This window comes from Lycorma delicatula, chromosome 10 (genome assembly GCF_047948215.1).
Source record: "Lycorma delicatula isolate Av1 chromosome 10, ASM4794821v1, whole genome shotgun sequence".
In the NCBI taxonomy this organism is placed as follows: Eukaryota; Metazoa; Arthropoda; class Insecta; order Hemiptera; family Fulgoridae; genus Lycorma; species Lycorma delicatula.
The window spans coordinates 797,805-869,893 of record NC_134464.1 but is presented as its reverse complement, the minus strand read 5'-3'; the positions used below and the strand labels follow the sequence as shown (position 1 = coordinate 869,893).

The following is a 72,089-nucleotide window of genomic DNA, read 5'->3' as shown; positions in this document are numbered from 1 at the left end:
GTTTGATGATAAGTTGCTGTTTAGTAACCATATTAAGCAAGTTGCGGCGGACGCCGTCTCTGTGATGCACAAACTTAGACGGATTGCTCGGAAAGACTACGGGCTGTCGGGCCGCCAAATGTACTTGGTGTACCGAGGCGTCTTCGAGAGCATGATCGCATACGCGGCGCCGGTTTGGGCGCACAGGTTGGAAAGGAATAGAGCACTACTTCAAAATTTAAGGAGTGCCCAGCGCAGAGCCATGATTGTATGCACTGGTGTATTTAAAACAACCTCCTACGAGGCTACTACTGTATTGGGAAAGGCTCTCCCAATCGATTTAGTGGTGAAAATTCGGGCAGTCATGTGGAAGTTGCGTAGAGGTCGGGAGGCCGAGGCATTTGGGATGCGGTTTCGGTCCGGGCCAGAACCGGATCGGAACGGTGATCACAATGCACCGGAGCAAAATTTCGTCCAGTTGCCCATCTCCCGTCTGCGGAAAAGGCTTCAAAGCCTCGCGATGGAGGCATGGCAGCTTGAATGGCACACCACGACTAAGGGTAGATCCTTGTATAATTTTATACAGGATTTGGGGGGATGGTATGCCTCGAGTTCTTTCTTAAGGGCGTCGGGTGCCCAGGTGCTCACCAACCATGTGAATCTGAACCAATATCTGTTTCGGTTTCGCCTGGTGGCTGATGAGTTGTGTGTCTGCGGGGAGGTCCAGTCAAATGTACATATGATGTACGACTGCCCGGCCCTTGGGGGGGCCAGAGACCGTGCCACCCTGGAACTTAGAGGTCAGGGGGAAACCTGGCCGCTCACAAGCGGCGAGGCAGTGTGGCGAGAGCCGCACTGTCGGACCGTGTGGGAGTTCCTCGATGAGGTTGCTATGTTCAACCGTCATCGGTAAATTTAAGGGATTAAATGTAAATGCATTTAGACTCCTAAAGCTTTGCTGCTGAAAACCTATTACCTTGGTAAGAGGGCTGGCCACCAGCCAAATCAGCTCCAAGCGCTGTTAAATGGTGGACAGGTACTAGCTGGCATACAGCGACCGAGGCGTGGCAGCCAAAATTGCTGTCTTTTATTTGATGACTCGTATAGTTTTAAATTGTTACAAGGGGTGCGCCTCCCCGATCTAGTTTTATGTTTGACAAGTGAGCGATTGGGACACTTCAGCGGGTGCTGTATGGCGCCCTGCTTGATTCGCTCACGCACGTTAGGTAGCTCATTAGGAGCTTTTAGGATTTGGGTCGCTAAACCGTTATGAGGCACAGTAGCCGTTCTTGGCACGGAACATTTGGTCTATGCTCTAGGGCGACCGAATGGGGTGGTGGTGGGAGAAATGCCAGTTAACCAAAAACACATTAATTACATTTTGTTTACAATAATTTCCGGTTGTAATCGTTAATTAAATACCGTTTTGTCACGCTACAGACATAAGTTGTAGTTTTGAAAATCATTAATTATTGTTGTTGTAAACATGTAACGATAAAACAGAATATAAAAAAATGTTAACTTTCCATTATTCAGTTTAATCTGTTTTCTGAATTTCACCAATATTCTAAAAATTATTTCAAAAGATGGTCTAATGTCACTAATAGCATTACAGTTGCGCCGGTACCGGTGTGTGCATGATGTAATAAATATATTAATGTCTTTATATTTTTGGTCGTACAAGAATAAATTACCAGAAAAGATTACGGATCGATAGCTATACGGCTCATGTTATTAAGGGTCATGTTATTATCTTAAAATATAATAAAAGGAAACGTTTACTGAAAGACTAGAATCACCGAAAAGAAAATAATACAATATATAGAAATATAGTACATTACGAAATACCTGAATTTGATTTAACTGAATTATTTTCGTAAAGTAAGTGATGTAATATTTAAATTGACAGATATATCACTTCCGATTAAACGATTTATGAACGTTCGGATAGTCGAAATTACAGATATAAATTTTAAAACCCTTATTTCAATTTAGATATTTTAATGTTATTTCAGTTACAAAATAGGAAACAGAATTTTAACGTTTACCAAAACAACGCGAACGTTCGGATAAATGGACGGGAGAAGTCGGTTAACCGAGAATTGTATAATTAAAATCCCTATAATAATTAAGTGTTTTAATGCGATTTGAAATAACAAGATTATTCCGCAAAATAAACCGTCTTCCCTCTTTTTACTGTACTCGTACTTAAAATAAATTCCTTTATATAGGTTTCTTACAAAGCAAATTTTTATCTATAACTAACGGATCCGGCGTCCTTCGCTACAGTTAAATTTGTTTGTACGAATTAAATAAAGTTTTGTATTATGTTTGACAAATTATATTATGAAAATAACAAAACGTATAATATTAATTGTTTCTTCTTATGAGCCCCGGAATGTTTACTACAGTTCAAATCACATCGTTCTCACTGCTATATAAATCGTAAATAATATTTATAAATAAACAACCTAAAACTTCTTTAGTAAATTTAATAACGTCGTTGTATATATCGAGATAAATCTACATCGATTGTCATTGTCTAAATCCATTGAAGTTCATAAAGCGACAAAAATAATTTCTGCTTAAATTGGTACAAACCGATTTGAATGGTATTTTGTAAAAAAAGTAAGGATATTTGGTCGGTTCATTTGATTTTACAGTGCCCGTTTATTCTGTTAATAAATTTAACATACTACCTCGCCATCATATTATTTAATGCCGTATTATTTTTCTTAGCGCAAAATATTACTTAAATTACTTACCGAGTCGGGTACAAAAATCATTTTCTATATTGCTTTTTAATTATATAAAATACTCGTATGACGAAAGATAAATTATAACTAGAAATAAATATCCTTCGAAACAGTTTTAAATAGGCGACAGCTAGAGGGTGTAACTAATATACACACAGCAATTACACAACATTGTTATTCTCTTCCTTTTTCACAAAGCTAGCCCGCACTTTTTTACTATCTTTGTTTTAAAAACATTTTATTTTGTTTTAATGTGTTTTTTTTTTTACTTGTAGTTCTATATTAAACATATTATTATTGAAAATACTTTAAAAGTATAAGATAATGAAATGTTTACTTGAAGGTTAAAAACCCGATAATTCAACGTTAACCTTTTCCCATCACAATGCTCCGCGCTTCTTAGCGCTCCGCAAAAATAGTTGGTATCTGATTGCCTCTCTTCATAGTCTTATGCTACCCTCTTGTGAAAAAATTTTCAAAAAATTACAGTATATTAACGAGATTTAACAGATTCTGACAAAAAAAAAACCTTACGATTGGATATTTTTTATGCCTGTAACAACAACAAAATTGAAACCGTACAAAAATTACGATAATTTAATTGCAGAATTTTTTTGCGCATTTCTACCGCGTTTTTTATTAGCGAATTTTTTTTTTTATTTTTTTGATTTGTGTTTATGAAACATAGTTTGCTGATTAAAAAAAATTACTTTCAAGCAAATCGGTTGAAAGTTGGGCAAAACATGATGAAAAATCCGTGTCATAAATTACAGATTAATTAGCATATCAGTTTCGAGAAATTTTTATAGTTATTTATTTTTTCTTAGCGTTACATATAATGTAAAATTTATTTTAAAAATTATAAGACTTCCTTAGAGCATTTATTACGTAAAAAAACTTTTTTTACAACAGAGTATTGCTGTTACACGAAACGGGGGGGGGGCAATAGAGTTCATGAAACGCATAATAATTACCCCAGTAATTACAAGCTATTCGGTACAAACAACAGGTATTTTTTATGTTACTATGTATATAAAATCGTAATATATATTATATATATATATAATATATAAAATAAGAAATTACGAGCCCGCACTAGTTTTTACACAAACATATAAATCGCAATATGGGAGATTCTCCAAAAAAACAAAAGAATGAAATAGATGACAAATAATAAATAACCTAAACAAATAAAATGAAGTAACAAATTTATAAATAAAAAGCTCTTACCCCTAGTTGGTGATATTTTGGCGTGTGTGATACACGAGAAAGCATCCGTCTATACAGAGTGGTACCTCACAAGCCACACACCTCCAGACTGATCTTACGCGAATGCTGTTTGCCGAGCACACAACGCATTGTCTAAAACTGTTTGTTCCCTCACGTTTAGGAAAATGTCTTGCTTCACAACTTTAAAACAATCACAAATTTAAAAAAACGCCCAATATGTGAAAAAAAATCGCACTGAATAAAAAAAAAACCGATGTAATTTTGAAAAAAATAATGAAATAATATATTACCAACGGAACGCCGGTTTGCGATAGTAAGTTACTGCAGTTCACTCGTACTCACTCACACAATAAAGTAACATATGTTAGTATAAAGAAAGAGATCCGTTTTATAAAAATCCCCTCCACTTAAAAGGCTATTCAGATTGACAAAAACTATTTTTACTGTATACTGTTATTCATTACGAATCGGTATGTGTTTCACTGATGCCGATATCTTTTGTCAGAAAAGATTTATTAGGTCTCAAATAAAAGTGACACATTTATGACCACAAATTCCTTTTTTTTTGTGTGTGCCGTATAACATAACTTATTATGTGTTTCAATACATCGTTATGTTGCTAATATAATAAGCTAGGTTTGTAAATAATAAATAAATCCGTAACCCTCATAGCAATTATAATACACCAGTCACACACACACAAGCACATTTCTGAGTAAAAATGGTCATATTCTTTCTTGTCCAAATAAAACATTTTAATTCGTATAACCATAGTTCAAATTGTATAATAAAACTGATTTCTTTGTGAATATAAAAAAATATAACCGACTTAGATCCCATATAAAATGATTTTGTAACAGCGTTTTAAAACTATCACCGCACAGAGCCACTTTACTGGCTTCCTGATCTGAAAAGGTTTTAATGTTTAATAGGTAACACTACGGAAAAAAGTATAAAGAAAAATAAATGTATTTCAGTAATATTAAAATAAAATTTTGAATATATGTACAGTGTAAGAAAAAACTGTAAAGTGGTACTAAAAATTCAGTGTGTAGAAATCTTCTTTTATAATTAGTTTAACAAAGGCCTAAATATACACATTGTTTTTGCTAAATGAATTAAAAAAAGTCAGTTACAAAATCCAGTAGAATAAAGATCGATAAAAAAGTTCTTTTGAAACAATTTTTTTTTTTTTTTGTCTTCAGTCATTTGACTGGTTTGATGCAGCTCTCCAAGATTCCCTATCTAGTGCTAGTCGTTTCATTTCAGTATACCCTCTACATCCTACATCCCCAACAATTTGTTTTACATACTCCAAACGTGGCCTCCCTACACAATTTTTCCCTTCTACCTGTCCTTCCAATATTAAAGCGACTATTCCAGGATGCCTTAGTATGTGGCCTATAAGTCTGTCTCTTCTTTTAACTATATTTTTCCAAATGCTTCTTTCTTCATCTATTTGCCGCAATACCTCAAATCCGGCTATGAAAGCTGTTGTTTTCGTGCTTACTCGGCAATATTCGGGTCGGTAGATGTCTAGTACTGCGTACGTTTTAATTTCAACTCTCGATGAGTGTAGTCGGTTTTCATTAATGTGTTTCTGCTATGATATGAACGCACGCGTTATGAATCTATTATATTGTAAGTATATATTTATTTTATATTTGTTAAATAAAATTAATTTATTTATCGATAATAGATTAAATACGCTTTTAATGTAATCGTACATTTCTGTTTAATTCGTCGTATGAATTTTCTTATATTCTATATTAAACTATAAAGAATAGCGGGCAATTTAGTTGACGTTTAGACATATTTAATTGCGTGAAAAACTTTAAAATAATTACGTATCTTTGTCTTATTTATTTAATTTCTTAACGTTTGAAATTTTTATTTTAAAATATCATCTTCGAGTAGAATATTTATTTCGATATAACGTTAATAACATCCGTTCAAAAATTACAAATGCCGTCTTCTGTTTTGCAGAAACTTTTAAAATAACATTTATACATGTGGATTTAAAATTTTTCATCAGCAAAGATTTTTATTACGTTATATAAAAACTATGTCTAGTCATTTTAAAGTAAAAATGATTCTACAAAATGCCTGTTATTTGTATAATATAAATTCACATATTAGCAACACGCCTTCAACGATTGTTTTATTTGTTAGGCACCTAAGCAGTGGCGGCTCGCGTATAGGCACTGTGGAACTGCAGCACCCATATTGATATCAATAACAATTAATAAAATGAGTCCTTTAATTTTCTTTAATTTTTTTCTTTATACTTTAACAATATATAATCCTTAAGCTTAATGTCAGTAGTCATTCCCCCCCGGTTTATAAAAAAAAAAAATACAAATTCCCAAAACGTCAAAACCATTATAAAAATACAAAAAAGGCTTACTTGTTAAAAAAAAAGAGTAGCGAAGCGGTTTCCTCAATACCTTCTTTTCAGAATTACACGTACAATTATATCATCGTACCTAGCTAATTTAAATCGAATATGACACTTCCCTGTGAAATAATTAATATTTTACCCGTACTAAATTACGAAATTTTTTATCAGGGTATTATGTAAATTTTGACAGCCATAATTCGAGTGAAAGGCTTTTTCGACGCATAATTACAATCTTAACGAGTAACTTACGTCGAAAATAAGATATATTCTAAATTTCATCGAAATCGGAGGCGAATCCATAATTCTATATAATTTATCGATGAGAAATTATACCCCAAAATAATTGTTTATAACCGGCGATACTCGTGTCAGTCTTCGATGAGGTTTCTTTCGATTATTAAATTATCGCGTGAATTAAATATCAGACATATTATCCGATAATAATAAGAAAAAATAAAAGGGGAAACGGGAAAGAAGTAAGGAAAAGCGAAATGGGGGATTGAAAGGAAAAGGGGTTAAAAGGGAAAGGTTAAATTTGGTGAAGTTCCGTAATGTTCATTTTGTTAATGTTTTATCAAACTTTAAATTGTGTTCATTTAAGGTACTGATATATATATATATATATATATATATATATATATATATATATATATATATATATATCGAATATAAAATAGTATTTACGTACTGTAATACTAATAAACTAATAAATATCAGTATTGTACGTTCCGACAAGTACTGTTTTATTTATTAATAATTTTGTTTATTTTTACATTTTTTTTTTTATTTACGTAATTTTTCCGTATTGTACTCGGTGAGGGTTGTTTAGTAATTAAAATTACAATCTAGGTTTAGATACCAAGATCGGGTTTTTTTTAAAAGTAATCTTGTCGTCTAATTTATTTCGATAACCGATTTAACTTAATTTTTACATTCCCGGTTATAGCGATATATGTTGCTAGACCGTAGCTGTAGCTGTAACCGGTACACAGATCGTTAAAAAAAATTCTAATAAAATTGGTATTTTTTTAAGGTTTGGGCCTTAAGGAGATATTTTTTTAAAAATTTAACAAAAAGAAATAGATTTAAATAAATTTCAAATAATCTGCAAAAAAATGTTTTTATTCCAACGCTGCCAAGTCCAAAAAATCTGTTTTTGAATGACGGACGTTTGTATTTACATTGGACTGTATTTTGTCTTAATGTGGATCCCGTAAACCGATTTTCTTCATAATCGGGAGATAGATACTACCTTTAGTGGGGATGGGTTTGGAAAGAATCTATTAAACTTTTGCAAAAAATTGGAAAAAGGGACAGGGGTTGTTCGACCGAAATAAAATTTCAAATATTTACCGGGGGGCCCACCGGGCTGGTCTAATGGTTAACTCGTCATCGCAAATCAAATGATTTCGAAGTCGAGAGTTTTAAGGTTCAAATCCTAGTAAAGGCGGTTACTTTTATGCGGGTTTGAATACTAGATCGTGGATACCGGTGTTCTTTGGTGTTCGGGTTTCAATTAACCACACGTCTCAGGAACGGTCGACCTGAGACCTGACTTTTGATTTACATTTATACATATCATCCTCTGAAAAAATACCTTACGGTTTTTTGGGTAGGCAAAATAGAAAAAAGAAAGAAAATATCTTGGGGAAATTTAGAAAAACATTCTTCTTACAAAATTGAGCTTTTTTTTTAAATCGGAAACAAACAAAACTTTTTAATTAATATTCAACCTCTCAAAAATTGATTTTACGTATTTTTCTTTTTTTAGCTATATCTTTCTTTAGAAAAGGAGTTAATGGGAGTTTTTTTGACTATTTTCTAAATAGATAGGCATGCACACCGGTATAAAATGTTTTTTCCCGTCCCACTCCAACGGTCACTTTTCCTACTGTTTAGCCTCCGGGAATCAGCGTCAGGCATTACTTGAGAGGATGATATGTTTGAGCGTAAGTGAAGTGTAGTCTTGTACAGTCTGTGATCGACAATTTCTGAGATAATTGTGGTTAATTGAAACCCAACCGCCAAAGAACACCGGTATCCACGATCTAGTATTCAAATCTGTATCTAATATTTAAATCTGTATTCCTTTAATAGGATTTGAACCTTAACTCCACTCCAACGGCGTGCGGTAACAAAAGATATTTTTTTATTTTTAAATTTAGATCCATCTCGCAAGTTATACATCCATATAGAATGTAAATGCCCTAAATTTTTGATAGCTCTTACTGTTTAGTATTCCTTGAAAAAACATTAGCTAAAAATTTTGTTCCTTTCGTAGGAAATTACAGTTTTGTTTAGTTACAATTTTGGTTGTACATTAGTGGTTTTAAAAATTTACTTTTTTTAAACTTATTATCACCATTTCAGGATTATTTTCTTCAAAATTATTTTTATTACAACCGCTTCCCCTTGAGTATGGCAGCTCCCAAAATAAAAAACATAATCTTTTTCCAATCGCAAATTTTTAACTCTCAAAACAGACTTGTTAAACAATAAAATCATTGAAATAACTTTATACACCTCCTTTCATAAGAGAAAAAAAGAAATGGAAAAAAAATATTTTTAATTTCGATTTTAATTTATTTAAAATCAATTTTAGTGAATATTTTAATCGTTAAAAATATCTCTGTTGCACGAGCCCCGAAATTTTCAAAAAAAGAAAAATTAATATTCGAAATTGTAACTGTAATACGCTAATATTAAACGTTTGATTAATATTTCGTTAGTCGGGCATCTTGGTAAATGTAATAAAATAGTAATTTTTTTATTTTATAAAAAGAAAAGAAAAAATGATTAGGATACACGTTCATTTTAATACGCCGATGAAGAAATAACTGAAGCTGGACAATTGCACATTTTTTTTGGTAGATATTTTTTAATAGAAAAAAATTTAACAAATAATTACAAAATTTTGTAATACATTCGTAGGTTGTATTTTTTTCTTTCTACCGGCTATTGAAATTTACATTTTTGGGTTTTTGCAATATTCGTAAAACATTTTTTCGTTTAATATTTTAATTAAATGTTGTATTTTTCATTCATCATAACTTTACTCTTTCGGTTTTTTCCAAAAGATACAGTAGAATCAACAATCGTAAGCATAGGTTTGATTTTGAATTTTGTAAACCGTTTTCGTATTTCTTTCGTAAAATTTTAAATTCATTTTCATAAGGTGGATTTCATTAAAGCTGTCGTGTACATGAAGTTTTTCTTTATAGTAGAATAAAGAAATAAATTGTTCCCTAAAAACCGAATTGAATTCAGAAATGAATCGCGTAACTTGACCGGCACGACAATGAAAGCTTTTTTTAGGTTGCTATTTGTACTAGTACATTTCTACAAGTTTTTTTTTAATTGTTTCACAGTTTGTTTACAGTCGGTTACACTTACATAAACTTTTAAAATAAATTGGATTATATAAGGAGTGCTCAGCGAAACTCTTCAAAAATTACCCGCTACCGTAGTAAAAACTTTATGCCAACACATACAATCAGCATTCATGAGTGACACTCAACACCGCTAGAACAATTAAAGTAAAATTTAAACGTGTATATATAATTATCATTTTAAAAAAATATATTTTTAACATCTGATATCTTCTTTATATATATATAAAATCGCTAGAACAATTAAAGTAAAATTTAAACGTGTATATATAATTATCATTTTAAAAAAATTTATTTTTAACATCTGATATCTTCTTTATATATATATATATATAAAATCGCTAGAACAATTAAAGTAAAATTTAAACGTGTATATATAATTATCATTTTAAAAAAATATATTTTTAACATCTGATATCTTCTTTATATATATATATAAAATCGCTAGAGCAATTAAAGTAAAATTTAAACGTGTATATATAATTATCATTTTAAAAAAATATATTTTTAACACCTGATATCTTCTTTATATATATATATAAAATCGCTAGAACAATTAAAGTAAAATTTAAACGTGTATATATAATTATCATTTTAAAAAAATATATTTTTAACATCTGATATCTTCTTTATATATATATAAAATCTGGTGGAGTTTGCGAGTCTGTTCTCTTTAAGAAAAAACTATTCGACCGATCGAGCTAAAATTTTGCATGCGCATTTTCTTATCTGGAAAAAACAAAGGACTATTGCCGTTACTTAATGTTTCGCCGTTTCAAGAAGGTGGCCGTTTTAAATCGCCGCGGTAACAACCGGATTATGTCCCTTCTGATATTCCTTTGCGAATTAACCGTTGGCGAAATCGAATTCGGAGACCGTTTGCATTATTTGAAATTAAACTTTCTACCAAAAAAATTTGATGTGGATACCATATGACTTCCTTGTACGCCTACACATATTTTTTTCCGCACTTCATTTAAACTTATTTTATTTGAAAATGAGATGCGATCCTCCAATTCTTTAATAAAGTGGACATTTATACAATCGCGTAGTGGTGGACACCACATTGTATCTCATTTTTTTATAGTATCCGCATCAGAAGTTTATATCAGTTTATATATTAATTTTGTTTCACGTCGCTCAAGTAGTTGTGGTGTAAGTGAGAACGGGTCGGATCCGTAAACATGCACATGTCGGTTTGAATCCGTCTTCATATACATTTATATATATACATTTCTTTTAAAAATTTAAAAATATCGATTTATTAATAATTATTAACCTCTGTAAAAATTTTTGAATTAAAATGAAAAATACCCAACATTTTATTTCACAAATAACTTTTTTTTATGTAAATATTTTTTTTCAATAGGAGGTTAATAATTATTTATAAATTAATATGTTTAAATAAAAAAAGTTAAAAGAAAGGAAATGAAGTTGGATTCGAACCGATGTGCCTTCCGTTTTTAAGATCAACATATTTGATTGATTAACTAATCAATCAATTTTTTTATTACTGCGATTGAGAAAAAGTCCAAAATTCAATTTTTTTAGATTTTGGGTTTTTTGGACGCTTTTGGTCCAGTCGATTACAATCAAAAGGGGAGGTCCACAAATAGATGTAACAAAAGTCCAAAATCCAAAAATTTCAACGTTCTACGGCTAATCGTTTTCGAGTTATGCGAGATACATACGTACAGACGTCACGCCGAAACTAGCCAAAATGGATTCAGGGATGGTAAAATTGGATGTTTCGGTTGAAATCTGAAATCCGAAATTTTTCGCGATCGCAGTACTTCCTTTCTTTCGTACAAGGAAGTAAAAAATTAGAAATGATGTCTCACGGTCACCACCTCCTTTTTATCGGTAACGCTATAAATTGTAATAATTAAAAATAGTTCGTCGTATGTAAAAATAAATCTATAGAGAAATGCTAGGAACTTGAAAAATATATAAATGCTAGAAAAAAATATAAATAAATAATCTATAACTTATTTTACTTAGTTTAATGTAATCGCCTGTATCGATAGGCATTGTCTAAGTCGATATCGATTTCTTCAGATAGTTATGTGAGTTTCTATATTTAATGTCATTTTCTCTACTCTGGCGGCGACCGGCGAGAACTCATTCCAACGCAAGTAAAGTAGCACTCCAGATTTTTATAGGCTAAAAATAAAAAGTTACATCAGGATACGCCATACACATAATCGGCCTACGCATAGTGAGGTCGGCAGTTAACGACCCATCAGCCTCTTGCCGGTAATCGGCAAGGCTGATGGGCTGAAAGGCTGATTCCACAACCAGCCTTTTACTTGAAACGCTGGTTGTGGAACGGCTCTGGAAAAACATCGATGAACTCGCCTCTAAATAGAGGCGAGTACGGCTTCATGAAAGGGGTTGGCACCGAGGATTGCATCTTAAATGCTCTTGCCGAGGTGGAAAGCGCCGACTGTAAATATGTTTTGGCAATTTTTATCGACATAGAGGCAGCATTTCCTTCCTTGTGTTGGAGTTCTGTCCGGTATGAGTTGGAATGCCTCAATGTTTCCGTAGCCCTGCAGACCGTAGTGCGTGACTATTTGTCTAACCGTACGGCTCTGTTTAGAGATGCGCACCTGGCTGTGGAAAAATCCGTCACCGGGAGATGCAAGCAGGGTCCCCTGCTATGGAATCTGGTATTTGTGAGACTGACATTCCCAGAAAGAGTCACGGCCCAGGCTTTCGCCGATGACTGTCTCCTTTTAGTTCGTGGTAATTCACGACCGCAGCTGGAAGATCGAGTGCAAGCGACCTTGTCAAGCGCAGAGGGCTGGAGGGACATTCAAAATTTAAATATTTCTGTGTCCGAGACGAATTTCTGTCCCTTGCTTCTCAAGGATGCAGACAAATTATCGTACAGTCGAAACTCCCACATTAAGTATAAAGGCTGTGTAATTAGCCGAGTGGGAGAGTTCATAAGTACCTAAGTGTTTTGTTTAATGAGAAGTTGCTGTTTAGCAACCGCATTAGGCAAGTAGCGGCGGACGCCGTCTAAGTATGCACAAACTTAGGAGAAGGACTATGGACAAATGTACCCGGTGTACGGAGGTGTCTTTGAAGGCATGACTTCTTACGCGGCGCCCGTTTGTGGCTTGGATATGAATAGAGCGCTCGTTCAAAATTTAAGGAGTGCCTAGCGCAGAGCCTTAATTGTATGCACTGGTGTTTTTAAAATAACCTCCTACGAGGCTACCGCCGTATTGGGAAAGGCTCTCCCAATCGAGTTAGCGGTGAAAATTCGGGCAGCCATGTGGAGATTGCGAAGAGGCGTGAGGCCGTGGTATTTGGGATGCGGTGTCAAGCCGGGCCAGTACCGGAACGAAACGGTAATCACAATGCACCGGATCTAAATTTCGTTCAATCGCCCATATCCCGCCTGCGAAAGAGGCTACAGAGCCTTGCGATGGAAGCATGGCAGCTGGAATGGGACATCACGACTAGGGGAAGATCCCTGTACAAGTTTATACGGTATCTTGGAGGATGGTATGCTCGAGTTCATTTTTGAGGGCAACGGGTGCCCAGTCGCTCACCAACCACGTTAGTTTAAACCAATATCTGTTTCGGTTCCGCCTGGCAGCTGATGAGCTGTGCGTCTGCTGAGAGGCCCAGTCAAATTAACACCTGATGTTTGACTGCCCTGCTCTTGGGGAGGGCCAGAGACCGGGCTACCCTGAAACTTATATGTCAAGGGAAAAATCGGCCAATCACAAGCGGTAAGTCAATGTGGCGAGAGCCGCATTGTCGGACCGCGTGGGAGTTCCTCGATGCGGATGCTATGTTCAACCGACATCAGTTTACTTAAAGGAAAGACTCCTACCGCACTGCTGTCGGAAGCTAATCTAGAGATATATGTCTGACCACCAGCCGATTTAGGCTTTAATATGGTGCCTCTGTCTAGACGAAGTAAATTTTAATTTATGGATGTCGTATATATTTTTACTAGTTGACGGGGTGCAGCTACACTTTTTAGTAAATATATGACAAGTGAGCGGTCGGGACACGTGGTGTGGTGTATAGCAACGCGCATAGTCCGCTCTCGCTGTTAGGTAAGTTCTAGGAGCTACGTAGAACACCGGTCTCTAAACTGTTTTGTGGCTCAGTAGCAGTTTGCGGCACAGACATTCGGTTTTATGCTTTAGGGCGACCGAATGGGGTGGTGGCGGGAGAAATTCCAAGCAAACCGATACACATAATCGGTGTAGATTCGACTTTCAATTCGGTACTAACATTCTTACAATTAGGTAGGAGAACTTGTAGGGCTATCAGAATTTACTCTTGTAGAAGACGTGAAGTTGTTCCAGCGCGTTCTCAGAACTTATGCGCACGGTTCAAAATATAGTTGAACCTTTTAGAAACATGTTTGATCTCAATTTTTAAAAATCATCCTGAAATTAACTATTTGAATTTGAAAGATATTTAAGTAAACGATTGAAATATGTAACCGTTGCGATGCCAAAAAACTGAATTTTGAAATTCGTGGATTTTGACAGGAGTGGTAAAAATAAATAATCGCATTAGATTTTGCCGGTCGGTTGAGGAAAAATTCTTGAACCGCTTTAATATCCTCCTGGTTTCATTAGATATTTAATTTTGGAAACGTAAAATCGTCTAAACTTTCTTAAATAATTCTAAAGAGTATAAAACCTTATTTGAAATGACGTAATTTGGAACAATATCGGTAAGAAAAGGAAATTTCACGTCTACTTTTAAAATCCAAGTTTATCATTTGATTGAAAATTTACTTCCGGAATGTGAATATATTCACCGATTCTTACAGGTTTATCCGATGGTTAAAATCCGTTATATGCCCACAACGTTTAAACATTTTTCTACGGAGTAGATACTTTGTTAAACAATGTTTTTTAGTTACTCTTCTAATAAACATTTCAAGCTATGTCGGTTGAGGTTATCTTATCTACCTCAGTCATTCATCGATAACAGTAGGTATACGCATCGCCGTGTTTATTAGTCAAGGTTAAGTTTCGTTAAATTATATTATAAGGCCAAAATCTAAAGAGAAACATTGTTTAACAAAGTATCTAGTCTATAGAAAAACGTTTAAGCGTTGGGGACTTATAACGGGGTTTGACCAAACCGGTTAAATATCAGCCCCTTTAAATATAAATCCGACTTGGAAAAGGTAAGTCATCGAATCGTCGGGTAAAGTTCTCCAAGGTAACGGTAGTCGAATACAAATTTATAATCTCGAGACGAGATCGATTAGCGAATTAAAAAAATTGAAATCGATTATTCACGCGGATCACGGTTGAGCCTGATATAATGCGTCAATAATTTGCCTAAAACGCAAATAATATTACAAAAAAATTTCAAAATTTATACAAACTTGCTTTATACTTTTTAGTCGTACATTAATAAAATATTATCGTACACTGCACGAGTTTAATCGGTAGGTTAATTTGAATTTCCAAAGATAACATCATGTATTGAAATTTATAAAATATCACAAATTTTCAATTACGGGGTGGAGATGTTTGAAAAAGTAATGGTTGAATATTGTTTTATCACCCGACCTTAGTAACTGTGAAAAGTTCATCGATCGGCAATTTCAGAAGTACGTTAAACTAAGGATACAAATTTGAGAACAAACATATTGCGAGTTAAATAAAAGCAAGTAATAAGATAATTAGTCTCGTTACCGAAAAATTACCGTGAAAAACTGTATCTCAATCCTCTTAGTCGTGTTTTATAAAAGTACCGAGAATAGTCAAAATTCAGTCGGGCCGTGTTTACGGCCTGAATGCAAAATTTTGTAGGATCCATTTCGTACTTCCCGCGATTCTTTAGTGAAACCTAAATACTCTGCCGTATCGCTGTGTAAAATCTGAAAAATTGGCTTTTTTTTACCTGTTCTCGTGTTTCGACCGACTTTCCTTTCCGGTGAACAATATAAATGAAACTGCTATATGCCGTTAGATTTTTTCGACTTGTAAAATAAATACGTTATACGAACTATAAATTTAATTGACAATTTCGAGAAAATATTCTTCCAATTCTATCGAATGCTAAAAATATCGCTGTTGCTTTTAATAGTACATTAAAATTATACTGCTAATACGTTAATTTATCGCCTACATAGAGTTTCTTGTTTGTATCTGTCAAAATGTATTAGATTTACAAATATAATCCTGTTTCACGTACTAAATTGAAATCTTACAATATACGTGTACAATTTGTTGTAAATCTATGTGTGTGTATATATATATATATATATATATATATATATATATATATATATATATATATATATATATAAAAATGAATGTTTGTTTGTCCCGTATGCGTTCCTATGCCATTCATCCGATTGCGATGAAACTTTGGTGAGTTGTGCGCACGCCCACGAAGTTTTCTGAATTAGTTTGGACCCGCTTAGTTTGAGTTGAGGCCTACGTGAAGGCGAAATTTGATTTGTATTTTGCCGATGCAAATGTCTGCCGAGCCTCGGTGGCATCCCGACCGAGGCCTGGCTGATGACTGTGAGATGTAATCGGTTAGAGGGTCTACAGACGACCTCCGGTAAAGCCCCCTCAGGGCTTGGAACGGAGGGGTGGTGTGGCGACCATCACAAGGTGGATGTCTTCCACCTACGGGGTTGGGATGTTGTTTTGCCAATTGGATTTATTTACATTTTGACTTTTATAAAGTGAAAGATTACTTTTGTGAATTTCCGTAATGTTTAATTTTTAATGTTTTATCATCAAAAATTCAATTGTTTTCATTTAATCTATATATATATAAATATATATATATACTAGCTCTACCCGCCACGCTTCGCTGTGGCATATTGTGGTTGCATGGATGAGAAATGAGAAACAAAACAAAGCATGCGTTTCATAGAAGTTTAATTTTGCAATACTTGTGGATATACAATATTTTTTGTTTTTCCACTGTCTGCATAGATATAAAGGCTATCTGGTTTGTCGACTCGGGAACACGCAACATACAGCCCATGTGAGAAGCAATCCGCATCTAAATCTAAACTACACAATTCTAAAGATTGACCTTGAGCTTTATCGATTGCGATTGCAAATGCAAATCGAATTGGGAATTGCAATCTTTTAAATTAAAATGGTGTAATTAAAATCGTAATTAAAAATAAAAGAGGAAGGCGACTTTTGGTCAGGTGATTTTAGAGTAATTAACTCAGCGTCAAATAATGGGCAGGCAGGAGTAGGTTTCGTGATGAACAAGAAGATAGGGAGGAGAGTGGAGTATTTCAAAACGCATAGCGATAGAATCATTGTAATAAGGATAAAATCAAAACCTAAACCGACAACGATTGTTAACGTTTATATGCCTACAAGCGCCCATGATGATGATGAGGTAGAGTGTGTATACGAAGAGATTGATGAAGCAATTAAACACGTAAAGGGAGATGAAAATTTAATAATAGTTGGAGATTGGAATGCAAGCATTGGAAAAGGCAAGGAAGGAAATATAGTGGGTGAATATGGGCTGGGCAAAAGGAATGAAAGAGGGGACCGACTTATAGAATTTTGCACGAAGTATAATTTAGTAATTGCCAACACCCAATTTAAAAATCATAATAGAAGAATATACACTTGGAAAAAGCCAGGCGATACTGGAAGGTATCAGATAGATTATATCATGGTTAAGCAAAGATTTAGAAATCAACTCGTTGACTGCAAAACTTACCCTGGAGCAGACATTGATAGCGACCATAATTTGGTGATAATGAAATGTAGATTGGGGTTTAAAAACCTGAAGAAAAGTTGTCAGATGAATCGGTGGAATTTAGAGAAGCTTGAGGAAGAGGAGGTAAAGAAGATTTTTGAGGAGGACATCGCAAGAGGTCTGAGTAAAAAAGATATGGTAGAAAATGTAGAAGAAGAATGGGAGAATGTTAAAAAGGAAATTCTTAAATCAGCTGAAGCAAACTTAGGCGGAATAAAGAGAACTGGTAGAAAACCTTGGGTTTCAGACGATATATTGCAGCTGATGGATGAACGTAGAAAATATAAGAATGCTAATGATGAAGAAAGTAAAAGGAACTATCGGCAATTAAGAAATGCTATAAATAGGAAATGCAAACTGGCGAAAGAAGAGTGGATTAAAGAAAAGTGTTCAGAAGTGGAAAGAGAAATGAACATTGGTAAAATTGACGGAGCATACAGGAAAGTTAAGGAAAATTTTGGGGTACATAAATTAAAATCTAATAATGTGTTAAACAAAGATGGTACACCAATATATAATACGAAAGGTAAAGTCGATAGATGGGTGGAATATATTGAAGAGTTATACGGAGGAAATGAATTAGAAAATGGTGTTATAGAGGAAGAAGAGGAAGTTGAGGAGGATGAAATGGGAGAAACAATACTGAGATCTGAATTTAAGAGAGCATTAAAAGATTTAAATGGCAGAAAGGCTCCTGGAATAGACGGAATACCTGTAGAATTACTGCGCAGTGCAGGTGAGGAAGCGATTGATAGATTATACAAACTGGTGTGTAATATTTATGAAAAAGGGGAATTTCCGTCAGACTTCAAAAAAAGTGTTATAGTTACGATACCAAAGAAAGCAGGGGCAGATAAATGTGAAGAATACAGAACAATTAGTTTAACTAGTCATGCATCAAAAATCTTAACTAGAATTTTATACAGAAGAATTGAGAGGAGAGTGGAAGAAGTGTTAGGAGAAGACCAATTTGGTTTCAGGAAAAGTATAGGGACAAGGGAAGCAATTTTAGGCCTCAGATTAATAGTAGAAGGAAGATTAAAGAAAAACAAACCAACATACTTGGCGTTTATAGACCTAGAAAAGGCTTTCGATAACGTAGATTGGAATAAAATGTTCAGCATTTTAAAAAAATTAGGGTTCAAATACAGAGATAGAAGAACAATTGCTAACATGTACAGGAACCAAACAGCAACAATAACAATTGAAGAACATAAGAAAGAAGCCCTAATAAGAAAGGGAGTCCGACAAGGATGTTCCCTATCTCCGTTACTTTTTAATCTTTACATGGAACTAGCAGTTAATGATATTAAAGAATAATTTAGATTCGGAGTAACAGTACAAGGTGAAAAGATAAAGATGCTACGATTTGCTGATGATATAGTAATTCTAGCCGAGAGTAAAAAGGATTTAGAAGAAACAATGAATGGCATAGATGAAGTCCTACGCAAGAACTATCGCATGAAAATAAACAAGAACAAAACAAAAGTAATGAAATGTAGTAGAAATAACAAAGATGGACCCCTGAATGTGAAAATAGGAGGAGAAAAGATTATGGAGGTAGAAGAATTTTGTTATTTGGGAAGTAAAATTACTAAAGATGGACGAAGCAGGAGCGATATAAAATGCCGAATAGCACAAGCTAAACGAGCCTTCAGTAAGAAATATAATTTGTTTACATCAAAAATGAATTTAAATGTCAGGAAAAGATTTTTGAAAGTGTATGTTTGGAGTGTCGCTTTATATGGAAGTGAAACTTGGACAATCGGAGTATCTGAGAAGAAAAGATTAGAAGCTTTTGAAATGTGGTGCTATAGGAGAATGTTAAAAATCAGATGGGTGGATAAAGTGACAAATGAAGAGGTATTGCGGCAAATAGATGAAGAAAGAAGCATTTGGAAGAATATAGTTAAAAGAAGAGACAGACTTATAGGCCACATACTAAGGCATCCTGGAATAGTCGCTTTAATATTGGAAGGACAGGTAGAAGGGAAAAATTGTGTAGGCAGGCCACGTTTGGAGTATGTAAAACAAATTGTTGGGGATGTAGGATGTAGAGGGTATACTGAAATGAAACGACTAGCACTAGATAGGGAATCTTGGAGAGCTGCATCAAACCAGTCAAATGACTGAAGACAAAAAAAAAAAAAAAAAAAAATTAAAATCGGTCGGGATTATGGGTATTCGAGAAATGAGGACATCTTCACCTTTGAAAGGCCCCGTTAAAATCGTTGCTTCCACTACGTTAATCATCAATTTCTTAACTGCAAGTCGCGTGCCGTTGCAGAGTTTTGGCCGATTAATATTCCGCAACAGGATAATTGTCATTTTTTGATCGAACGTTGCTAGAAACTTGTTGAAAAAATAGGTTTGAAAATATCATACGAAAAAACTAAAATTACGGTCAGGGATCCACTATGCTTTAATCATGTAAACGTTAACGGAAACAAAGTGGAATTAATGGGAAAATTTAAATACCTCGGAGATACCATAATTCATAACATCAATGAGAAAATAAACCGGCAAGAAAGAACTGAGAAACTTAAAAAATCATTAACAGCTACCCAAAACATATACAATAAAAATGCCTATCGACAAAAACTAAAATCAGACATTACCAAACAGTAATTCTTCCAGAAATACAATATGCCAGCGAGACTCTCGTCGGACCACACAAAATTGGAGAAGTAGGAAGGATCGAAAAGATAGAAAGGAAGATAGTTAGAAAATGCATAAACAGGAAAAACGTAGTAGAAGGACAGTGGAGCATAATTCCAAATGAAGAATTGTATAAGATAATAACCCCACTAGCAAAGCTCTTAAGGAAAAAAAAGAATTTCATTCCTGGTATTTTTCTTCGGTTAAGATTAGAAATACATTTTACGTTTTCACGTGTAGATCATTTTTAGAACAAAATTATGAACAAGTGTTTTCGATTCTAATTAAGGCACTCTATTTAAGGATCAACTACTACGCCAAAAAACACAGAAACGTCTTTAACGTCGTATTCAATATATTTTTATATTATGTGACAACATCCATTCGTGTTTTTATAATTAATCTTTTTCTTAAAATATTTTTGTTTAACTAACAAGAATATGGTTTCTTCATAATGTACATATTTTTTAACGGTTTTTTAAAGTCATTTGATAACTTAAATTATTGTAACCGTTAACCGCTTTACTTTAATCCGGATTTGAATACTAATTTCCAATACCGGTGTTCTTTGGTGGTTGAGTTTCAATTAACCATCTCAGAAACGGTCGATTTTTTTTTTTTATCTATGTTGTGGAGAAATACCAGTTCACCATACGCGGGGGAGTATCGGACTCGCACGGGTTATTAAGAGCCTATGTGTGCCCGCATCCTACCGATTAAAACTCCTAGTTCACCGTTTCTCCTCACCCGTGGTAGGATCAGCAATTAAGCATTACACGACCCTGGGGGTGCCTTTGAGCTCGAGGGGGGAGTCAAGAGTCCCCGCGCTTCATCATCGCCCATCCGCACAGGCGCAGACAAACGATGGCTCCGCAGAGGGCTGTCTATAACCCCTTCGCTCTCCGGTCAGCTGTTCACCTGATCTCAGGACTTTTTTTACGTCAGTTCATGACTGTTCATCTCCTTACGGCCTATCTTTCTGTCGCATGATGTTAGGCACGAAATTTGCTTTTCTGACGAACCGTTCTTCGTTTTCCAACGTTTTGGAGATTATATTATTAACTTGAAGCGGGTCCACGGACGCCTGATCGACCTGAGACTGTACAAGACTACACTTCACTTACACTGATACATATCATCCTCTCAAGTAATACCTGACGATGATTCCCGGAGGCTAAACAGGAAAAAGAACAAAAAAACTGCTTGGCCCTATGGTGTTACATAATTCACGGGTCTGGATCTATATAAAGGAACCAAAAATGGAATTTCCTACTCTGTATGAATTGAAATAATGTAAAGAATGTAGATACACATATATGTGAAGAGTTAAACAAGTAGCATTCTATCGGTAGAATATAATAATTATTCTGTTAAAATTAATAACCTATTTTTTCACTTAATCGTTTTTTGTTTTATAATCTTCATCGAGTACTTTCTTGGAGGTGAACCTTTTATGTAAGGTTTTAATTAAAAATAAAAAAATAGTAGTGATAGGTCTTATACGTTTGATATCCCGGCTTAGATATTAATTAAAATTATATTTTTATTTTCTAAGATCTGAAATACCAAATATCTGTCTACAATTATCGTTTGTCTATAATTAATTGTTCGTAAAAAAATCCATTCTCAAGAAGTACAGATATGTATGAAAAGAACATTATAATAAAAGTAAGTGAAAAAAGATGTAAGTAATTAAAAACTTTACGCGCGCGTGCGTGTGTGCGTGAAATAAAGCGCAAAAGGTGCTATTGCTTAATTTTACTGTGTTGATAAACTTTCGTGATGGTTTTTACTTTACCTTTACCTAAAAACGGATCTTAAGATATTTTACGTATATAATTTAACGGTAATCTATTGATATAAAAGACAAGGCTGATGTGACTGTAATTAAAGTAAAAGAATGTGTTTATTTTTTAACATAATATTCAAGTAACTTTAGAAATATACATAAATTTGTTTACTTATTCTAATTTCTTTCTATATTATAACCTTATTTTAAAGTGACGTTATGATACTCTGAAAAAAATAAATTTTAAACTCATCCTGTTCACAGTACAGAAAAAGAAAAAGAAAAATTTAATTACTTGAATTAAAATTTAAAAAAAAATAATTTCTTAAAGGCATATTTTCACGATACAGCAAGTTATTCTGCGATGTTAAATATAATATTACTTCTACGTTTTATGTAGTATTCCAGTGCCTGTTAGTCAAAGCTAACGGCTAATAGTTAGACCTATTAAAGCCACCGTCACATATAGTCTACACAGGTACCCCGCTACAACATAAAATGTAGAAATAATATTAATCTCACATCGCAGATTAACTTACAGTATCGTAAAAAATGCCTGTAAGAAAAATAAGAGAAACTAATTTAAGGATTTTTTGTACGTTTTATAATTATTCTAGATATATTTATTTGTACAGTTAACAGTCGGGTTTCTACTGTTTTCTTTTTTATGTGTTTTTTTTTTGTCTTCAGTCATTTGACTGGTTTGATGCAGCTCTCCAAGATTCCCTATCTAGTGCTAGTAGTTTCATTTCAGTATACCCCCTACATCCTACATCCCTAACAATTTGTTTTACATATTCCAAACGTGGTCTGCCTACACAATTTTTTCCTTCTACCTGTCCTTCCAATATTAAAGCGACTATTCCAGGATGCCTTAGTATATGTGGCCTATAAGTCTGTCTCTTCTTTTAACTATATTTTTCCAAACGCTTCTTTCTTCATCTATTTGCCGCAATACCTCTTCATTTGTCACTTTATCCACCCGTCTGATTTTTAACATTCTCCTACAGCACCGCATTTCAAAAGCTTCTAATCTTTTCTTCTCAGATACTCCGATCGTCCAAGCTTCACTTCCATATAAAGCGACACTCCAAACATATACTTTCAAAAATTTTTTCCTGACATTTAAATTAATTTTTGATGTTAACAAATTATATTTCTTACTGAAGGCTCGTTTCGCTTGGGCTATTCGGCATTTTATATCGCTCCTGCTTCGTCCATCTTTAGTAATTCTACTTCCCAAATAACAAAATTCTTCTACCTCCATAATCATTTCTCCTCCTATTTTCACATTCAGCGGTCCATCTTTGTTATTTCTACTACATTTCATTACTTTTGTTTTGTTCTTGTTTATTTTCATGCGATAGTTCTTGCGTAGGACTTCATCTATGCCGTTCATTGTTTCTTCTAAATCCTTTTTACTCTCGGCTAGAATTACTATATCATCAGCAAATCGTAGCATCTTTTTCTTTTCAGCTTGTACTGTTACTCCGAATCTAAATTGTTCTTAAAATCATTAACTGCTAGTTCCATGTAATGCTTAAAAAGTAACGGGGATAGGGAACATCCTTGTCGGACTCCCTTTCTTATTAATATATACAATAAATATACAGAAAAACCAAACTTTACGTATTCGGTAAGACCGTCTACTACCCCTTCCTGTACTAATCCCTCGGATTTATAAACGATATATTTTACTGTAATAATAGGAATCTTAAGAACAATAACTTAAAGACTCTTCTCAATGGCCAGAGTTTCTAACTTTTTATCCATTTGATCTAATTTGCTTAATATACATGCTAATGAATCTGTGGTATTCCTGTGCCTACTTGGAATACAATGCGGCTCCATATTAAATATTTCATTCTCACTAAAGTCTCTCCCTTGTTCATTGGTTTTCTCAGTTTTATTAATTCTTACCTGGTTGTTGGCTTTACTGGAGTGAATTTAGTTCTCTGCTTCTTTTCCAAGGGCTCATTAACCCTGACAGGGAATGTTACTTTTTAAGACTTTGGTGATTGGTGTCCCACTGACCGGACCTAGCCTTGGCAGCTTTTCTTCCCACAGCACTGAGCTGCTGAACCTTTTACGTCATATACAGACACCACACCATGAACACTGCAGAAATTACAATATATACCCTTACAGAACAACAATATTACCGCAGAACAACATCTTACACTAACTCGCGGTGATGTTGCGACCACGGTGAACCCAGTTGTATGTAATCCTAGTTCCAGTGCGTGCGCCCTTTGCGGGAGTGATCCGGTATTTTGCCGGTACTCGTGGGAAGCGTATGTCAGTCCAAATTAATAGTTCTTCGGTGGATATTGGTCCAATTGAAAAAACAAAAAGATTTTGACCGACGTTTTCAGTCGAAGATGTATCGAACGATAAGGAAAACGAGAGATGTAAGAGAATGCCAAGTATTTAATATATATAAAGACAAGTAATATATATATAAAGACAACTGCAAAAACATTTTTTGTTAATGGAATTCTCAATTCAGTTTTTTTATTTATTTAGAATGTAAAGTAATTATTACATTTTTTAATAGTACTTGTTAATTCCGTAGAGGTTGATATTTTGATCTAGTATTTCTTTTTACCAAAAATTATTTATTGCTCAGACAAATTATTATAGGATAAAAATACATTTTTAGTATTTTATCTATTAATTAATATCTGATTTTACTTCTTAAAAGTTAAACATTTAAATTATCCAGTTTTCAGTTGGCTGCTTTATGCATACAGCTGTTATAACATAACGTGTAGTTAAGTAAGGTTATGTTACTTAGAGTTTAAAACAAATTAAATTATTATTTAAAATAAGGTTTTAGTCGAATAGTGATAAAACATAAAAGTCATTAAGTATTCCATAAAGAGATAAAGTAACACAAAAAGTATTCCAAGTAATAGTGAAGATGAAAATTGCTGATGTTGAAAATGCCACAAAGATGGAACTGTACAACAAATTCAAGGTATAGTAGTAGGTAGTAACTTATTAAAAATGCCAGGAAAAACCAACAATAAAGCTCTTCTGACAATATGAAGTGCTGTGTTGAATTACACAAAAAATTCTCTTGTCTGTTTTGACAGCGATAGAGTATTTAATTATTAATTTTTTAAGAAAAGTTTGCACATTGTTAAATATAGATTCACGGGTAAATTAGAATTCTTATTTTGTAAAAGCATAACATGATTTATGCTTATAAGCACAAAATGATTTGACAATTCTGTTTTATATCTGACAATTCCTAAATTTTTTTAAAGTTTCTCAAGAAATTATACTTCTGGTGAGAGTATTTGTAAGGGATAATTAACTTAAAATTATTTATTCATCTACTTTTACAATTACAAAAGACTAATGCCCTGCCAACTGATGATAATGAATTTGTGTGGTATGTAAAGAATGTCTGACTTGGATGTGAAACTCCGAATAAAAAGCCAGGGGTGCTACCACTCCACCACAGATATCAGGATTATTTTGGTAATAAATTTAGTGTATATTGGAATGATTCAAAACCAAAAAATACTGTTTTAATGTTTTGTTTAGTATTTTGAATTTATTTTGTGGTATGATACCTTATAAAAAGAAATCAAAGTATTTGTAATGAATGTCAAATGGTTTCTTTATAATAGTATTTTTTTTTGGCCATTTAATTTATTTTTATTGGATATAATTATAGTGTATTCAAAAAAATTTCTTTAAATCTTTTTTTCTTGATAATTGATAATTAACTTTATTTGAAAACATTTCTATAAGAGATTTACAGAGCAACTTAAAATATCTCTGTTATTAGATTTCCTTAATAAAAGGGTACTTGAATAGAATTGCATCAGAGAAAAGGTTTGGTTAGATTTCATTTTAATCTGGTATATCATGATGTCACCATGATTATGGCTTCTAGATGTTTCATTTACCACGCTATCCAAAGGTGGAGTGTTTAAAGTCTCCTATTTGGAAAAATGTTGGAAATGAATGGTTGGTTCATATTTAATAAAAATATTTACATTGTGAAAACTGTTTAGCAAAGCATGAACGAGTAAACATTTCCAACCATTTGGGACTATTTCAACATGATGACAAAAATTTTTTTTTACTGCATCATTAATTGAAATTTGGGTATATACTACCAGCCTAAAACCAAAGAACAGTAAAAACTGTGGTTTGCCTCAGGGAAGTCCCTCCAAAGAAGGCTAAAACTAGAAAAATGGTACCAAATTTGAAGAAACAAGGTTATTTTTCACCAGGAAAAGTGCTTAACTAAATTCTATGTTTGCAACAGAAAAAGTTATTCTATGCAGATTTTCTTTATCCCCTTACTCACCAGATTTAGCATGTGTTTCTAAATGTGAGGAAATGTTTTACTGGAAAGAGATTTATATGAAATAATAAAGTTATTATTGAAAGTTGTCTGTTTTAAAGACTTTGATAAATCAAACTATAAGGATGGAAAAAAGAAACTTGAACATCTTTGTATTAGGTTTATAGTTTTGAAAGGAGATTACATTGTGAAATAAAAAAAGATTTTTCCCAAAAAATTGTCTTTTATTTTTGCACAAAGTTATCAAATATGCAATTGAATAATAATATAGTCAATATATGCTGGTTGTATTAAAGAGCCAACATTTTCAGGAAGAAGGTCACTGGTGTTGATTTCAAAACGCAAACAAAGTCATACAAGATCATTCAGAAAAGTAACTAATTATTCACTGATATATTCAGCTACTCAATAATATGCTAATTAAATGCAGTGATTGGACTGATTACTACACTGTATGGACTGTATACATCACTTGCAAAGGGAAGCACATTCTCACATTTTACAAAATAAGTCAACTTTTGCATATCATTTAATCTAATTTGGACAAATATGCTAGTTCTAAATATGTTTTAATTTAATTATAGAAATCAGTACCAACTGAAGATGTGGGATCCTGCGAAAATTGATTATTTACCATGGCGTGATACAGATTACAGTATTTTCTATCATCCTAATCTGCCATTGATCATTACAGATATTGTGCAGTGGTAGATTAGGATGTTTTATTTTTGACTACAGTGTGTATATACTTGATCAAATAAATATAATTTTGTATATTAGAACAGAGGAATATGATTCTTAAAAGAATTTACTTTAGCAAAAATAAATAAATATGTATATATGTACTAACATTTTTAATCTGATTTTAATGAACATTTTAATAACCTATTTTATTAAAAAAATTTTATTGTATATTAATATTTTAATTAATAATTGACAATATTTATTTTAATTTCATATTATTTGTAATTTGTAAAAAGTAAAAAGTCTGCTAATAACAGAGCTGTAAGCTCTGATAGTGCTACAGACAAATAGGTAAGTGTTCTTTACAAACTCTGATAGTAAAATTTTTATTAATAATAATTATTTCGATACAGTGGTTATAATGTTAGATAAATATATATGTTAAATTTCATGTCATTTGCTATTGTAGGTGGTTTAATCCTAATAGAATATAAAATCACATTTATTTTTGTCTTTTATTAAATACAATTTTTAAACTATTATTATTTTTAAATGCTTTTTTTAAACTACAAGATTAGAATACTATACAAAAATTATTTGAGTAATTTTTATATTTTAAAATGGTTAAAAATTTACATGACTTTTTTAAAAATAAAGGAACTATTCTTAAAGTGACCTTTTGTAGGTAATTGAAGGTGTTAAAACATCTTGGAATTTTTTATAGCACTTTTGTAGCGGTGTCCATTTTAATAAAACAAGAAAACCCCTTAAGCATGTAACTAAATTCATATTTTATGTTGTATTTGTGTGCTTATTATATTATTTTTGTTAGATTTAGTGTATTTGTAAATTTTGTATCAATTGTGCTATGTGTAAAATTTACTTATTGGGGTGTAAATATCCTGCTTTTTCTTTTATTCGATGTGATTTGTAAAAATTGATTCTGTTGTGTACGTTGATGTATGTATTTATTGTATCTGTTGATGAATGTGAGTCCAGTTCATACAGTGTAATATTTAGTGCAGTCACTGCAGTTTAAATACTTCTGGATTGCTGGGTTTTTCAGTGTGTGCTTTATTAGATTGCAGGTGGAGGGAGCTTGTGTATTTTTTGTTGATTGAATGCAACAATTCTATAAAAAAATTTTTGTTGGCATTAAAAACCACATTTGATTAATCAATTCTAGTATGTTGATGGAAAATTAAACAACACTGTTGTTCATTTTCGGGTGTGTATCTTCATGCCATTAGTATTTGATAGTGGCTAATGACTGCATCAGTTAATGTCAGTGAAAACTCCCTAATTGATGGCAGTGTGTGAAATAAAATATCCTATTGTTCCATATAGGAACCACACCCTATTGTTTTGATGTTGTGTTATTTTATTTCTTAAGAAAAAGTAGTATATACATTCTTCAGATTATTCATTATAGTTTGATACCATTAATTATTATACTACTTCCTAATCAGAGAATCAGGGTTTAGAATTTGGTTTTTCTTCTGCATGTGTCAAATTCTGGACATTAATCCTTAATTTGTGTCATGTAGTAGAGAAAACTTAACGTTCTTTTGATTTTTTTCCAAATAATGTTGTTGCAGACTTCCATAAACTTACTTGTGTTCTAATGAAGACTACTTTTTTAAATGTATCTTCCTACAGTTAATTATATCACTTAATAAATAAATAATGAACCTAAAACGTACTATTGATTTTTAAAAGATTGCTTAAAAATTTGTGTTTCCTTATTTCTGTCATTTATTTATTGGCTTTCTTTTACAGCCCAAAAAGATTTACTAAACTTTGTTTAGATTGTGATCCCCAAAACAGTATTTGAGTATTGTATCCAAAAGATGATCAGTTCCGATAAAATCCTCTTATTTCTTTATCATCGAACTAGATATTATTCTAAAGCAAAAGTGTATTATGTTTGTATGAAAGATTATCAATCCATGATAAAATGTTTTTATCAATTTATTACCATCAACCTAGATAATAATTTGAAAGCAAAAATATTTGAGCTATCTGTTTCTTTTTGACATAATCTAAATGATCTTTCTTGCACAGAGTGTAGTTATTACAGTGAAGCATTATGTAAATATAGGTATTCTATGATAAACATTCTAAACTATTTAATTATTTTATTCCAGTAACTACAGGCTTATGCCCAGTTACGGTACCTTTTTCTTTTCTCTTAATGATAAAGAATTAATTTTTTAAAAATACTAAGGTTGGCTGAGATCTGAACTCAGAACCTTCTGGATGAAAAACAGGCCACTCGGTTATGAAGGTCAACAGAGTAACGGCATCCATAATATTATTTATCATCCAGAATTTATTATTTATTTGTTCAGCGTGTTTTTATTTGTTAGTAAATGTTGTTTTATGAAATGCGTAACACCCGAGTGTATATCTTTTAGGGTATCAATCTGTTGTTTATTTACATTTGTACTTGTATCAGTTTTATTTGGCTTTTTTTTTTTAATAACTGATGGCTTGTGATTACATATCCATGGTTGATGTATATTATAGAATTTTACTCAACTTTACCAAATACATTTATTAAGACCGATCATTTCTTGTTGTTACTTCTAATCTATGATTTATCTCTGCACATTGTTTTTCGCCTGTAGAATAGATTTAACCTCTTAATTGTTTCTAAAAAGATACTCCAGTTTTTTGGTTCCCACACTGTTTTGCATATTTTATATCAATTAATTTATAACATATTCTTTATGTTGATGTTGAACACTAGCCCTGGTATCTGCAGTATGAAGTAAAATATAATACTCATACTCTTGGCCTAGAAATGAAAACTGAGAATATTTAAATTATGAATTGAGTTATAAAAAAAAATTGAGGGAAGGAAACTAAATTATGAACTAAAATAAGAAGACCGTTCTGTCGCTTAGGAACTAAATGACAAGTGCCTCAGCACTTGTCTGGGCAGATCAAGGGAAACTGTGATAAAACCTTTGTTTTAAGAGCATCACCAAATACACAATTAAAAAAATAGAAATGGTTAAATTCTGTATTAATGCTTAAAGATTATAAATAACTGAAATATTAGTAAATAAATACATGAAGATACTAAAATGGATAAAATAAGTAGGGGAAAAACAATTTTGAAAGCATTAATGAAAATTATATGAGCACATTTATTATTTACATCTAGCAACATGAAAATTAAACATTTTTTTTGTAATATGTGTTATTCTAAAACTCATTGAAGATTAGTTTTAAAAAAGAAAATCCTTCAATTTTATTTTAAATAAATTTTATGAAGATTTTTTGAATGGTTTGGTAATATATTAAAAATTGCAACAAAAATATAAGGGCCAAAAACACCAAAGTATTGTACTGAGTTAAATGTAAATAGTTCAGTTGGCTAGTTTCACAAAGGTGGGTGGGTATTGTTTTCTTTTGGAAATAAATATGATCTATTTTTGTCTGTTTTATTTATTTTCATATATAATTTTTAGGCGTTTAATAAAAATTGAAATATATATTTTAGTATTCAGCATTATGCTCTGATTAACAACATATCCTGACCTGGTGATCCATGGGTGTATCAAGGTATGCTCATTATATGGATAAGTGATTTAGCTGCCTACAGGCCCTAATTCAAGAAAGTCGCTAGATATTTGGTGACTTTTAGAATGTCATATGAGTGAATCAGTGAATTGATAAACAGAGTGTTTTTAAAATGGTGGGCTGGCTATATCTTTTTTGGATTCTACTTGTAAAATTAAACATAAACTATCCTTAGAAAAAATGGCAATTTCTCCTTTGTTCTCCCCCTGTCCGCTATTTTGTTGTTTTTATATAAAAATTTATACCTCAAGTTTGGATAGAGGAATCACATTAATATTTGATAAGCGTATTGGTAATAAAGTTTTAAAATTAGCAATAAATCAGGAATTAAATACCTTTGCAAATAACAAAATTGCACCCATGTTTATTTTTCAATCTGTTATATCTCCATAAATATTAGTTTTATCAAAATTTATGTTATTTGCTAAAATATTAAGTATTTTATTTTGAACAAAATGACATTTTATTTTTTTAAATCTGTTAACAAGTAGCTGAGTTATGGCAGAAAATTGATGTAATTTTGTGTCTGTTTTCATGTCCTCCAATTTATGTTCAATACAATTAAATATCAGTTGTTTTTATTTATTGTTAATTCTAGTATTGTAAATTAGTATCAAATTAAGTAATAATTTTTTCACAATAATAGGCCTAATAATTAAAAAAATAAAACAACTATCTGTGATAATCTTATGTTAATTATTGTAGAAAATTAGGTGTACTTAAGCTGTTAACAATTGTTAAAAGTTATCAGAGATGTTCAAAGTGTCAAAAGAGGTGTTAAAAGAGTGTTCAAGTGTTGAATAAACAATAATATGTTTCAAATGGTCTCACAGGTAGAAGTCAAGAGGGTTTAAAGTCAGGTGATTGGGCAGGCCAGGACACTGGCCCTCGCGGCCTATCCATTTTTCATGGAAAGTTTTATGCAGGTAATCTGATACCAACTGACTGAAATGTGTTGGAGATCCATCATGGTGAAACCACATATTTCCTCTTAATTGTAGAGGTAGGTCTTCAAAAAAATGTGGAAGATTTTTTATTCAATGAGCAAGATAATTTTCTCAATTTGAACGATTTGGTAGAATGACAGGATCCAAAAGATAGTCATTAAAAATACCTCCATATGTTCAGGGAAAATCTATGTTGATGGCTACTTTTTAAGTTACCATGAGGATTCTTGTCACTCCAGATAGGCTGGTTGTGATAGTTTTGAATACCATTCTTGTTGAAAGAAGCTTCATTTTTACGTTTTTAACATGATCAACAGTAATAGTCGCTGTGTAAAATTATTCAAAAGTAAAAAATTAACATCAGTTATTTTATTATTATTTAATATTAAATCTTATTGTGAGAAAATACTAGAATTAGCAACAAATAAAAACAATTAATATTTAATTAAATTGAATGTAAAATGGAGGACATGAAAACAGACACAAAATCAATTTTCTGCCATAACTCGGTTATTTGTTAACCAATTTAAAAAATAAGATGTCACTTTGTTTAAAATAAAAGGTGTAATATTTTAGTAAATAACATAAATTTTGATGAACTAATATTTATGAAGTTATAATGGATTGAAAAATAAACATGGCTGCCATTTTCTAATTTTCAAAGCTATTTAATTACTGATTTTTTGCTAATTTTAAAACTTTATTATCAAGACGCTTACCAAATATTAAAGTGATTCCTCTGTCTGAACTTGAGATATAAATTTTTATATTTTTTAACAAAGTTGCCGACAGAGGGTGAACAAAGAAGAAATTGCCATTTTTCCTAAGGATATTTTATGTTTAATTTTGCAAGTAGAATTTGAAAAAGTATAGCCACCCCACCATTTTATAAACACTCTGTATAAATTAAAGATTCTTACTTTTATGCATGTATTTTTATAATTGTACTACCTATGCTAAAGACAATTATAAATAAAAAACCGTTTTTGCAGATTGTTTAAAATTTATTTAATACTTTTTTTCTTTTTTTGTTAAAAAATCTTTTTAAATGTTTCCTTAAGGGGACTCTCTCCTGGACGTGTTACCCATGTTAATTTTAACAAATCACAGTACCATTTTCACAACCATTTGACACAGAAGATAAAATTCTTGCTAGTGATTTATTACAATGTTAACTACTAGTGGAAATAAATTATTAACATTGTTTGACAAATTTTTTTAAAGAATATCTAATTTTGGTCGAAAAATTTACGTTCAAAATAACATTTTACAATTTTTTTAAAACAGATACAGAGTTGTAGTTCCATTAAAACCACATGATGTGTTTTTAATGGAACAACTTCAAAAAATTTCAGCCAGTTCCAATTGGTGATTTTTGAGAAAAAGGTACTTTTGTCCTGAAAAAATTAATTTTTGGGAAAACATTTTAATTTAAAAATAGTTTTACTACTCAGGTGTACCGTATTTAAAATTGTCCAGCACCGTAATTAGGGTTTCCTGATTCTCCTATTTTGTTTTCTAGTCTTTTCTTGACCGCCTAGCTTTTTCCATTAATTCTTCCTGTGCTTTTTCAACATCACTGATTCGTTGTATATAAATTTTTTTTAACACTTCTGTCATGTTTTTTCCTGGTTCAATGTGTAGCTTTCTTATTTCTACTTTACACTTTGAAATATTTCAATCATTATAAACTGACACTGCATCATATACACCCATGCACACAGTATCCATTCCAACAAATGTTGATTTCAGTAATCTGTTCCAAATTAATTGATTCAACAATTTATTGACATTTTGAGTTTTGCCATGAAGGCATTTTTTTAATAATTCAGGAAAACTAAGTGCTGCAAATATAAGTTTCATTGTTCTTTCATTAAAACTTTGGGTTATGAATTATTATGAGAATTAGGTTCATTTTAGAAGCTGTTTTGTGGAAGGTCATCTGTTGATATTTTATGTAAATAAATTGCCCTTACAACCTTCTCATATTTTCTAAGCTCTGTATTACGCTTAATAGGTAGTCTGTTATAGGTTTGTATTTTATCTATTGACTTTGGGTTAATCTCCCTTTACCGTACAGTAATTTACCATCATCCAAACATTTACCTTTCATTTCTTAAACTAATTTAGATGAGTTCAAAAACGTTTTTGAACATCTCCAACTAATTCTAGATTTGTTAAATTACAGTTTTCATATGGTTTAGATTCAGCCACTACCGTGAATACTTTGCTAGGTACCTATCCCCATCACCTAGGTATACTTTGCCCCATCACCTAGGTATTTTACACAATGTATTGTTTCAAGAGACTGATGAAATATTTTGATTGCACCCTCACACTCCATTGCTCCACTAGTGCCTGTGTAGTTAGAGCTGCAAATATGAATCTTAGGCTTTATAGTTTTACATTTTTGACAATATTTTGTCAGAATTTGAACATCAGTATTTTTCCTGTATCAAAACTACTTACTGAGATGATTCCATTTAGAGATTGGTACACCCTCTTTTGCCATCTACCATCGACAACAACTGCAAGATCTGTTTCATTATTATTGCTTAACACTGCCTCTTTTGTAACTTGAATAATGCTACAGTGACTAATATTTTTTACAATAGCCTGCTTGTTTCCACGACTTATTGAGTGGCAGATAAAAGATTTGAAAAATGCTTATTACGAATTACAATGAAACTTTTTTGTGCATAAAATTACACTAACACTGTATTAGTAAAATAATCATAAAACAGTTAATTTTAAACATATATTCATGTATTGTACACCAAATTACTCAGAAAATCCCAGAAAATTTATTAAACATGAAAATTAAAAATCAATTTTTTTTAAGTTTTTGAGTGATAGGTCCCCTTAAGGCACAAATTAAAAAAATGACCAATTTTTTAGATGTTTTTTGTTAGATCTGTATACTTTACCATTATAGCTATAGCAGCATAATACCATTACTGCTATAGCCAGGAAAGTAAAAGTTATCTTAATAAAGAATTTAAAAAGTACACCTATTAAATAAAATTAATATATTTGTATTATTATGCATTCAAATATTTTCCAATTGATACCATAAAAATTGTTACTTATACTGCACTTTAGTTATTTTCTTGACTAATTTACATCTCTATTATTTCACACAACACTTTTCTTTGTATTTTGTATAATTATAACCAACTTTTTTTATTTATTAATTAGTCTTTTGTGATTTTATATTTTTATTCTGTTCTGATTGTGGTTTTATTATAATTTTGCTTGATGACTGAGCTTGACCTTTTGAATGACCTAAAATGACCTTTCGAATGACTGAGCTTTTCCTTTTGTTAGATATTGAGAAGGGCAGTTACACATTATTGACATAATCTGTATGTAATATGATTATTCTCTAATCTGAATAAAATATTTATTTATTTACACAGTTCAATTTTCGAATAAACTGCAGCTTTATTAAGATAATTTATTTAACAATCTTATGTGAAGTGCGTTCTTCTATATTAAATATTGTCAGCTAATTATTAGTTTTACTAATGTGGCAGATGGGGCTTTAATACATCATGGCATCCACCTTTTATAAGCTAGAGCAATTTTTTTTTTTACTATATACAGTTTGTATAATTGCTTTCTAACATTTACTGTAAGTATAGAAAAGAGTGCTGATAAGAAACCATACTTATAATAGAAGCACTAAAAAATTTGGGAAGTGAAAATGATTGTAAAACTAACAAATTTGTATTCCTTTCAGCTACATTTAGTGATCATTCTTCAAAAATTTCAAGTCAATCTATTACCATCCCAAAAACAGTTTTTTTTTTTTTGTTTATTCTTCTTTTGGTATATATATTTTTTTATATACAAAGTGTGTGTATGTATATATACATATACACATAAGTCTATATACACATTTAAACTGGGATTTGTTGCTATGATCATTAGCTATTAAGATATGATAGTATTATGTAGTGAATGACAGAAGCATTCTTTTCTTTCTTTTTCCTGTTTAGCCTCCGGTAACTACCGTTTAGATAATTCTTCAGAGGATGAATGAGGATGATATGTATGAGTGTAAATGAAGTGTAGTCTTGTACATTCTCAGTTCGACCATTCCTGAGATGTGTGGTTAATTGAAACCCAACCACCAAAGAACACCGGTATCCACGATCTAGTATTCAAATCCGTGTAAAAATAACTGGCTTTACTAGGACTTGAACGCTGTAACTCTCGACTTCCAAATCAGCTGATTTGGGAAGACGCTTTAACCACTAGACCAACCCGGTGGGTTTGACAGAAGCATTCTTAAGTTTAGGCAAGTGAACGGCAGACAGCATTCAGTGATCCATAAGAACTGTTTTGTTTTACCTTATTTCATATCTTTCCAAGATTTAATTCCTGAGATGTTTCAGGTATTGTGGAACTATAAGGTTGCAAAGAATGCAGCTTATTTTGTCACTCTGGACTCTCGATCTTCTTTTATTTGTATGCCTTTGAACCCTTAAATTTGCAGAACTTTCTGATTTTACCTTGGTGACATGACAGCTTAAACTACTCTGAAGAAAAAAAGCTTGTTATTTCTCTGTACTGCATTAGATTAAAATTCACGTGTACTACTTGTTGAAATAAGCAGACTACTTATGTAAATTTGAACACTTATTTCTAATGTTCTGCCCAGGTTGAATGTGCAAAATGCTCAGAAAAATTTATGGAGAAGATACAAACATAAATGTGTTTCTATTTCTGTTTCCTGTACTAATTTAAAAGCTTGGCTTAGTAAAATATCTAAATTATAAACTAGGATATAAATATTTTGTTTTCTTTTCATTGTGTGAAGGCAAAGAATGAGTAATTATGTGCATATTTTTATTAAGTAATTTTTTAAATTTTGTTACAGAATGTGGTGGATAATTACTGGAAATTTCGGAAATATTCTACCAATTGACTGGTCTAAATCGTATGCATGAAAATTACAGATGGCAGCCCTTAATCTCAACGAAAATAAGGTGAGATTATTAATATAGTTTAATTGAAAAATTTTACAATACTGCATGCAATTTTACTATCTTGAGATTATAAAAAATAAAAACTTTTTTTCATTTATTCACTTTATTTTTTATCATGTTTTTATTGGTTTCCGTATTCTTTTAAATGTTTTATACTGCCAGCACTAAGACAGTCATGCAATATCTAGGGCCTAGATATAAAAATCCTCCTTATTCAGATGTCTCTGATAAAGTTTCACTACTATTCTGATTTTTTATATTCCCATGAAAATATTGTAATTTAGCTACTGCTTGTTTTTAATATTTTCTAGTAAGAAAATATTTTCTTGTTAGAAAAAAATCTATCGGTTAATGTTTTTCTCAAGTATGATTTTTTTCTTTAAATCACTCTCTTATAAGCAGTCGTGATCTGATGTAATAATAACTTTAATTTTGAAATTAATACAACACATTTTTCATTGGGGGTGGTTGGTAGTACATCCAAAATTAAGAGATGATGTGTGTAATACATTGTTAACTTCATTCTTAAACTACTGCATTACTGCTAAAAGCATACACCAAGTAAAAAATACATTCACAGAATTCTGTTGATGGCAATTATTTGAGTTGATCAAGTACAATGATTTCTGAAAAATGTATGAAAGAGAATTTCATGTAATGCCAAACATAACTTTCTAAAAATCAAAACCGGTCAGGATTCTAAAACTGAGCTGTATAAATATTATGATGAGTCACTTTCATTAATTAAAATAGATTACTAGAATGGTTTAGTTATTTTCAGAGTGGTTATATGAGCATAAATGATCATTGAGGTTACAACTGTAGATAATATTAAAAGATTCATTCATATGATGGAGTTTAGAAGATTGAAAGTTTGTGAGGTTATTAAGACAGTTTGAATCTCAAATGAATGGTTGGTTCATATTTAATAAAAATATTTACATTTTGAAAACTGTTTAACAAAGCATGAATGAGTAAACATTTCCAACCATTTGGGACTATTTCAACATCATGACAAAAATTTTTTTTTTACTGCATCATTAATTGAAATTTGGGTATATACTACCAGCCTAAAACTAAAGAACAGTAAAAACTGTGGTTTGCAATCAGGGAAGTCCCTCCAAAGAAGGCTAAAACCAGAAAAATGGTACCAAATTTGAAGAAACAAGGTTATTTTTCACCAGGAAAAGTGCTTAACTAAATTCTATGTTTGCAACAGAAAAAGTTATTCTATGCAATTTTTCTTTATCCCCTTACTCACCAGATCTAGCGTGTGGATTTCTAAATGTGAGGAAATGTTTTACTGGAAAGAGATTTATATGAAATAATAAAATTATTATTGAAAGTTGTCTGTTTTAAAGACTTTGATAAATCAAACTGTAAGGATGGAAAAAAGAATCTTGAACATCTTTGTATTAGGTTTATAGTTTTGAAAGGAGATTACATTGTGAAATAAAAAAAGATTTTTCCCAAAAAATATGCAATTGAATAATAATATAGTCAATATATGCTGGTTGTATTAAAGAGCCAACATTTTCAGGAAGAAGGTCACTGGTGTTGATTTCAAAACACAAACAAAATCATACAAGATCATTCAGAAAAGTAACTAATTATTCACTGATATATTCAGCTACTCAATAATATGCTAATTAAATGCAGTGATTGGACTGATTACTACACCGTATGGACTGTATACATCACTTGCAAAGGGAAGCACATTCTGACACATTTTACAAAATAAGTCAACTTTTGCATATCATTTAATTTAATTTGGACAAATATGCTAGTTATAAGTTCAAAAACAAATTAATTTTACACATTGTACATAAGATCTAAGATTTCAATATGCTTAAAGAATATGAGATGAATAAATATACAAAATTTAATAAATCAAGTATATTATTTGTTTACTATATATTTAACGGGTTTATGCTACTAGAAACTTCAGTGAAGAAACTGGTGGTAATTAATTTCAAAAGTCTTTTTAGAAGAACATTTTTAGTAATTAAAAAGTGTTATTGTAATAATAACGATTAATAATTTGTAAATGTTATTATGTTTTATCATACTGCTCATTTAATTTTAATTTCATGTGATATATCACCTTTTTAGATAATTGAAGCGCTAGTAATATATCTGTTCTCTATTGTATATGTCGTCTCTTTTCTTATCGTTCTGAACCGTTTATACCACCCATTTATTTTGGATGTTTTGTTCATTCTGTAAATTGCGTTCGTGTTAGTTTTACTATTTCTTTGTGTTATTTATTTTTTTCTTTTATTGTTTTCATTATTTCACTATTATTTTTGTGTATTTTCCATCATATTTTTATTTCCAACTGCGTATGTCTGTGGATGTGACCGTACATAAAAGTTGTTTACTGTAACCTAACGTAAGTAATTTTTTTATGCGGGAATCGACCTTCGTATTATTATTATGTGAATTACAAGTGTTTTTTACTATGTTATTGATATGATAATTAGATATTTTAAGTTATATTTTTAGTATAACATGGCCTGTTCGTGACGTATGAATGATTCTGATGTAACTGAACTTTTAAATGATTTACCTGATAGCGATTCCGATTTACATGATAAGAAAAGGGCACTTGTGCACTTAAGGTGATACCGCAGTGGGTTACGTTTGCTTAATTTATGTCTATAATTATAAGCAACAAACTTTTGGGTTATTGTTTAAATAATCAAGTTTTTTATTACTATTTCGCCTAATTGTTAATTAGTGAAGCGAGCCTAAATTTAATCCTTGGTAAATTTAATAGTTGGTTTTGTGAAACTTCTCCACAGTGAAATGTTCTTTTTGGGTTTTCCATGGATGGTGGGAGTTTTTGACGTGTTGTTATGCCTGGGTGTAATTTTTATTATTACGTTTCAAATTTTAACTTATATTGAAGATTTTGTATCAGATAGCCTAGTTGAGTGTGTAATTATTGATATCTAGTCTAATATGTAATAACTGATTTTTGTGCGATCCTTCATCATCAGTTTGTATTGAATTCTATAATTACTTTATAACACATTTATTATGTAAAATATTATTGTTCTGCATATTTACAGCATAATTCATGCATGTAGCAGAATTTGCGTACACATCCCTAATAATTTTCAAAATCTTTAAAAGAAAACAATTTTGACAAGTTCTAAATATGTTTTAATTTAATTATAGAATTCAATACCAACTGAAGATGTGGGATCCTGCGAAAATTGATTATTTAACATGGCATGATACAGATTACAGTATTTTCTATCATCCTAATCTGCCATTGATCATTACAGATATTGTGCAATGGTAGATTAGGATGTTTTATTTTTGACTACAGTGTGTATATACTTGATCAAATAAATATAATTTTGTATATTAGAACAGAGGAATATGATTCTTAAAAGAATTTACTTTAGAAAAATAAATAAATATGTATATATGTATATATGTACTAACATTTTTAATCTGATTTTAATGAACATTTTAATAACCTATTTTATTAAAAAAATTTTATTGTATATTAATATTTTAATTAATAATTGACAATATTTATTTTAATTTCATATTATTTGTAATTTGTAAAAAGTAAAAAGTCTGCTAATAACAGAGCTGTAAGCTCTGATAGTGCTACAGACAAATAGGTAAGTGTTCTTTACAAACTCTGATAGTAAAATTTTTATTAATAATAATTATTTCGATACAGTGGTTATAATGTTAGATAAATATATATGTTAAATTTCATGTCATTTGCTATTGTAGGTGGTTTAATCCTAATAGAATATAAAATCACATTTATTTTTGTCTTTTATTAAATACAATTTTTAAACTATTATTATTTTTAAATGCTTTTTTTAAACTACAAGATTAGAATACTATACAAAAATTATTTGAGTAATTTTTATATTTTAAAATGGTTAAAAATTTACATGACTTTTTTAAAAATAAAGGAACTATTCTTAAAGTGACCTTTTGTAGGTAATTGAAGGTGTTAAAACATCTTGGAATTTTTTATAGCACTTTTGTAGCGGTGTCCATTTTAATAAAACAAGAAAACCCCTTAAGCATGTAACTAAATTCATATTTTATGTTGTATTTGTTTGCTTATTATATTATTTTTGTTAGATTTAGTGTATTTGTAAATTTTGTATCAATTGTGCTATGTGTAAAATTTACTTATTGGGGTGTAAATATCCTGCTTTTTCTTTTATTCGATGTGATTTGTAAAAATTGATTCTGTTGTGTACGTTGATGTATGTATTTATTGTATCTGTTGATGAATGTGAGTCCAGTTCATACAGTGTAATATTTAGTGCAGTCACTGCAGTTTAAATACTTCTGGATTGCTGGGTTTTTCAGTGTGTGCTTTATTAGATTGCAGGTGGAGGGAGCTTGTGTATTTTTTGTTGATTGAATGCAACAATTCTATAAAAAAATTTTTGTTGGCATTAAAAACCACATTTGATTAATCAATTCTAGTATGTTGATGGAAAATTAAACAACACTGTTGTTCATTTTCGGGTGTGTATCTTCATGCCATTAGTATTTGATAGTGGCTAATGACTGCATCAGTTAATGTCAGTGAAAACTCCCTAATTGATGGCAGTGTGTGAAATAAAATATCCTATTGTTCCATATAGGAACCACACCCTATTGTTTTGATGTTGTGTTATTTTATTTCTTAAGAAAAAGTAGTATATACATTCTTCAGATTATTCATTATAGTTTGATACCATTAATTATTATACTACTTCCTAATCAGAGAATCAGGGTTTAGAATTTGGTTTTTCTTCTGCATGTGTCAAATTCTGGACATTAATCCTTAATTTGTGTCATGTAGTAGAGAAAACTTAACGTTCTTTTGATTTTTTTCCAAATAATGTTGTTGCAGACTTCCATAAACTTACTTGTGTTCTAATGAAGACTACTTTTTTAAATGTATCTTCCTACAGTTAATTATATCACTTAATAAATAAATAATGAACCTAAAATGTACTATTGATTTTTAAAAGATTGCTTAAAAATTTGTGTTTCCTTATTTCTGTCATTTATTTATTGGCTTTCTTTTACAGCCCAAAAAGATTTACTAAACTTTGTTTAGATTGTGATCCCCAAAACAGTATTTGAGTATTGTATCCAAAAGATGATCAGTTCCGATAAAATCCTCTTATTTCTTTATCATCGAACTAGATATTATTCTAAAGCAAAAGTGTATTATGTTTGTATGAAAGATTATCAATCCATGATAAAATGTTTTTATCAATTTATTACCATCAACCTAGATAATAATTTGAAAGCAAAAATATGCGACCATTCGGTCACCGCGTCTTATCATTTAACATTCTTTAAAATTATGATTCGTTTCATTATATTATTGTTCTCCCGAATAATGACATATAAATACGATACATATGTTAAATATAATTACTTTTGAAGTTAAAAATTTGTGCAGAAATCCCGTTTGCACCTTGGTTTCTGATATCGGTCGGTATATTTGTTGAGATTCTTCAGCACGATTTGCTTTTAAATGTATTTTGAGACTGACTTTAGATAAATGTCTCGCTTAAATAGTTTTTTTTTTTCTTGGCGCATAACATAAATTTAGCGCTTTTTGTGTCAGAAGAAGAGTCCATTAAAATAAAATATTTTGACAATTTAATTTAATTTTTTTCTCCAAACTGCATTTTTTCTTCTGTTTCTTTTATAAGCATTCCACCGAACATTCTTTCAAGGGTTGTGTAACTTTATATGCATATCGCTAGAAAGTAGGCTTTAAATCAGGATCTTTACAACTGTTGTCGCTATCAAAATCCATCTTTGAGAACCGAACTGACTGATGATTGTTAAGAATACTTTATGTACTTAAAGCAGGAAAGAAAGTGCAGTACACTGAAAGTGCAGCACACAAAACAGAGAGCAGTTGTGGTGAAGATGAACTGAGATGAGTTGATACTGACTGAAATGGAAAAAGGGAAGTTATTAATGTTCACTTGAATGAAGGTGACTTTATGAAAAGAAGTAAAGGGCACATTGGTTTCATGTTGTTGTGGACGGGAGGCAGAGTGACTGGAATGTGATTATCTGAAAGGAAGGCAAAGGCAATGATGAAGAGGCTCAAATAAAGACAGGCGGTAAAACTGGTTGTGGAAATGTAAGAAAGCACAGGAGCCAGTTCTTGGAAGACGATTGTGCGATCTTTTTTTACTATAATACAAATGAATGAATGTAACGTAAGCGGAGAACTAGAGAGGAGGCTGACCCAATCTTTTGCTTCACTCTGTCCCTTTGCATCCATCCAAGGAAGAAGAAATAAGGAATAAGCCAATTGGAAGGGAGAAGGAGGGAATGGTTAACCTGCAGAGGAACTGCCTCTTATCAGGGCAGTATTGTTTTGCCAAAAACCTGAATTTTTTTCTATTCCAACTTCTAATTCCAAAACTTGAGGGAGCTGATGTGTTGCATTCTATAATCATGAAGGTTTACAGCTTACCATCATAGTAGGTTAAAAGAATATATTTATATTTGATATTTTAAACTCGCTGCTTTGTTATTCCAGTTTTTGTAATATATCATATTACTCCATATTTGTGTACTGCATTCTAAACGTGTATCGCATTTCAAAAAGTTGATTTAGGCATACAGACATGTGAAATGGTAGCACCTCAACCTTTCATTTGAAAAATCCTGGATTCAAATCCCAATCATGCGTGTCATTTTTCAAGACTAAAACATCTCTGATCCACATTTCCATGCGTAAGTGAATTAACTAACAAAAAAGCATGTTTTTATTTATTTTAAACAACATGGTGTAACCTGATCTTAGTTACAGATTGTTTAAGGTATCACAATTTTCCTTTGTCTTTTGATATATGCAAAAAGTTATACAATCAATTTTGGTATGAGTCTGTATAATTGAAACACATAAAGATTAAATTTTCTGTAAATTAATTGATTACCTTTCAAGGGGCAACGAAATAGAATTTGCTATTACTTGACATTGATCATTCAAGGAAATCAAATCAAATTTTTTTTTTATTGATAAAGAGCCAGAAATGACCGGCATAACTTTTCTGGTTATGCCGGTCAAATTATTGGATTCATTTTTTTTTTATTTCTGTTGGTTCCATACTCAAGGGGAAGCATCCAGATAAAATTAATTTTTAAGAATCCCTAAATGAGATAATAAATTTAAAAAAAGACAGTTTTAAAATTTTTTTTAAAATATAAAGATGTACCCATAATTCTAAATAAACAAAGTTGTAATTTTCTTGATAGGAGCTGAAAGTTTTTGGCTAGAAAAAGAAGGAAATGCAGTGAGTAACTTGTGAGATGGATTTGAATTTAAAATAAATGCTAAAAAAAATTAAAAGAATAATTTTGCTACCGCAAATCATTGGAGTGGAATGAACAAATTGTTTTTATACCAGCTTGAAAGCCTATTGATGTAGAATATACAAATCCAAAAAACTCCTCTACTATTCTTTGAAGCAAGGTGTGAAATTTTATTTTGGCTAAAACACCCCATTCCTTTTTCCAATTTTTACAAAGATATAATACATTTTTTCACCCCAAAGGTTTGCTTTCTCACAAGTTTGAAGAAAATTGGTCAACAGGGTCCAGAAATATAAGACCGAATACTGGCCAATATACATACGAACATACACACAAACAGACAATAATAGATTTTTTTAACTTTGTAGGATTGGAATAAATATTTTTTAGCAGATTATTTATAATTTATTTAAATCAACTTGTTTTATTAATCATTTTTTAAAAATATGTCCTTAATGCACAAAACTTAAAAAAAAAGACAAAAATTTTTAAGATTTTTTTTTTACCAACCCATATTTTTTCCCATTATAGCTATAGCAGCATATATATTGCTGTAGCTGGGAAAATAAAAGTATTTTTATATTTTTTTAAATTAGATTTAAGTTATTAGTAGGCGATAAGTCTTACCATAATGACGAATATTGTGAAAAGTTACAATCATTTTCTAGTTATGTTGATCACTGTGACTTATCGATTGCATCTTTTCCTTTATCCAGAAGGTTCTGGGTTTGAATCTAGCTTAGCTTGGCATTTTTCACATTCTACAAAATTAATTTCTAATTAAACAAAAAATGGAGCATATAGATAGCTGTAATTGAGCGTAATACTGTAGTTACTAGTGTCATATGTATAAATTATTATCATTAAAATAATGTTACCAGGTAAATTTTCTTCAGTTTCTCTGTTTTGTAACAAATTATTTTAGTTAACAATTAATAAACTCGTTTTTGAAAAATTAAACAGTTAATGATCGTTTAAAAAAAGAATTGAGGTTATCTGAAGAAATAAGCAAGGTAATATTATATAAAATAAGAAAGCTTATTTCATCTCATTAATCTATAAATAGGTAGCCTGCCCCACAAGATTTGTTACATCAGTAGGAACACCCGATGACAGTTCTTCCATCTGTATATCCACACCACCTGAGAACACCACTCTTATTTTCTACTGAAACTTTGATTAATTAGTATCGACAATTTTATTTATTCAATACACTTTAGGTAAAACTTATATACATCTTTATGTATTATGAATTTAATTGGTATACTATACTTCTTTAATTGTCAAGTTTTTTTTTTATATATGTTGTAGAGTTACTGTATAAAATGTTATTTAAATGCATTTAATATTGAGTACTGTAAAGATGTAGAATTCAATATTTTTTCGTTTCAGATTTTGAATCGCATGAGTAAAAATAGTCTGACATCTGTTACTCACATAACTTTTAACTATTCTTAACCGATAGGTCTTGATATATTCTCCACTTATCGACATTTTGTTTTTTAAATGTGCAAAAATTGGTATTTAAATATATTTTTTTAACAATTCTAATTAATGTATACCGCTAGTGTTAAATTAATTTTTTTTTTATCCAATTTGATTTTAAATATTATATAATCAAAATCGATTTTCTTTAACCTTAACTTTTATCAAAATTAATTTTAACTTTCATCAAAATCATTGACCTGAAGCCATTTAGTAAAATTGGTGTCATTAATTGCTGTTTTAATGTTATTATTATTTTATAAATATTCTATTCAGTTCAATACTTAATTATATAGATTATATCAGGAATGGATAACAATGGTTACTCATAAAAAAATGAACCGCCGCAGCATTTGCCCTAAATGATTCAAGGGAAATTGTGCCAAATTCTTGATCAGAATCGATATTAAAAAAAAAAACACAATTGAAACGGTTAAAGTGCACATTAATACTTAACAATAATATAAAATAAAAGAAATGTAAGTTTGTGAAATACTAGAAAAAACTTAATAAAATGATTTCAAAATACAGGTCTTCATAAAAGAACGGTGAAGTTTTGAACGTGAATTAAATGAAAACAAAAATACTTACTTGATGTCTGATTATTTATCGAATTCGTCATCCCAAACAGTTTATTTTACATAACTATTAAATTTCAATATGTGCACCATTCGTCGCTTGGCAAATGTTCAATACTCAGTTTCTGTCCATAACCTAATTAACATATCTTCTGTAATGATTACAGTTGCTCCATTAATCCTTTCCTTTAAGTGATATAGGTTGCGTATTTTTTGCCGGTAAATAATGTTTTTTATATACCCCCCAAAAGAAAAAATCGCAAGGTGTCAGGTCTGGATTCCTTGAAGGCCAGGGTAATATCCTTTCCATCCTATCCCATCGATGTCCAAATTTTCTGCTCAAAGTCCTGGCTGACGAATGCAAAAGTGCAGGGGTGCGCCATCTTGTTGGAAATGAATTGGTTGTATGTTTTCGAGTTCATCCGGTCAAGGAAAGCAGTAATTGTTTAACGTATTGTGATAAAAAAAATAATTAGTAGTCTTTTCAGCAAAGAACAAAGGCCCGATTACACGATTTTTCATCAAACCAAACTAAACGTTAACTTTAGACGTGTCATGTTGTTTCTCAAAAATTACATGTGGGTTTTCAGATCGCCATATTCTTGAATTGTGTCTGTGGACGCACCCATTAATATGGAATGTAACTTCATCCGTAAAAATTATATTGTCTAAAAATGATTTTTTTTCATTAACTTTATGGAAAATTTCAACAGCAAAACTGAAACGTTTTTCCCATCACAGGTGTCAATTCCTGCAGTAGCTGGATTTTATATGCGTGTAATTTTAATCTTTGGTATAAAATTTTGTGAATTGTTCTTGAAATATCTAACAAGGCTTTGAATGAGAGATTGATTGTTAGGACTTCTGATTGCAGATCGTCTAATTAATTTGACAGTTTTGTCTGGTACTCCTGATCTGCTGGTTGATTTTTCCTTGAGAACAGATTCAGTTTCTTTGAAATTTTTGAAACGACATCATATATTATTTCTTGAGGTGGCTCTTTTCCATATTTACTTATAGAAATGCAAGTTGAACTAAAACTACGGACTTTAATTCAGCATGCCACAAAACACACTTTGCTTTTTCTTGAATAGTGAGCATAGTAATGAACTAACTACCCCTCAGAAACAATACAAAAACCGGTGTGGTGGTGAGAACTGCTGTTATACAAACGTTTGGGTTGGAGGCTATCGACACAACTGCTCAAAATGTTTCTACTGCCATCATCTGAATTACATACACCCCATCATTTTTTCATGAAGACCCTTTATAAAAGCATTTATGAAAATAATTGGGCACAATTTATACATGTTAAATGAAGATTAAAAAAATCCTATATTTTATTTATTATTATTATTTAAACACTAACTGAATGAGTAGTATAATTTATAAAAAAGAAAATTATTGAATTCTATTTTAAAGAAATTGATTTTTATTGAATAAAATCCTTTAACCTTTGGTTAGTAATTTATTAAAAATGCCAGGAAAAACCAACAATAAAGCTCTTCTGACAGAATGAAGTGCTGTGTTGAATTACACAAAAAATTCTCTTGTCTGTTTTGACAGCGATGGAGTATTTAATTATTAATTTTTTAAGAAAAGTTTGCACATTGTTAAATATAGATTCACGGATAAATTAGAATTCTTATTTTGTAAAATACATAACATGATTTATGTTTATAAGCACAAAATGATTTGACAATTCTGTTTTATATCTGACAATTCCTAAATTTTTTATTCTGCCCTTTAGTCCCTTTTTTTTACTGATAATGTGGATGGTACCTCATATTCAGTATTTACTCACTGTTTCACTATTTTTTGTATTCAGATGGTTAATTAATATGTCAGCTTGAATTCCATGATACATTCTTTAAAACTCTTGAAGTCATTTTCAATTTCAGCAGCTTGCAGCATTTCAACCACGTATCAGCATCTATTGAAGCGTTGTTGTCCCCAATTTAACTAATATTTCTTCTAGCTTTTACACATTACATTTTGATTACCCGGTTTTTCTATTATTCATCAAATGAGATCAGTCAGGTTAAAGTCTTGATAATAAAAATCCAGTTTAAGAACTGCCTTATATTTATGTAAAGCATTTCTTGGAAAATGCTGCCAAGAGAATAAGTTACATCTGGATTCGTTGCTTGTGACAATTAAAGTAAAGATTTACTTTGTTTGACACAGAGTTTTAAGCAAACCATTGAATTTTCAAAGGAGGTATTTCTTAGCCACTCCATTTCTATTTTATGGTTTGCTATGGAAGGAATTTTTTCAACTTTTGATGTAGGTATGGCAAATTGTCAAGCACCAATACGCTATTTGGTTGTAAGTTCTTTATAATTTTTTATTTAATCGGTTTTTGAAGTTCTGTAGATTCATATTTTCATGATAGTTACGTTACCTTTCTTGAGGTAGTGGTCCTTGTTAATAAGGAATTGTAAACAAACCATTTTTTCACCTTTGGTAACCGGTGGATGGACTAACATGCTGCTTCTGTCTCTACATTTTTTTGGTTGAATGTAAAGTTAAAGTGTAACTTTCAACCGTTCAAGTATAGTTCTCTTTTCTTTTAAAAATTTCTTGATTGCTTTCAGATAAGAGATTCTTTTCATGGCAGTATCTTTTCTCTCATTCATTTTCTATTATTTTTTGTCGTCACCCGCTTAACTTCTAAATCATTTTATATAATCCTTAAACATGTTTCTCCCCTTGTCACTCTAGATCATGTTTAAACTTATTAAGTTGATACTGTTAATTGTGTACAATTCTGATTCTCCTAAAAGCTGATGAATTAAAATTCTCAAGGAGTGTTACAGGTTTCTTTCTCTTGTGATTTTTATATGCCACGTATAAACTTGACTGACCTTTTTCAAAAAAATATACCTTCAGCTTCCTTTTTTATATTTGTTATTAACAATGATGGATACCTGATAGATTTATAGTACTAAAGCAAAACTTACTGAAAAATAATAAGGAAATTACAATTTCATTTAATTTTTTATTGAACTCTTGTTTTTTCTTCATTAAATTTTAGTAAGTTTTGTATAATTTTTTTATTTTTAACTTTACTTTTAGTCATCGATTCATAGTTGAAAAAAAAAGTCACCAGATTTTTCTAATGGGGTAACACAAACACTAAAACTACAGAAAAATATTGACGATTAAATGAAAAGAAAAAGGCCCTAAAGATATCACTTTGTTTAGTGCACAAATGATTTTAATAGTCACAATTGTTCTCAGCTGACAAAACTGTGATTCAACTGGTACATTATTTGTAATAAATTTAATTTTATATTCAGAAATTAAATTTCTGAGAGAATATATTCATATTCATATAACTCTGTTCTAGAATGTAGATAAGCATCTTTTGTACTGGACTATATAAGTGATTAACTTATTAATTCTAAATGAACCTGTTCGCTGATGATATCATGGTAATGGTTAGTTTATAAAAAAGTATTACAGTTGTTTTACCACTACCATATTATCATAGCGCCAATTTATAATGGAAATCTGTACTATTGTGTGCATTTTTATAAATTTTTATCAGTTTGTAACCTCTTGAAGGTATCATGAAGAGGTATACTTTCGTTGTTTTGTAACTTTAGCGGTTTATTAAAATTTAGTTTTGATTGTTAAAAAATATTCTTGCTTACTTTTATTTTTTATTTATTTATTTGTTAACTATATTTATTATAAAATTATTGTTGTGGATTTATAACAAATATTACTATTTATAATGAAGAGTTTTTTTTTATTTATTTGTTACAGAAAGGTATGCATTATTTTGTTATTATGGACCCTGGTGTGAGTGGTAGGGAACCAAATGGTACTTACTCACCATATGATGATGTCATAGCTCAAGACATTTTAATGAAGGATTTTACTGGAAATAAACCACTTATTGGAAGGGTAAATTATATATAATTCTTAGTAGATGTTCTGTTGTGATTGTTTTTATGTTTGCATTTATATATGTTTATATTTTTATTTAACCTAGTTTTTTTTTGTAATTCTTCGGTTTTAATTTTAACACAGAAAATAATTTTCAAATTCTTTATAATAAAATAATTTAAAATAAGGATGAAATTTCCATTTAAGATATCATTATTTAATTATGTAGAAGGTTTATGTTTTAAATCTTTGATTTATTATTTTTCACATGCCCAAAATTGATCTCTCAAATTGGCTATTAGTGAGTCTTATGCCTGTTATAACTTGAAGAATACATAATTAATCTGTGTTAAATCTTGAACTGTAATAATATATGAAATATGAACATTTATAAAAATTCATTTTCCATTAATTACATTATTTATTTCATTGCGTTTAATACTTTCACATCCATCTCTGCTTTATCAGAATGTGTTATGTGGAAATATAATTTTATATCTACATTTTAATTTTATATGTTTATTTGCTGCAAAAATATTGTGCACTGTTATAAATAAAGCCTACTGTCAAGTATCTGACAACTGTTTTTATTATTTTTATTAAATAGTGAAGACCGCATTCAGATATTCGTGTATATGTTTTATGTTATCAAGGATACCGACTTTTAAGCAAGTCGTAATTTTCAAATTCTGTTTAGTCGCTCATTAATTTAGATATATGTATGTATGTCATAATTATGAAATATATCATTGTTATCAGCCACCGCAAGATAAAAACCACTTCAGCATGTTTCCAACTAATATGGTCTTCTTTGATCTTATGTTAATTTGGTCCAATTAAATTATCATCAATCCAATGAGCCTTTGGTCTTTTTCATGAGTGTTTAACATCTAGCGGTATCCATATTGAAGTGCTGCTTTAGTCCATCTGCCATTAGTTCTTGTTTCATGGCTTGTCTACCCGAATTTTAATTATTTAACTTTCATGATATGTGCTTTTGTATGTTCTTGGATTCATTTACAGGTCTTTGTATCCCATCTGGTCACTCCAAGCACACATCATTCCATATTTCTTTGTGCTACCCACAGTTTCTTCTGAAATGATTGAACAGTTAATGTCCAAGTTTCACTACCAAAGAACTGGAAGGATGCATCGATCAAAAACTTTCATTTTAAGGAAAAGGGGAGTTTATTCTTGAAAATGATGCTAAGTCTCTGAAATGCCTGCCACCCAAGCTTAACTTGTCATTCAATTTTTTCATTGGCCAAGATATATGTAGTGGTGATCTATCTGTTCTAGATCTTCTCCAAAGACAAAAATCTTTATTTCCTTGGCAAACTTGTTGAATATCAAGGTAGACTGAGAAGAGCATGGGTGATATAGTGGTGCCTTGTTGTACATCTTTTTGTACATTTATTTCTACTTGTTTGTACAGATGATAGCTTTTGCTTCTTCATATATCAATTGTTGCAATTTTATGTAAACTGTGTTTACACCAATGCCTTGTCATAGTTAATAAAAGCCATATATACGTAGGGGGATAGTATACTGTGTATTTCTATGACTTTATGAAAACCTGGATGTGATCCATTGTGCTAAAACCACTTTTGAAGCCTGCTTGCTCCTTTGGTTGTAATTCATTCAGAGTTTTTAGCATTGTTTTGGCTATTGTCTTGGTGAAAACCTTTTAGATAACTAAGAGGAGGCTTATTGGGTGATAATTTTTCAGGTCTTCCTGAGTCCTTGTGTAGAAGAATCGTTTCAGCAGTCAGGATCTTTTGGTTTTTGAAGCATCTTAAGTGCCTCAAGTGCAACCAATTTTTTCAAGTGCTGAGTGCAATGTTTTACCACAGCTTTCAGGATCTCAGCATTAATGTTATCTGTTCCTGAAGCTTTCCTGTTTTTCATCTGTTTTTCATTGATTTTGCATCCTGTATTTCTTCTACTAAAACATGTGGTGCTTCTTCCACAGGAAACTCTTAATTTTGGCTGATTTTGGTCCTTTTATGAATTAGAATAAAATTTTTCAGTTATTTCTAATGTGTTCTGCATAAGAAATCATCTTCTCATTTTAAGCCAAAAATTTGTTTATTTACCAGTTTACATTTTGCTCTCTTACCTTCTTCCAGCATCTTTTGCACTAGTTTCATGTTAAACTGATGCATTTCTTCCTGGTTGCACTTCCTTACGGTCTTACAGAGTTCAACATTTCAATTTATTAATAACAAACATTTCCTGAATCATCGTTTTATTCATTGGACTAATAGTTTCAATTGAGATTTTTGACAACGATGTTTGTCTGATGGTACTGTTGACTTAGCTGAATCAAATATATTGTTGACAATTCCTTCATTGTGTTTTTATATGTCTATATCTTCCAAATATTGCAACAGAGAGAAACAATTCGATAGATTAAGCTCAAAACAGCTCTTATTTTCTAATAGCTTTTCAGTGTTTATTTTCTTTTTCTGGAGGTTTTTATCAATTTTTCATCTTCTTTTCTAAAATTTATTCCCACTTTAGCTGTGACCATTCTATGATCATTTCCAACATTGATGCGGTTGAGAACAGAGTGCAATTGCATATTATTGCTTTATTTATTGTAATCTAATTTAATAGGCAGCAATGTATGACCTTTTTTTTATATTGGTTATTAAAACCATTTTTACTTTATACATATATACTATGTACATTTTTACTTGAAAAAAAAAAATATTTTATCATTGTTCATAATAAATATTCATGAATTCATTTGTAATGTATTTATTTAGCTTAGTTTACAATGAAAGTCAAAAAATAAAGGGGAATCTTGATCTCCCTACCAGTCCTGCCATGTATGCCAGCAAATATTGTTCTGCTATAATTCATAACCTGTATCAGCTGTTCATTGAAAGTTTTGTTTCGCCGTTAGCTATTTGTAATTGTGTTTAAAAAGTCTTTTTAAAATGAGTGCTCCTTTGTCTGATTGCACCAAGGAAGAAATGCAAGCAGTGATACGTTTCCTCAGTTCAGAAGGGATGAACCAGCAGAGATTTTTATCAAATACAGCAGCAATATGGAGAGAGTTGTTTAAGTGGAAGCAAGATCTATGAATGGATTACTCGCTTTAAAAGTGGTAGGATTTCTCTCTGTGATGAACAGCACATGGTAGGTAGGCCTTCTACTCCTTCTACTTCAAAGACTAATGACAGTATTGAAGTGGTTAAAGAAATGATTCTCGGTAATTGATGAATTACAGTTGACATTGCAAATGAGTTGAATATAAGCCATGGCTCAGTATTTTCAATAATCCACGGTCCTTTAAACTTTTAGAGAGTCTGTGCTTGCTGGGTTTCACATTAATTGACCGGCATCCATAAATAGAATCATTTGAAAATTTCCCAGATGCTTTTGAAACGTTATGAAATTGAAAGAGACTCATTTCTTAAGTGAATAATAATCGTTGATGAGACGTGAGTTCATCACTTTGAACCCAAGAGTAAGCGACAAAATTTAGTGTGTAAACATTCTTCATCTCCCACAGCAAAAAAGTTCAAAACTCACATGTCTGCAGGAAAGGTGATGATGATATTCTGGATATGGAAGGTTCACTTTTGGTTTACTTCACACCTAAAGGTCAATCAGTAAACAGTGACAATTACTGTGAGCTACTGTGTCATGAGTCTGGAATCATGAGTCTGATGAAGAGCCCATAGAAGCTGTGAAACATTTTCTGCACACCAGACCGAAAACTTTCTTCCAGGAAGGAATTTAAAAGATGGACTAAGTGCATAGAAGTAGGAGAGGATATGTTGAAAAATAATGCATGTATCATTTATGTAAGTACAAATAAATATATTGATTTTTTGAATTCCACTTTTCTTTTTGGCTTGCCCTCGTAATAATAATACTGTGTTTATTTCTAACAAAAAAATGCATTCAACCTGAAAAGACAAAAAAAAAAAATTACATTCAATTTAAAAAAAGAAACACAACATAATATACTCATTACTAATAATATAACAATAAATAAACTGAAAACACTTTCTTCCAAACGTGGACATGACCATAAGGTTGTCTGCTCAGTTGGCAAAAAGTTAGAAATTAATAAATTACCCATTATTACTTATTATAAAATTACTTATACTTTGTATTTTTTACATACAAAATAAAACATTCCTCCTTTTTCCCCCCCTCATCTTTGACCATTTATGCAATATTAATTAATACAATGGGCATGCAGTAGTAATAAAATGAAAAAAAATGTATAATATTGTACAAAAATTAGTTAAAAGTTAAATTCCGTTACTAAACTTTTCTTATAGGCTAATGCTTCATTCAAATATTTCGCTAGAATTCTCCAGTCACTTCCATTTAACAGCCCAACTACTACACCTTCCTCTGTTAGTGTGCCTTTCCAATGCCATAATTTCTGATAAAATAGGACATTTACCTACAAAATGAACAATATTTTCCTCCTCACTGGTATTACATAATGAGCATATCCTGTCATTCAATTCCCTACTGGGATTAGAATTGAGAGGAAAGGATGCCATTTCTTGCTTTAAAAATAATATTCATAAAACGCCTAGTTTCTGTTGTTAATGTAATTATACATTCCGAGATCATGATCCAATTGAGAGAATGGACTGTGAAATTCCACCCTATGCACTAGACACAAGGTAGTACTAGATAAAAATAATGGTATATTATCTTTAAAAAAAAACTTTTCCACAAACTGTTCCAATGCAGACTTCACCACGGCTGGATCATTGGCAGCTGAGAAATAAATATCACCCCCAAATATTTATAGCTATTTACTACATCAATGGGATTGCCTCCAAATGTACATCTTGTGTACATCCTTAGTATTTCTCCCCATCTAAAAACTACAATTTTTTACTTATCTAAATTAATATTTAATTTCCACCTGCTGCAGTAATGAAATTTGTTGATCATGGTCTGAAGTGTTTTCGGCTCAGATGCTAACAAAACTAGGTTGTTGGCATAGAGTAACGCTCTGATATTCAGGTTACGGATTCATATTCCTTCACCCACTTCCTCTTGCAAATCATTTACAAATAGAGGAAATGATAGTGGCGAGAGCAAGCAACCCTGTCTGACACCACAAGAAGTATAAAACAAATCGGTTACTCTGTTTTTACACCAGACAAAAGATTTAGTGTCTTCATAAAATACCTGCACCAAATTTAAAAACTTACCAGATAATCCTAGGAGGAGAGTTTATAGAAACATTCTTGTCGGTCTATGTTATCAAAGGCAGCCTTAAATCTATAAAAAATAAAAATATTTTCTTTCCTTCTTTACAAACCTTAAGGTTAATTATACTATAAAGATTAAAAACATTATCTGTTGCAGAGTATCCTCTGCAAAAACCTGGTATTAATTTAAAACCCCGTTCCTGGATATCCACTCTTCTAATCTTTGCAATAAGATGCCTGTAGATAGTTTCAACAAAGAGCTCAGAAAGGATATACCTCTATAGTTACCGACTGAGTTCTTCCGGACAGTTTCTACCGACAGTACTTCCTGCAATGATCCTTTTTTGTCAAAGGGGAAGATTACTGAGTTCTTAAAGGAGTTTGGAATGCTACACGAATTAAAGATAAAATTGAATAAATTCAGCACTAGGGATAAAAATTCATCTGGAGCCTGTTTGTAAAACTCGAATGGGATTCTATCAATACATGGGGTCTTGCCTTATTGTTTTTGACTTTCTTAATTATTATAGCCAATTCTTCTTTTAAGATTGGTTGGTCCAACTGTTCGTCTTCTGCATTTGGGCATGCATAAATTGTATCGAAACTTGTATCATTGGCAGTAAGCAAGGCTGAGAAATGAGCATTCCAAACATCCAGACTGATATCGCCTGCACTCATATATGGCTTAATCTTAAAAGACAAATAATTCCCAAAACTGTCCCTCACGTTACCAAATTTATCAGATATTTCAGATATATGGTCGCTACACTTCTTCCTGCACAACCTTTTGTACTCTTTATTAGCATCCATATAGTCCCTCTTAACTACCTCTGAATTGTTAATGTGGTACAATTTAAGTAATCTAAACACCCTGTCCCTGGCCTTCCTACACTTAGCTTCAGATCAATTTTGTTTGAGCAGTACTACTTGTACTTTTCTGCCATTGGAGTTTAAATTATTAGATGCCACCGTATAAATACAATCATTCAAACATCAACCACCTCGTTTGCATTTTCAGGTAATGTTATTCATAATTCTCACAACCTATTTGTGTAAACTAAATCATCACTTCTAGACCAACGTAATTTTGAGAGCAAGGGCAGAATTTTTATCTGTATTAATTTCACCATAAATTTCAATTTGTAGTGGTATATGATGCAGAGAATGCATTTGGAATGACTACGAAATCCTTAATTATATCTAATCCATCAAATGAGACAGTCAAAATCTATAACTAAGGAATGATCTCCTACCACCAATAAAATTATATTCTCCATTTTTATTACCACCCATCCTTCCATTCAACACTATTAAATTAAAAGATGCACATTTTTATTAATCTTAGACCCTTTCTAAATGCAACTACATCTTTAGAGTACCTTGTGTACTCTAACCTGGCACCTATATCTAACTCTTCCGGCGTGCTTTGATCACTAGCAATTCTCACATTGAAATCCCCTATCAGAAGACAACATCTGTTTTTCACATGATCCCCCATCCAATTTTGCAGTTCACAAAAACCTTTTTCCCATTATACTTCACTATTTCCTGATAAATAAACAGGGAACAACAAAATTTCCTTCTGTGGATGCTGAAATAGAATAATGCCCATTCCATTTATAGCCTACTACCATTCCACCTTTAGGTCTTCCCATGGTGAATTTCTGGTAGCTGGTAGCCATCAAATGGAGTAACCTGAAAAATAATTCTCCGAGGAATCTACCACATCAGATTCAACATGCCTCTCTGTTAGAAAGAACACATCATAACTACTAATGAAATTAAAAAGATCTAAATGACTTTGCTTTCTTTCTAAATTTGCGGTATTATTTGGTAACCTGAAAAATAATTCTCCCAGGAATCTACCACATCAGATTCAACATGCCTCTCTGTTAGAAAGAACACATCATAACTACTAATGAAATTAAAAAGATCTAAATGACTTTGGTTTCTTTCTAAATTTGCAATATTATATGGTAACAACTTAATGGAACCACTCCTATCACCACTGCACACATCATTAGAAGCCCTCTCCTCCCAAGCCTGACAAACAAACCCTTACTATTATCTGTTTTCCCTTCCCAACACTCTTTTCACCATTCCTGATACATCTTTTTTGAAAAATTCAGATAATTTTCCAGTCCCATCTTCAATTTTTTGCAACTCCTTTCTAAGTGCCAATAGAATAGCCCTCTTTTTCCATGTTTCGACAGAAAAATCCTTATGAATGACATATCGTGTGTTTTTTAATTTGTATGTATTAGATAGAATTGCCAGAATGTCATCATCTCGGGGTATGTGTGCAATAATTGGTTTATTGTTCTTACCAAGACAATGTGCCAGATTATTAAAAATTTCAGATTTTGTTTTAAGAATCTGATTGCAAAAATCAAGTACAACCTTTCTGACATCATCATTCCTATTGTATTTTAAACGTTTGAAAACCAGGTTATTTCACAGAGTCCTGTCTTCTAAATTGATCAGCTTATCCTTAATTAACAGATTTTTCTCTTGTAAAGAGCTAACTTCAGCTTTCAAAACTTTGTTTTCTTCGATGAGTCTTTCTTCATGGCTAAACATGCTAATCTTTTGTTTAGTAAATCACTTCTAATCACTGACGTTAAATTATCAATTGAGCCTCCTAGTATTCCAACTATTTCAGCTGTATATTGTGAGTTCACTTCAAGAATTTCTTCAGTATCTATAGCAATCTGTTTTTCCTAATTATTAGAAATACCTGTAGCTCTAGGAGATTCCAGGGAGGATGGTTCCCTTTGACTTTTACCCTTGAAATAATGTTCAGTATTCTTCATAGCACACACATGTATAACATATAAAGTATATATATATATATATATATATAACGTAATAACCATTTCAACACACATACTAAAATAAATAATACAGTCTCTAGGTTCTTTGTAACTTGGATACCCCTCTGGTTAGGTCTTTTAAAAAAGTTTAAGAGAAAATGACCTTTATACTTGATTAATTTTAAGTGTACAGAGTTATTTGCCCAACTTTAGTTATTCTGTCTATTAGGGTAAGATGCACAGGAGCAACAGGAAATTGCCTAGAGGGCTGTTAAGGCTTGGAAATGAATAGGACGCCCCTGAGTAGACAGGCAGTATACAAGGTTTATAAATATGTAATTGGAATGAAGTATACGTATATATATATGTTATAAAATAATAATAATATAAATTAAAAAGGTATTAAAAAAAAATAAAAAAATAATCTGTGCAAAAAAAAAGAAGAAATTGCTATCTTACAATTTTTTTTACAATAGCATGCTATATTACGTTTAATTAGAATTATCAATTTTAACTATTCAATAATTTTGAATACTTTTCAAAACCAAGTTAGAGAATTCAGATAACAGAAGAATTTGAGATAGCAACTTCCTAGAACAATACTGTGGCTATACTATTCCTATAAAATCAATTAACAACTGACCTAGTTGTTAAGACTCAGGTTTCATTTGCTCCTTTTTTATTAAAAGAAGGAACTTTAAATTGTATTAAAAGGAAAAACTTTAAATTTTATTAATGGAGGACTTTTAAATTTTAAAATAAAAATTTTCACTTTTTTTCTTACGCTTATTAATTGAATGTCTAATACCCTATTTTTAGTCAGTCTAGTTTCATCCTCCAAAGACACAACATGTATTTATTATGAATGTATAAATAATTAATACTATAATGTTGTATATATGAATTACAAGTTCAAAAATAATTTATATTATAAAATAAAGATTTATTTATTTGAATGAACCAGCGAATAATAAATTATTTAGAATAATTTAAACCTAACAGGTATAGAACCAAGACGGCATGTTATTCAACACTAGTATAAACCAGATACAATGAGAATGAATTAAATGAAGTCTTAATATCAGTTTATAAAATCCACAAAAATAAAAACGCATAACTGAATCACCAATTTCTCAAGATTATCTTGGCACAGAAGTCATGTAAAAATTTACTAAAAAACCACAAAAATAACTCAAAAAACTACAGAGCTAATTAAAGTAATGTCCTGTTCCAAACAATGCAGCGCTGCTAACTTTATTTTAATAATAATATTATTTGGTTACTGTTTCTATTCCTATTAGTGTTATCATTATAGCTTAATAAAATTTGCATGCATGTTTGCCTAGTAATTTAATAAAATAATAAGCATTTTGCTTTTTAATAATTTGGGTCCAGGTTCTCAATGAGAATCTTTGTCTTATATAATTGCCATTGCTACCCTGCTGTAGCTGTGATTACTGTTCCTCCGATACTTTACTTTTTCTAATTACCCTCCACCATTTATTGAATTTTGACATTTTTTTAGTGAATAACATATTTTAATAGCGTGATTTAAGTGCTACATGATTAGTTAGAATAATTGTTATTTATTAGGTATGGAATGATAAGTCTACAGTATTTCCAGACTATACAAATCCAGAAACTGTTAAATACTGGATGGAACAGATTTCTAGGCAGCAACGTGAACAGTTTTAAGTATGATGGAATGTGGATTGTAAGTTTATTTTCATTATGTTATTAGGCAAATATTTGTTTTTAAAATAACAAAGTATTTAGAAGTAATATTTATTACTAGAAATTAAAAAAAGAAAATTAAAAAAAAACCTGAATTTTGTAAATAATTTTAATGTGTTAGACTTTTTTTAGTAATATAATAAGAAACATTTTGGCTGAAATTAAAACTAGATAACTTAAACTTTAATGATAAACCTTGTGATGTACTGTTTAAACATTTTATCTTTTTTTTTAAATAAGACAATCTAGTATAAAGTTAGTTTTAGTTAATGAATTATAGAATGTTAAAATAACAGCAAAATGGTATCCTCAGTGTTAAACAAACTGTATTGTTTTAATAGAAACAAGTGGTCTAAAATGAAACTGAAGAAATGGTTCCTGAAAAACATTTTCCTTTTAGGGTCAGTGATTTTGCTTGACAGATTACCTAATTATTCCTTTCATACTGGTGATTTATTATAGGTTTTTATATAAGAGAGTATTATATCTGTAACATTGAGATATATCTGTAATATTAGTATACTATAAATGCTATTACTATTTGACTACTAGTACTAGTATATTGGACTTTTGTTATGTCCATTATTATAGTCCGTAAACAAATTTTTTTTAAATTTTTATGCGAATATAAAGTTTTTACAAATCCCTCATATTTCCCATGCCAGCTGTGATGAGCATGCAGAAATAGCCTTATTCAGCAAGCCTTTTCATAGCCTAGGCATTCATAGAGAAATTCTAAATGGCTCTGGGCTATATTTTTACAGGTTCTGCAGGAATTTATAGAAACTATAAACAAGTGTCTGTTTTTATCTATATATCTTGAGTATTCTATGAAGTTTAGTTTCTATTATTGTCATTGTTTATTTTGTTTACATGTTGAATATTAATAATAACTTTTTTTTTCAGTTTCAATATTTTGTTAATAAAAATAATTTCAGAACTATTTATACAGATAGAATCCCATGTTTTTTTATTAAAAAAAAATAAAAAATAGAAATGCTTTCATTCATTAGGAAACAAACCACAGTAACCTGTGAAAAATTTTCCATAATATAAAGCAAAACAAATTCCCTTTATATAGTGTCAATAACTGAGATATATATATATATATATATATTGGGTGGTCCATTTAAATTGAGATACATCTATATATATCTCAAAAACTACACTCTCTTAGGAAAAAATGTTTCCTATTAAAGTTCTTCCAAGTTGTCTTGATAAGGTCAAATAAAGGTCATTTCAGGGTCAACTTAGTTTTTTTAATAGTAACCTATATTTTTTATTGAGAATTGAATTCTTTGCAAAAACATTTAACATTTCATTTCAAACTTTTTTTCTAAAATTGATAGTTTTTAGTTATCTTCAAAAATGTTGTAGGTCTATAAATTGGTGTTTTTAGTTTCATTAGGTCTAGCCCAGCTGATTTTAAATTTTAAATAAAAAACAATCAATAATGAAGAAGAAGAAGTTGAGCATGTAAACACCATTGAACTTTTTATTTTTAAATTAGCCTAAATTTGTAGTTCAAGTTACATATATTTGTCTAAGTGATCAGTGTCTTCAATTCATTTTTTTATTACTTTGTAACTCACCAAATATTAAATATTAAATTAATTAGTTATTATTTATTAGAAATTATGTTACGATTTACAATTAGAGTAAAAACTGAGCTAATTTTGCTGTATGGAAAATGCCACTGAAATGTTGATCAGACAGTAGCTTTATATGCTCTACGATTCCCCGGTAGAAATATTCCAAGTCATGCTTCTGTGTACAGAATTGTAAAACAGTTTAGTGCTACTGGAAGAACGGGGGCCATAAATAGGAACTGTCAAAATACTGTGACAGCAGAAAATAATGAAATAGCAATGACTATTAAAACGCCTAAAATTCTGTCCCTACCGCATTTCAGTTCATCAGGAATTGCATGGCAGTGACTTTGAATTAAGAGTAGCATTTTGTTGATGGGTGCCTGAAAAAGTACAGGTAGATTAAACATTTTTTCTTAATGTTCTTTTTTCCGACGAATCAGGTTTTACTAATCATGGAGCAGTAAACAGACATAATATGCAATATTAGATAGTCAAAAATCTACGGTGGCTAAAGGAAGTAGAATATCAATGTCTGTAGACTGTCTATGTTTGTTATGGAATCATAGGCTATAAATTAATCGGACCCCATTTTTTCAATGGAAATTTGAACGGAGAGAAATATGCAGATTTCCTAGAAAATTAGTTGTCCTTACTGCTTGATGAACTACCCTTGGAGAAGAGAAGAATGATGTGGTTTCACCATGATTGCTGTCTGGCGTATTATTCAATTATCATCAAAGTAGCTTTGAACCGTGAATATAATGATTATTTGATCGGTCGAACTGGTCCAGTTCATTGGCCTGCATCGTTCCCCTGACATTACTCCAGTAGACTTTTTTTTAGAGGGTTTCCTTAAAGAAAACGTTTACGTAGAAGTATCAACTACCCCTGAAAACATGAAAGAGTATATAATAAAGGTCTGTAGAAACATCAAGGTAGAAACTGTATTAAATGTTAATGGGTCGTTCTTAAAACATATGGAAAGATCACAGAAGTAGGAGGACACTTCAGACATATGTTGCTGTAATTTATGTAGAGTAAGTTTTTGTAGTTATTTTAAATAAAGAGCATAAAAAAAAATTATACTATTTGATTAAAAAAATTCATTAAAACATAAATGGATTTTATATAGGTTAATCCTTTAATTGGTTATTTATTCAAAATTTAATTTTCTTTATTTAAAATTTAAAATCAGCTGGATGTAACTCATCAGCTGGACTAGATCTAATGAAATTAAAAACACCAATTTATAGGCCTACAGCATCTTTAAAGATGAATAAACTAAAAAACTATCAAATTTAGAAAAAAGTCTGAAACAAAATTTTAATTTGTTTTTGCAAACAATTCAATTCTGCAATAAAAAATATAGGTTCCTATTTAAAAAAATTAAGTTAAAATTGAAATGACCTTTATTTGACCTTATCAAGAGCAACATAAGTTGTAAACTTATTTCCTCCTTGAAATGAAAAAATTTTTCCATTAAGAAACATTTTTTCTTAAAATGTGTAGTTTTGAGATATAGATGTGTCACAATTTAAATGGACCACTCAATATACATACATATATATATGTAAGAAATATTAAGCTATTTAATAAGTTACTGAAAAAAATTGCTGGTTTACCAACTCACAAGCATGTTAAACAGTATATTAAATAGATGGTTTCCAGTCATGGTAATTATTAATAATAATTAATAATGAACATAATTTTTTATTCTTTTCAAGGAGGTTCATGCCCCCATCCTCTTGATATTATTATTTGATATTAAGTTTTACTATTTTGTTGGAAAATTCTGTACTTATAGTTTATTAATGAGCATTAAAAATGTGACAAAAAATTAGACAATGTAGTTTCAAAATCTGTACAGAAGGCGGTTTTGAAGGTATGGTTCCTTTATCTGGAATTGCTTGGACTACCTAGAACTTGATCGATGAAGAAGATGTATAATTGGTCTGATGAGATATTTTGGAAGCATAATTATATTTATTTTTAAAACAAGTCATTTCAATTTTTTTAAATGCGTTCTCAATACAATATGTCTAATCGACCAACCAATCCTATGTTTACTGTTAAGGACATGAATGAACCATCTAATTTGGTTGATGGAAGTCTTACCGGTTGTCCAAATCATACACTGGAAAGTCCACCTTATGTTCCAGCTGTTGTTGGTGGTAAATTAAGAGCACATTCAATGTGTATGACGCAAAACATTTTAAAGGATACCATAATAACTTACATAATTTATTATTTGGAATGTCTGAAGCAATTGTCACAAATTTGTAAGTAAAATATGTAATATGTTATGATAACAGTGTAGTAATATTTACTTACAACCTTTATAAGTTCCTAATCATTAATTTATAATATTTTTACCAGAATTTATAATTTTTTTTAGGGACTTGCTTGTTTTTTTTTGTCTTCAGTCATTTGGTTTGATGCAGCTCTCCAAGATTCCCTATCTAGTGCTAGTCGTTTCATTTCAGTATACCCCCTACATCCTACATTCCTAACAATTTGTTTTGCATATTCCAATCGTTGCCTGCCTGCACAATTTTTTCCTTCTACCTTTTGGTAAATACCCTTCTGCAGCAAGCTAAATCATTTACCTTTATTACCTTTATATGATTATTATTCTATTGTTTAGGAGGCAGCTATTATCCAAAAAAAAATTACTTTTATTATCGTGTGTATTTATACAACTTCATTATATTCCTTATTTTCTGCTTATCTGTTGTCTTACTTAATTAAAAATTTAATATAATTCGTATTTGTCATATTAATGATTTTTTTTTGTCTTCAGTCATTTGACTGGTTTGATGCAGCTCTCCAAGATTGCCTATCTAGTGCTAGTCGTTTCATTTCAGTATACCCTCTACATCCTACATCCTACACCCCTAACAATTTGTTTTACATATTCCAAACGTGGCCTGCCTACACAATTTTTCCCTTCTACCTGTCCTTCCAATATTAAAGCGACTATTCCAGGATGCCTTAGTATGTGGCCTATAAGTCTGTCTCTTCTTTTAACTATATTTTTCCAAATGCTTCTTTCTTCATCTATTTGCCGCAATACCTCTTCTTTTTAACATTATCGCAATAATTTCTTTTTTAACATTCTCCCTTTCTTCTTCTACATTTTCTACCTTATCTTTTTTACTCAGACCTCTTGCGATGTCTTCCTCAAAAATCTTCTTTACCTCCTCATCCTCAAGCTTCTCTAAATTCCACCGATTCATCTGACACCTTTTCTTCAGGTTTTTAAACCCCAATCTACATTTCATTATCACCAAATTATGGTCGCTATCAATGTCTGCTCCAGGGTAAGTTTTGTAGTCAACGAGTTGATTTCTAAATCTTTGCTTAACCATGATATAATCTATTTGATACCTTGCAGTATCGCCTGGCTTTTTCCAAGTGTATATTCTTCTATTATGATTTTTAAATTGGGTGTTGGCAATTACTAAGTTATACTTCGTGCAAAACTCTATAAGTCGGTCCCCTCTTTCATTCCTTTTGCCCAGCCCGTATTCACCCACTATATTTCCTTCCTTGCCTTTTCCAATGCTTGCATTCCAATCTCCAACTATTATTAAATTTTCATCTCCTTTTACGTGTTTAATTGCTTCATCAATCTCTTCGTATACACACTCTACCTCATCATCATCATGGGCGCTTGTAGGCATATAGACATTAACAATCGTTGTCGGTTTAGGTTTTGATTTTATCCTTATTACAATGATTCTATCGCTATGCGTCTTATTAATGATTTATACGTGAGTATTTAACTTTCTGTAAATCAGTTTGCATTTTATAATGAGAAATATTCTATATATTATCTTAACTAATAAATGGCTAAATATCACTGCTGCATAATATAATTAATATGTTTTAAAAAACATTTAATTTAGTAAGAAATTCAAGAAAAATGTGCATTTAAATATTGCAAAAAAGCAATGTACAAATAATTTTCCTATTCATAAGAGTATTTTCAGTAGTTGGAAAATTTCTCATCTGATTCAATACTGTAACTGATATGTTTTTTTTTTTTTGGTTTTTCCACCCTTCCCCCTGGGCCAGATCCACAACAAAGCAAAGCACAGCCTGCCGGGTTGTCTTTTCAAACGGGCCTCCCTGTCCGCTGCTCATAAGTCTAGTCCAACAGGTCAGCCTGCTGGTTAGATCCTTTCATTGCCTGCCTCTAACCCCTAGGCAATGAAAAGATCTAACCGGCTGACCTGTTTTGACCGTTCTAACTGACATGTTTTGAAACGTACATACTGACCCAATATGTAATAATTCAGTAATATCAAATATAATACTACATTTTTTTTAATGAAATAATAGCAATTGTATTTTATGATGTATTGTAAATTTTTATTTCAGTGCCTTAACTGAGATAACAAATAAACGGCCATTCATTATTAGCCGATCAACATTTGTTGGTCAAGGTAAATATAGTGGATCATGGACTGGTATGATAATGTTGCTGTATGGGATGATTTGTACCATTCTATAGCAGGTACATTCAAGTTTTATGTTAATTGTAGATTAGAAGAATTAAAATATTATTTACATTTGGTAGAAAATTTAACGTAAAATTTATTGGCTTTGAGTGTAATAATTGTGTAAATTATATTAAAAGTAAAAATTTCTATCCCCCTTTCACTCTTGTTTATTTAATTACAATGATAGTTTGATTTTTTATCTATTTGTATAAATGAAATTTAAACTTATCTTGTTATAATATTCTTTCCATTATATCCATAATATTTGTTATGAATTTTATCCTGAAGTTAGCTAACATTTACTTACATCAGAATTCATAATTGAAGTTTATCCAGAGTCTATTATATAGATACTTATCAATTTCTGCTAGATATCTTACTTAACCCTTTTGTTACTATAATCAAAAATCCAATTGCATTACTCTAAAGAACATTGTCAATATTTATTGGTATTTTTCTTTTTAATAGCAAAAATTTATCTTTTTGAAGTACTTTATGTTTTTGTCACTTTATTCAGAAAAATCTGATTTATTTTGTATAGTATCAAATAATATTGTTTTCTTTGTGATTTAATAAAAATTAAGAAGCTTAATCAAGTTCCAGGATTGTAATTATCAATTTTAAAATTGACAAATTATTTTAAGTAATTCTCTACCGTATTTAACATAAACAATTTTTTTCTTATCTAAATTTTTGAAATCAAGTCTAATATACTTTTTTTTAAACATGTTATTACTTATTAATTAAGACCACCCCAGATGAAGAAGATTTTGACTAATATAGACTTATTTTATATGCCATTCTTTTGATTTCATCTTTGATTAGTTTAACAAGATAAAATGTTGATATTTTTTATACTGTTTATACAGTTACTTTCCATCTTTGTATTATAGTTGCTTGTATTGTAGTCCTTACAGTGTAGTCCTTACAGTCCATACAGTGTTTTCTGGGTGACGGTGCTAGCACAATTGATAAAGTGAAAGTGATTTCATTCATTGCATTTGAATATCATCAGTTGTGATGCTTTTATTTTTATTTCATTTTTTTATTTCTATTTTTATCCTTTAACTATTTCTATTTTTTTCCTTTTATTTGTGTACTGTTTTATTAGTCTATATACCTGTTTTGTAGTTAGTTTAATATTTTACTGTTATCAGTGAAGGGGCCCTTTACACTCTTCTTAGACTTGGTTGAAGTTTTAAATTCTAAATCCTCAACGTTTGCTGTTATTTTTAAAATATATATATATAAGAGGTCTGTAAATAAAGTAATGAGACTGGTTCAGAAAAACTTTTTATTTACAATCCAATTATACATGAACTCTATCACGTTTGAAATAGTTCCCTTGGAAAGCCGCGCAATGCTTCAAATAGTTTTCCCACTCTTCATAGCAGTCAAATGCTATGAAGAACTCAGAAACCAGAATATCCTTCAGATGGTCGGTTAAATTTTTTCTATGTTTTCTACTGTTCCAAAATGGTCTCCTTTGAGGTGTCTTTTTAAAGTCGGGAACAGGAAAAAGTCGCAGGGACTCAAGTCGGTGAATAAGGTAGTTGAGAAACTACAGGACAGTTTTTCTTTGCCAAAAACTCGTTAATTAAGAGTGCAGTGTGACAAGGTGCATTGTCATAATGCTGCAGCATCAGTCTTTGATGGCTGGTCTCACATGGTTAACTCTTTCACAGTCTTTAAAGAATTTCTCGGTAAACATATTGATTTACACTCTGTCCTGTAGGCAAAATCTCCTCATGGACAATGCCATTACTGTAGAAGAAACAAATTAGCATGGTTTTGATTTGTTCATTTTTGTTTTTTTGGACTTTGTGAGTTTGAAGTGTGCCACTTCTTGCTTTGGCATTTTGTTTCTGGGTCATACTCAAATATCCAAGATTCATCACCGGTAATAACATTTTTTTAGAAAATTAGGATCAGTTTCAATTCGCCCTAAAAGTTTGCGGCACACTTCCACCCTGTTTTTCTGTTTAACAGTGAGGTATTTTAGACCAATTTTGCACACTCTTTTCATGTCCAATTTGTTTGTCAAAATTTAATGGACTGTAGTATGGTTCAAATTCAATTGTTCTGCAATCATTCTGACAGTTAATCACTGGTGCACCGTATCAAGTCTCTGATTTGCTCAACATTGTTATCACTTTTTGACGTTAACAGTCTTTCAGAGCGTGGATTGTCTGCAACTGATTCCCGTCCATCTGAAAATGCTTTTAACAACCTAAAAACTTGGGCTTATGACAGAGCGTCATCTCCACATATCCTTTTCAATTTTTAAAAGTATTAAAAATATTACTACCTAATATAACCATACTAATATAACCATATAGCTGTTCATATAACCATATGTTTACTAGTAACTTTGCAGTGCTGCCACTTTCGCTGCTAAAAAAACTAGTCTCATTACTTTATTTACAGACCTCATGTATGCATATATATATGGTAGATTCCTTCTGTGATATTAGTTTTAAGTAAGTTTTTGAGATGTTAGTTGTGATACTATTTTCAAGTGTTTTTGATTTTAATGTCATTTTATGATATCTTTGTTCTGAGCAATTAAAATGCAAAAGCACATTTTTCGCCTCAAAAAAGTCATAGTGTATACAGTCTTATTTTTTACCTGTTAATTATGATTAAAATTTGTATTGTATGTACATTTAATTTAATTGTGAAGCTCACACATAATAACTTGTTCTAAACTTTGTCGTTAAAAATGAAACTATACAGTTTAGAACTGTGTGAAAATGAAAATTATGTTATAATATACATATTTCAAAGTTTATTGTTTTCATTTTGTAAAACACTATTCACAAATTATTTAAATAAAATTGATTTGATTAAAAGGAGTTTTATTTTTATTTTCAGATGTTCTGAACATGAATATGTTTGATATACTATTAATTGGAGCAGATATTTGTGGTTTTCAAAAAATGCTACAGTTGCACTTTGTCAGAGATGGTATCAACTTGGTGCATTTTATCCCTTCTCATGTACTCATAATTCTGATGATTGTGTTGTAAGTATACCTTAGTTGATATATTGAGTGTTTAATTAATTAAATACTTTGTAATTGGTATTATAGAATTAAAATATAACTTTATATTTAGTTCTAAAAAACTATTTATATTTAGTTCTTTTACCTAACCGGGTAAAATTATTTCAAGTTAATTACTTTTATCTGCTCATAATTTGTTGATTTCAGTAGAGTTAATATCTTTATATTGTTCATGCTTTTATGATCCTATTACTACACATCTTTGTACTATTTTTACTTATTTTTTTATTTTATGTATAACATATATCCATTTCAATAGTCGTTCTACTTTCTTTGTATATTATCTGAGACTTTGTATTTTGTCTTCTTTGTTGTGTTAATGCTTATATATCTGTATTGCATACGTGCACAAACATGAATATATAAATTTATATATTTCAATATACAGAGTGTTCAAAAGAGACCCCATCACGTAGTTTAGTTTATAAATAATATTTTATTGACAAACACTTAATAATTTACAGAAGGTGTTAAAAATGATGACCATCCACTTTTATGCACTTGTCAACATGCTTGACATGTTCCCAGCTATTCGTTTTAGCAGTACCCTGTCTATTTTCTGGATAGCATCGGTAATGTTTGTCTTCAATTCCTGCAGGGTGTGTGGATTGCTCCTATAAACAATTTCTATTAAGAAACTCCACAGAAAAAGGTCTGGACTTGTTAGATCAGGGGTCTATGTTGCTACAATCCTTTAGAAATGATTCTTCCACCAAAAAAATTCTGTAGTATCATAGTAGAGTGAGCTGTATGACAGCAAGTGGTCCTATCCTGTTGCAACCAGCAGTTACACTCATCCTCTTGCATAAGGCTATGAACTGTTGGATAATTTCTAGGTAGACAGCAGCATCCACAGCTTTTTTTAAAAAACAAGAGTACTATTATTTGTTGCCTTGAAACCGCATACTGTATGTCTATTTTATATGGGTATAGGGGAGATTCAAAGAAAATGTATGGGTTTTCAGTACCCTAGATCTAGTAGTTCTGATAATTAACATATCTACCAAGGTGAAATCACACTTTATCTGTGAAAAACACTTGATCTAAAATACCAATTTTACATCTAATGAAGTTCTTGAATCATTGACAGTAGTGAACCCTTTTAACATAATCAGCATTAGTTAGCTCAACCTTCATTCGATGTGGATAACATTTCAGCATTCTCCTCACTTCAGTGTGGGCTGAATCTAATGAAATGTTCTTTTCCTGGATTAATATCCACAAAGATTTACGAAGAGATATTGTAACCGCTTAATGTACTGTCACTTTAATGTACTGAACGACCTGCGTCGTTCAAACTAACCTATGTCAGGCATGTTTCCGGTCTAACACTGAAACTGTTTCACAAAATTTTTTAACCTTACTTTTCACAGGTGCTTCCTTCAAATTTCTCCCTGAACTTTCACTGATGCACAACATGAGATTTCATTTCTAAGTAAGTTTCCATCATAAATACATGTTCTTCAACAATCAACCACATTTTAACAAACAACAACACATGTTTAACAACTTTTTTCAAAAGCCAATGCTTGATACAGACTTGGGAGTACTCAGCTGTACAGGCAATAAACAGCCCTTCCCACTCCAATTCCACTCATACCAACATCTTCCACATTATTTTATCTATCTCGCCAACATATTCATTTTAAGAAAAATATACATAATATAAACTGTTGAGTTAAAGGGGCTCTTTTAAGTTGAACATCCTGCATATTAATATTTTAATGTATAAATTTGTTTGTTTCCATTTTTATGTGTGTATTGTTTTTTCTGTACTTTTTCAGGCACAGGATCCAGCATCATTAGGAAAAGATGTTCACTCGTGAAAACTTTTAATAATAATGGTAATTTGAAGAAACACCTTATAATTCATATAGGTGAGAAGAAATTTGCGTGTAATATTTGTTTAAAGACTCTTAATAATAGTAATTTGAAGAAACACCGGTTCATACTGGAGAGAAAAATTTTATATATAATATTTGTTTAAAAAATTTTAATAACAGTAGCAATTTGATAAAATATCTTATAATTGATACTGGGGAGAAAAAATTTACATGTAATATTTTTACAAAGTCGTTTAATCAGTCATTTTTTAAAGGCACTGGCGAGAAAAAATTCTCGTGTAATTTTTGTCAATTGTCTTTTAACCAGAGTTGTCATCTGAAGTCACATCTTTCTATTCATACTGGACAGGAAGTCTTTTAATAGAAAAGATAGATTAGAAAAACATGTTATTGTTCATAAAGAAGAAATTTCTGTAAAATTTTCTTCATAATAGTTTATACTTATATAACTTATAAGATTTACTAATGGTACGCAGTATAAAATTTAGAAGAAGTGTTTGTATTGTTTTTTAAATGTTTGTATGAAGTTAGTGTATTATTTGATGTACAGTATTATTAAATTTTGTTTTTAAGAATTACTTATTTAGTTTTGTTCTACTTGTTAGTAAGTAACCTGTACTTGTTACTTATGTACTTGTAAGTACATACGTACTTACAAGTACTATAAGTAAGTACTTATTTAAGTACTTGTACATAAGTACTTAAGTAACAAATTCAGTTGTTCTGTAATAATTCTGATAGTTAATCGCCGGTCATACCGTATCAAGTCTCTGATTCGCTTAACATTGTCATCACTTTTTGACATTAATGGTCTTGCAGAGCATCTATCGTCCGCAACTGATTCCTAGCCATCTGAAAATACTTTAAACCACCTAAAAACTTGGGCTCCTAACGAAGCGTCATCTCCATACGTATTTTTCAATTTTGAAAAAGTTTCAGTAGCATTCTCACAGAGTTTAACACAAAACTTGATTGCACAACGTTGCTCATAATTAGTGTCAATCATTTTTGTAACACACAGCAAAACCTTGTTTCACAAAAAGTTTGTTTACATCTTCATTTGGCAACAATAAACCAAAAATAAATCAGCTGTTCATATAACCATTTGTTTAATGATAACACTTTAGTGTTATTACTTTGGCTGCAAAAAAAAATAGTCTCATTAGTTTATTTACAGACCTCATTTATGTTTAATAAGTGTAAATGACATTATTTCCCGATCAATAACTTTCTTAGAAAATAACAAAATTAATTAAAAAGTAAGTCTCAAATGTAAATTTTGTTACACACGCTTGTTTAAATCAGTTGTAAAAATAGTGAATCATTAATTCATAAAAAGATACTCCATATTTCAAGTGTAATTTTATGATTGCAAGTGTGAAATATCATTTAAATGAATATCACATGAAAAATCACAGTTTTAAAAATTAAATATATTCTGTTGAACATTTATGCAAACATCTAAACAATATTACAACCTTTTATTGACTTTTCTTTTTTTAGAAATTTGAATTCTAACATAATTCAAAGTCATATGTGAATACCAGCTGTTA

The 72,089-nt window shown here is 30.9% G+C and overlaps 1 protein-coding gene across 5 annotated transcripts; it reads left to right on the top strand.

The window, feature by feature from the left end:
- Positions 1-24,720: 24,720 nt before the first annotated feature.
- On the top strand, positions 24,721-71,114 carry LOC142331534 (lysosomal alpha-glucosidase-like). Of its 5 annotated transcripts, none has more exons than XR_012758028.1 (5): positions 24,721-24,931; positions 49,661-49,801; positions 65,507-65,642; positions 68,503-68,653; positions 70,477-71,114. XR_012758028.1 is itself a non-coding variant. In XM_075377520.1 (5 exons), exons 2-4 carry the CDS (start codon positions 36,465-36,467, stop codon positions 59,490-59,492), a joined length of 273 nt encoding a protein of 90 aa, XP_075233635.1. In that variant the 5' UTR covers positions 24,721-24,931; positions 36,386-36,464; the 3' UTR covers positions 59,493-59,511; positions 65,507-65,642. The 5 variants fall into 5 exon arrangements, 2 of the variants coding, with proteins under 2 accessions (XP_075233635.1, XP_075233634.1); XR_012758027.1 differs by lacking the exons at positions 68,503-68,653; positions 70,477-71,114 and adding exons at positions 59,391-59,511; positions 63,198-63,402 and having other exon boundaries at positions 65,507-65,634; XM_075377520.1 differs by lacking the exons at positions 68,503-68,653; positions 70,477-71,114 and adding exons at positions 36,386-36,494; positions 59,391-59,511.
- Positions 71,115-72,089: the final 975 nt, after the last annotated feature.

What these genes read in the sequence shown, in the direction of transcription:
- LOC142331534 (XM_075377519.1), top strand. Translation starts at nt 24,875, where the DNA reads ATGAAAATTGCTGATGTTGAAAATGCCACAAAGATGGAACTGTACAAC. An exon ending in AACTGTACAACAAATTCAAG is followed by an intron (nt 24,932 to 49,660) that starts GTATAGTAGTAG and finishes TATTTGTTACAG; the next exon opens with AAAGGTATGCATTATTTTGT. An exon ending in ATAAACCACTTATTGGAAGG is followed by an intron (nt 49,802 to 59,390) that starts GTAAATTATATA and finishes GTTATTTATTAG; the next exon opens with GTATGGAATGATAAGTCTAC.